Consider the following 72,089-nt stretch of genomic DNA (forward strand, 5'->3'; position numbering starts at 1 on the left):
CTGATTTAAGTTTTCCCCTGCTCCAGTATCCTCTACTCAGTTGTCAAATTATTCGTTTTAAATCACAATCTGCCCATATTAGCCCCCCTCCTCACACACAAACACACACACACACACACACACACACACACACAGATTCCATACTTTTCAATCAACTGCAGGAACTCCCAATTGCCACCAAGATAAATATAATATTCTATTTGGCTATTAAAATATTCCATAAATCTCTCTCATAGGCAGTTAAGTGGTCCCGTAAGTGCAATAAGTCGTCAAGACAACCTGAGTTCAAATCTGATCTCAGACACAATCTAGTGACTCTAGTCAAGTCATGTAACCTATTTGCCTCAGCTTCCGCAGCTGGAAAACAGGGATAGTAAAAGTGCCTATGTGCTTGTGGGATCAGATTAGTTATTATTTGTAAAGTACTTAGCATAGTGGCTAGAATAAAGCAAATGCTTGCATAAAAAATACTTCTTCCCTTCCCTTTAGTAACTTTGTCCCTTCCTACTTTTCCAGTCTTCATACCCTTTACACTGCCCCATATTCACTGTGATCTAGTGCTTGGTCTCCTTCCTCTTCCTCATACTAGACTCTCCATCTTCTGACTCCAGTAATTTTTCCAATGAGAAGAACTTCCTTTTTCCTCATCTTTACCTCCTGGCTTCCTTATCTTCTTTCAAACCTTGGCTGAAGTCTCACCTTCTGCAAGAAGTCTTTCTTGATATCCCTTATTGATAGTGCCTTCCTTTGTTAATTATCTCTAATTTATACTGTACATGTATGTTATGTAAGAAACTGCATGTGTGTGACAGAAAGAGAGAGAGAGAGAGAGAGAGGTCTTTGATCTTTTTGTATTTGATAAACTACAAGCATTTAATAAGTGCTTATTGGCTGACTTATTAACCTCTGAATATTTGAGGCAAAAATATAGAATTTGGAAATAAATATGCCATATAGACTATCTCTTAGATCAATTTATCCTAATAAAAAGCAAAAATAAATTAGGGATGTTCTATAGATTAGAATATATCAGGAAATAAACAAGAGTAAATACCCTCACTCAGCTAAAAGAAAAGCCCTATTCTCACCAGAGGAGAAATTTCTGGTGTTTCTAGGGACACAATAAAACACCTGCTTTCTCTAAGTGGCTACCTTCCAAATCTATATCTCTCTTTTTCATGTATCTCTACTTTATTCCCAAGAGAGTCTGAAGCCAAAATATGTAATATCTCTCTTCTCTAGAAGAGTACCAGGTACTGTCTGAAGCATCCTTCAGCAAGGCATTTAGGATTGAGTTTATAACCTCTCCATGGATATGGAATCACATTCTGAAGGCAGAGTCCTTTATCCATCCCTGACCTGCTTCATTGAAAGTGGGTTTCCACATTTTGAAGTTACACTTTCAACTGCCATGTCTCTTCTGTTGAAATAATTGTCTGTGTTTTTATGTTTTAAGTTTCCATAGTTGTAATTTTCAGAAATTTAATAAATGAGAATAATCTGATGGACAATTCTTATAAGTTGATAGTGTTTGTAACATTAATTACTCATTATCATTTGGAAGAAACATTTGAATATCTTTACTAAAAACCAAGTTAAGTCAGATTATTAGAAGAGGGGAAGAATATATATTGATTAAACAAGTTGGAGCAAGACCAATTTAATTGTCTCAATATGAAACAGATCTGGTGAGAACTTACATAGAAATTTTACCTGGATTCTGAAAGTGAAAGCTAATGTTTATTTCCATTTGTCTACTCAAAGAAAGGGGGATTGGGTATTTCATTTGTCATGAATTTGCAACTGGAATGATCTGAAGATATGGAAGGCAACAAGTCATCTTTGAACTCTACCTTTCAACCCCTCCACCCCTTTTCATTGCTTAGTTTTTCTTCAGTCAGTCTTGCCTTTAAACCTGTATAAAGTGAATTCTTAGAGGAGATAAAACAGATTTATGAACTCAGTTAAGTGTTATTAAAAATAACATCTTAGAAGTGTCCTGTCAAGTCTTCAATCACCATTAATTTTTAGATAGAGTTAACTAAGCTTTACTATTTTAAGAATGAGATACTGTAAGAAAACAGTGCAAAATGCAGAGTGGCTTATGGGTTATAAGATTATAAATCAATTAAATCACAATATATCATTTTTGAAAGTTAAATTTAAGGAGTTGTTTAATACAACCATTTAAAGAAGTATCTATTTTATCTGTTTTTAATCAGCCTGCATTGGAACTCTGGGCATATGACAGAATGTCATTAGACTGAGAGACTAATGAAAATTGATCTCGATTAATATGTCTCTCATTCTTTTAAAAAATGAGGTACATGATCTATTTTGTATCAAAGTAGCCTGATGGGATAATCTAAAAGTGCTAAATAATTCAAGGAGTTTACAAGGTTTCTCACTCATATGTTTGATAGATTTAGAACTTGATATTTTAAACACAATTTGCTTATGAACAGCAAGGGTTTCTAATTTATAGATATGATTACTCTCTAAAATTTTTAATAATGTTTTATCACAGTTTTCTGTCATATTTATTTGATTGCTTACATTTCAGAATATTAGTATCAGTCCTTCTGCAAAGCCCTTTTTTTTCCAGACAAATATTGGATTTGCCCTTTCTTATAACTTTACAAGTTGGGAAGGTTAAAACAATAAAGATACTGATTGTAAGGTCCAAAATTTTCCTAGATGGGGAACCCTGTACCTTCCTCATAATTGTGGGGTGTTGCTTTTATTCTAAAGGAAGAGGCCATATTGATTATAGGTAGGAGTTTAATCAATCATTATGAATATTGATAAACAGGGGCAACTTTTGGTCTGGAATCACAGCCAGAGAGTTCTAAAGATCCCCACTAAAGAACCTCCAAAATCCCTATGGTAATAATAGAAAATAAAGGGATTAGCCCTAGATAGGTGGATGTTTTTGTACTAATGAGCTTGGGAGTTAAACCAGTGTTATGCCCAAGCATAAATTTGTGTATTCATCATGTCCTGTTCATATACAGGTCATGGTATTCTTGTTTTGTATTTCACACATCATAGTATCTTAAGTTATGACAGTATCTAAGGTAAGATTATAAACATGTCGTCATTTTTGTGCTTCTACTTTTTGAGGAGTTTAAGTATTTTATGGTTTTTCACTTATTACTATATTTTATGACTTTTTCCCAATATGAACCCTATACTGTTAATTCTGATAGTGAAGATGGTATAAGTCCTCCAAAAAGATTCTCTGATTCAAGAAAAAAAAAAACATTTTTATAAGTTATTCCCCCTCTATAGAACCTTACTCAAGTGGATCCCTCCAGCAGTCCTTTCCTTACCCTACAAACCTTCCCATCACACATTATTTAGCACCTCCCAAATAATCTGCAATCCTCTCTTTCTGAAATTGTTTTAATTTTTACATTGATTAGATAATATTAATATCTTTAAATGAAGCAATCTGCTCCAAACTGGAGGTATAGGAGGGTCCTACTCTTCTCCCTCCACATTTCTCCCTCTATTCTGCATACTATCATGTTCCTTTTCTTATACCCAGACTTTCCCATTTATCTTTAGCTATTTCTTTTAGCATACTTTTAGAATTTAGAATTCTTAGGTTATATTTTAGGTGGCTAGATGGCACAGTAGAGGAGAAAATGACAAATTAATCTAGTATCTTTGCCTAAAAGCATGAGGTCATGAAGACATGACTGAAATAACTGAACAACAGCAAAGGCAGTTCTGTGACTAGAGAGCTAGGCATAGAGTTATGAAGACTTACATTAAAATCTGTCCTTAGACATTTACTGGCAGTGTGCCCCTAGACAAGTTATGTAACTCTGTTTGACTTAGTTTCTTCATCTGTAAAATGAGTTGGAGAAGAAAATGGCAAACCACTCCAGTAATTTTTCCAAAAATTTTCAAATGGGTTGCAAAGAGTGGGACATTACTGAACAACAACAAAATTATACTTTATAGTTACCATATAAATCTTTGTCATTAGACATAGCCATTCCCCTCAATTTATTAATTACTTTTAGTTTTCAAAATTTACTTCTATAAGTTTCAAATTTTTCCCCTTCTTCCCTCTCCTTCCCCAAGACGGCATACAATGTGATATGGACTCTACACATATATTCCTATTAAACACATTTTCACATTAGTCACATTGCATAGAAGAATTATAATGAATGGGAGAAACTGTGAGAAAGAAGACATAATTACTCTTTGACAGTTATTTACAAGGGTTTTAAAGAGATCATAATTTATAATTCTATTATTTTTAAATTATATGTTTAGGACAACCATGACTTTGCTACCTGTGTCTGAAGCAGGTGATGTACTATCTCTTCTTGGCACAACTCAAAATTTATTATCCACAACTCACTGAGAAAATTTGAAAAACCACCTTTCACTTCACACAAAAGCTTTTCTTACTCTGTTAAGAACTGAAATACCCAGGCTTATGACATTGATTCCCAAAACAAATGTTCCTCAATTCTACCCCCTCAGGTAATTTCAAAATTTTATTTTCTAAATATAATCTGAACTTTAAATGGATTGCTTCCATTTTTGCTTCTTTGATCTTTCCATTTGAAGAAGGCAACTGCACTGCTGGAATGAATGTCATTTCTATCCTCCTTAGAATAGTCTTAATATTATTTTCATAAGCTTGAGCTCAGAGTCCTCTGTTTTGAAATAACATTAAAGCCTTCACAAGATTAAAGGAAAAAAACACTATTCAATAAAACACAAGTCCTCCTAGTAATCAATTTCCTTTTGTTTTATTTACCAAAGATGAGTCTATGCTACATGTTAAAACAAATTTCTCATGCACATGCACCAAAAGTGTTTTATAGACCTTTTGAGCTTAACTCCACAATTGATAAGTGTCTAGAGTATCCTTCCCTTCCCCTTTGCCTAGTCAAACATATTTCATCCCTCAAAAACCACTTCGTCTAGGGATTTTCACTCAAATTTTATTCTGATTTTCTCTATTACTTTTTGTCTGTATTATTCATTTTGGTCAATAAAACTCACTTGTCTTTAATTGTTTACTTGAGCTGAGGTCAGAAGAAGTCTGGGTTTAAAATTGTCAACAAGCAGTCACAACTTCAGGAAACTTATGTGAAAACTAGGTTTATTACAAGAGAAATGTGCATGCATATAGAACCTAAAGCAAAAGCAAAGAGTTTACTACCCAAATAGAAGCTTGAATATGTATGACAGTTCACCAAAGGAAGGAGAAATCAGAACTCTGCTCCTCAAGGGCAGTGGCATGAGAAAGGAGAAAGGTGTAGCAAGGGTGGAAAAAGGAAAAAAACCCTTTCTCAAAAAGAGGAGCAAGATAATAGAAAAAGGAACTTTCTTTCCCTTGGGAGTTGCTAGACCACAAAGATATGATGTTCTGTTTATCTACAATGGTCCCAGCTGCACAAAGAGTTTCTCAATCTAGTGTAGACTGACTGGCTCCTGTTCTGATACTCTAGGATACAAAGGGATTTGTAAAGCCAATCACAGCAGCACACCTGAGGACTGTTGTTGTGAATAATTTCAAGAGTCTAATCACATAGTGTAATGAAGTCTCTATTAAGCAATAAATGAAATATTGTTCAATAAAGTAAATCATAATATTCATAGCAACATCCTTAATCAATGCCAAGTGTCCATGTAAAGCCCTCTTTCATCTTAACTTGAGGTTGACTTTCAAGACCCATGGCTCATCCTCTGTGGGATGATTATTCCCAACTCTAGTCTGGATTCATATATAGGGAGCTCTCCACTCCTGTTCCATGTCTCAGCTCACGGGGACTTCTGTATTCTACCACTTCTGCTTCTGGGAAAACAAAGCTCAACAGGACAAAAACAATACTGACACACACCACCAGCACTCATTTTCATTAATCTACATAGTTCAGAGGTTCTGTGACAACAGCTCAGTTCACTTTAACAGCTCTCAAAAGGGGTTAAACCCCTTTCTCATGGGTGAGTTACTGACCTGCGGCTCTATTCACTTTCAAATTCTAAGGCTCCTTTAGCAAGCCTCTGCATTCAGAGGTCTCCTCTCTCAGCTCTCAGAGATGTCCTCCCAGCTCTCAGAACTCTCCTCCCAGCTCTCAGAACTCTCCTCCCAGCTCTCAGATGTCTTCTCTCAAGTTCTCTTCTTCTCAATGCTGGCTCACCCGTTCAATGCTGGATCTCTTCACATCTGTTTTCTCAACAACAGATCTCTTGATATACAGGTCTACATATCATCTGATTGGCTAGAGCCTACATGTACATATCTTGATTGTTTAGAGCCTAGTTTCATATGTCTGATTGACTACAACTCAAACCAGAAAAACAGCAAAAATTCCTACTTTACTTGTTGTTACAGGAGTACAACTTAAGGTACAAATAACAAGTTATGTCTGCTGGAGGGGGAAAAGGCTTGCTCTTAACACATTCAACATCTCCTGCATACTCCAGGTTCAATGTTTCTGGAAAAGAAATTACAACTCAGAAAGACACTTTCAAGGGACCCCTTTCTATTTCTTAACAAACCCTGTAACAATTTCTTTTTTTAAATTTATTTATTGTAAGGTTTCAACATTCATTTCCACAAAATTTTGAGTTCCAAATCTTCTCCCCATCTCTCCCCTCTCCCCACCCCAAAATGTCAAACATTCTAATTACTCCTATCACCAATCTGCCCTCCCTTTTAACATCTCTCTCTTCCCTTATTCCCATCTTCTCTTCTGTCATGTAGAGCAAGATAAATTTCTATACCCCATTCCCTGTATTTCTTATTTCCTAGTTGTATGCAGGAACAATACTCAGCAGTTCTTCCTAAAGCTTTGAGTTCCAACATCTCTTCCTTCCTCCCTCCTCACCCATCCCCATTGGGAAGGCAAGCAATTCAATACAGGCTATATTTTGTGTAATTTTGCAAATGACTTCCATAATAGTCACCTTGTGTAAGACTAACTATATTTCCCTCCATCCTATCCTGCCCCCCATTTTTTCTATTCTCTCTTTTGCCCTTGTCCCTCCCCAAGAGTATTGACTTCTGATTGCTCCCTCCTCCCATTACCCAACCTTCAATCGTCCTCCCAACTCTGCTTATCCCCTTTAACCTCACTTTCCTGTATTGTAAGATGGTTTTCATACCAAAATGAGTATGCATTTTATTCCTTCCTTGAGTCAAATGTGATGAGAGTAAGCTTCACTTTTTCCCTCTCACCTCCCCTCTTTTCCCTCCATTGAAAAGTCTTTTTCTTGCCTCTTTTATGAAAGATAATTTGCCCCATTTCATTTCTCCCTTTCTTCTCCCAATATATTCCTGTATCACCCCTTAATTTCATTTTTTTAGATATGATTCCTTCCTATTCAACTCACCCTGTTCTCTCTGTCTATCTCTGTGTGTGTGTGTGTGTGTGTGTGTGTGTATAATCCCACCAACTACCCAAATACTAAAAAAAGTTTTAAGAGTTACAAATATTGTCTTTCCGTATAGGAATGTAAACAGTTCAACTTTAGTAAGTCCCTTATGATTTCTCTATCCTGTTCCTAATTCTTGTGTTTGAAAGTCAAATTTTCTTTTCAGCTCTGGTCTTTTCATCAAGAATGCCTGAAAGTCCTCTATTTCACTGAAAGACAATTTTTTCCCCTGAAGTACGTATACTCAGTTTTGCAAGGAAGGTGATTCTTGGTTTTTGTCCTAGTTCCTTTGACTTCTGGAATGTAGTATTTCTCACCCTTCTATCCTGGCAGGCCTAGAGGCCTGTGTGGGCTACCCGAGTCTTTCTTACCTCACCTCCCGAGGTCTTCGGCTGGCCAAAACCGGATGCACATATGAGAGAAAGGACATTCCAGAGTCGAACAAGGGTTGAGCTTTATTTCAGGGTCTAGTTACAAGTGCAGGGGGGTCTTCCTTAGGAGGAAGAGGGGGAGATTTCCTAAGGAGGCTAAGATCTTAAGGGACTGGAAGTAGAAGTACAAGCGGGGAGAGAGGGGGAGGGGAGAGAGGAAAGAAAAGAAGCGGAGCCTACTGTCCTCTTGGCTCCTTACGTGCTAAGAGAGAGCTTTCAGGCTTCCTCAATCCTACTTAACCTTCAGCCACACAGTTTGCATCTCAATACCGTGCTGTTAGGTAACTAGGTGTGCTCCAATCCGGGACAATCTCGAGGGCAGGGAGACTCCACCCATCACGTATCTCCCGGGGAGAGGCGGAAATACCTGAGCTAGCTGAGCTAGCTCAGTCTGACCTTCTCGAACCCCCGCTGTTCATGGAGGGCCTCGTAAGACTCTAAGATTTAGAAGTCCCACTTTTACCCGCCCAAGACCGTCCACAGGGAATTGAGCTTCCAATCCCAACACTATCCCTTAATGTAGAAGCTGCTAGATCTTGTGTTATCCTGATTGTATTTCCACAATACTCAAATTGTTTCTTTCTAGCTGCTTGCAATATTTTCTCCCTGACCTGGTAACTCTGAAATTTGGCTACAATATTCCTAGGACTTTCTCTTTTTGGATCTCTTTCAGGAGGTGATCAGTGGATTCCTTTAATTTTTATTTTGCCCTCTGATTCAAGAATATCAAGGCAGTTTTCCTTGATAATTTCATGAAAAATGATGTCTAAGCTCTCTTTTTGGTCATGGCTTTTAGGTAGTCCCATAATTTTTAAACTGTCTCTCCTGGATCTATTTTCCAGGTCAGTTGTTTTTCCAATGAGATATTTCACATTTTCTTCCATTTTTTCATTCTTTTGGTTTTGTTTTGTGGTTTCTTGGTTTCTCATAAAGTCATTAGCCTCCATCTGTTCCATTCTAATTTTGAAAGAACTATTTTCTTCAGTGAGCTTTTGAACCTCCTTTTCCATTTGCCTAATTCTGTTTTTTAAAGCATTCTTCTCCTCATTGACTTTTTGAATCTCTTTTTTCAATTGAGTTAGCCTATTTTTAAAGGTGTTATTTTCTTCAGCATTTTTGGGGTGTCCTTTAGCTAGTTGTTGACCCATTTTTCATGATTTTCTTGCATCTCTCTCATTTCTCTTCCCAAATTTTCCTCCATCTGTCTTACTTGATTTTTAAAATCCTTTTTAAGCTCTTCCATGGCCTGAGACCACTGAATATTTATTTTGGATATTTGGGATGCAGAAGCCTTGACTTTTATGTCTTTCCCTGATGGTAAGCATTTTTCTTCTTCATCCAAAAGGATGGGAGAAGATATTAGTTCACCAAGAAAGTAATCTTCTATAGCCTTATTTTTTCCCTTCCTTGGGCATTTTCCTAACCAGTTACTTGACTTTTGGATCCTTCGTCAAGAGTTGGGCATACTCTGGGGGTCTGTAAGTTCTCAGTTCCTCCAAGGTGGCACAGTCAAGCCTGTACACTTGTCTGGGAGCAACCAAAAACTTTTGTACCCAGAATCTTTCAGTAGTAGTTTCCTCTCCACAACCACCTGGCCTCCAGTTCCACCAAACCAGCATTGGGGGCTGAGATTCAGGTAAGCTGCTCAATCCCCCCCAGGACTTTTAGCAGGGGCAGGGCCTCCGCACAGGGCTGAGGTAAGGATAAGCTGTTCAGTGCCCTCAGGGATTTTACCATCTAACAATGGATGCTGCTGCTGTGGGAGCTACTGCCCCTGATGCAGCCTCCGCCACTGACATCTGAGGCCAAAGCTATGGAAAGACCCTGATCCCTTCTTGGCCACCTGAAGAAACCCTCTCACTGACCTTTGGTGCTTGTAGGTTGAGGGAATCTGCAAAGTACCACTACTGTTGCTGGGGATTCCACCCCCATGGCCTGCTCTGGTCCTCCTCAAAGCCCTGTATCTAGAGGTCAAGGTTGTGCTGGAGTCTGCTCCAAGTCCGCTGAGACAGACCTTTCCCAGCAGTCTTTCAGGTCACTCTGGGCAGGAAATCTCCTCCACTCCTTTGTTCTGCGGCTTCTGCTGCTCTAGAATTTATTGAGAGTTTTTCTTTATGGGCTGTGGTGGAAGAGCTAGTGTATGTGTGTCCTTCTATTCTGTAATCTTCGTTCTGCCACCACCCTTATTATAAATTCTTGCTAGAAACATGAGCTTAGGAAAGTCATTTGATTTCTCTGAGTTTCCTCTTTTTCCTCATCTAATATTTGAATGATGACATAAGACCTATCTTCTAGGGTTATTTTAAAGAAAATTTTCTACAAACTTTAATAAGCTACGCAAATGAATTATTATTATTATTATTATTATTAATATTATTATTATTACTCAATAGTTATGCCTTGTTTCTCCAATTAATGTATTCTCTTTCTGAGGGTAGATTGCTGCAATGGATAATGCACTGAACCTCAAATCAGAAAAGTCTGTGTTGAAATTCTACTTCAAGTGCTGATCAATTATGTGATTTTTTGAAAATTACTTAACTGAACAAAGTCTCTAATCTTTTTTTGTAAAATTAAGGTATTTGGCTCAAAGGCCTCTAAGATACATCTCAAATCTAAATCTATGATCCCTATTATTTTGCACTATCTCATAACTTCCATAACAGTACTAGATCCCTAGAAGAAAATATACATACATATATATACATATATATACATTTTATACATATACATAATATACATAATACATATAAATATATTCTAATGTATATATATACATATACTATAATCCAGATAATAGAACATGTTCCATATATTATGATATCTGTGTGTATGTATATGATACATATACATACACACACACATATATGTATATACATAAGTGTGTATAGCTGATTGTTATGGTTCACTCTTGAAGAGGACCAAAATGACATTACTATGTGTAGAGTCAATGCCATCTTCACAGTGCCTGTGGTGGCCATAAATATCCCAGAAAAGTTCTGAATCATGAAATATACAGATTCTCCATGTGGAAAATAAAACCAAAACATTTATTTAGACACCACAAAGCCAAATCCATCACAGTAACAAAAATCTATGCACAATAACAATGCAGAGAACAACACGATTTTCAAGTCTTCCCTGCTAGGCTTCCCACAAATGCTCTTCATTAAATAAATCACAAGTAGGCTCTCTTACACAAAATAACTAACAAGTTCTTTCACTCATGCTAGCCAGCAGCTGCATCTTTCCTAGATCTGACTAGACTCTGACTTATTTCCTCTCATCTGTACTCTAACTCTGCCTATTCCTGTTCTACCCATTGAACGAGCTCCTCCCATCACAGACTCATGTAACTCAGTCTTCTATGACAAGTATTCAGATCCTATGGGCATATTAATGAATTGGAAAGATCTCCCCATTTAAAGTACCATTGCACTATGCTAAAGGAAAGTTTCTATTTGTCTGACTATGACTGATCAGAGCAATATGAGCACAGAATATTCTACCACAGGTTGGGCACAAATAGTCAGTGTGAATATTTGGAGTGAATACACTAAATTTGTGCATTCTGCATTTCCTTTGAGCTGTTTCAATTCTGCTTTGTCCATAGAGCACAGCACCTTCTCTGATGTGGGCATGCCATGCTGAGTGGTCCTATGCTACTGTCTTACAAGTCACATACTCAATTTCAAAGTTCTTGAGAGATCTTGAGAGTGTCCTTATATCTCTACTTCAGACCACCATGTGAGGCTTGACCTGAGTGAATTCTCCATAAAGTAGTCTTTTTTGCAAGTGTACATTTTTACATTCAAACAATATGGCCACTCCATCAGAGCTGTACTCTCTGAAGCAGAGTTTAAATGTTTGGCAGTTTAATTCAAGTAAGAATCTCAGTACCTGGCACCGTATTTGCCAGGTGATTTGCAGAATCTTTCTAAGGCAATTCAAATGGAAGTTATTCAGTTTTCATAGTCATACAGCAATGAGGTCAGCCAACAGCTCTGTAGACCTTCAGATTGGTAATCAGTCTAATAACTCTTTCTCTAGCATACTTTACTTTGGAGCCTCCCAAACACTGAACTAGCTCTGGCAATGCATGCTTCAACTTCATTATCAATGTGTACATCCCTGGAAAGTACACTAGCAAAGTAAGTGAACTTCTATGCAGCATTCAAAACCTCTCCATTTGAAACCAATGATTCCATATATATGCATTGAGTGCACAATCATCACCAAACAACAAATCATGCATAGATAGATACAGATATAAATATAGATATAGATATGAAAATTCACACCTATATACACATACATAAATAAACACACACACATATATACATATATATGGAATTTAGTATTTAAAGTAATTAATTATATGCATGTCTTTGGGCAAATAACTGTTAGTACAGGTATCTCAGATAATATTTGAAAATAGATTTTTAATTCTATACTATATATTTTTGCCATTTTAATATATTAAAATAAAAGTTATGTCTCTTAGCATTTTTATAAATATATATTTAAGTCAATTTGCCAAACTAGAGAATTAGGTAAAAAAAAAATACACATATACATATATGTATATCTATATATATATGCACACATACATATACATATATATATGTATACAGAGATAGAGAGAATTTTGGAGATAATCTGCAAAACATTGAGAAGTTACTGGAGGATATGTGTGATCTCTTTTATGGATTAGACTTCTTGCTTTTATAGCTTAATGTGTTATAAAACTTTGAATTATCATTAATATCAATTTATTTGTTTGCTTTTTGTTTATTTATTCAGTCCCAAATATATTCTACATCAGACTGAATCATTAGGAAAATGGATGGATCTCAGAATTTCAGTTGTATTCCTCAACTTCCTTTCAACTTAAATATATTGCTATGGATAGACTGTCTCTTGATAAGGAAATGAACTAGGGCTAAATCAGTAATATATCAGATTTGTATAACAATTCTATGATGATGATTGACATTATAATAGCACGCTTTTCTAAAGAATCTATATGATGAAATTGGCATTTATAATTTTTCCAATTCAGACTAAAAAAAACTGAATTACTTCTAAAACCCTAATAAAGAGCAACACAAAATGATTGATTGATTGAATAAATGAATATTTATCGAACACTCACAATGTGCTAAGCATTATGCTTAATTTTCGATGACATTCTTTTCTGTCTCAGAGTTTATGTTTTAATGTAATAAAATGAGCAATCACAAGCCCTTCTTGGTAGTGTTTTGACAGAACTTTTCATTATTATTTTTAGTTTTACTGGGAGTGGATTGTAAGTTACATATGGTTAGCTGCCATACTCCAAAACTTGGTTGACTCCACTTATGAAAGATAATCTTTCTAGAGCAAGAAGATTTTGAAATGAGTTTCACATAATATCAGGCAGTTGGAAAAAAAAAAAACTTCTTCAGATAGAAGGAATATTAAATATTGAATATCCTCCGATATTTAAGAAGGCAGAGGAAGGGGACTTGGGGAAAAAAATAAAAAAGGATATACACACATACATATACAACATAATCTAATAATAGGAAGTTAAAGATATGTTTCCCTATAGAATGTAAGCTACTTGAGAACATGAATCAGTATGTTTGGGCTTTTAATTCCAGTTTTTGTCATGTCATTAATAAATATTTGTTGAGTACTGAGTATTAAGTATTAAATATGAGGTTATGTCTCTACAACAGATTCCAAGGACAACCACTTTCAGGATAATACCCTTGTGGAAATTCTAACTCAAATCAAGGAAATAATCTTTGTGATGCAGTGAGTCTCTTGTTACTTGAATTTCTTATAGAAGTTGACTGACCATTTTTATAAGTCTACTGTAAATTTTATGCATGTACTATTCTTTCTAACTCTAATGTTCTTTTAAGATTCTGTGATGAGTTCTTCTGATACACAGTTCATTACGTTATGAGGAGGTCTATTTCATTGTACACATCCTTATTCATTTTTTTAAAAAAAAGTTAACTACATATTGAGATAAAATATATCTTATAGCTCTTACTCCCATGCCTTCAGCTTCATCTTCCGTTTAATGCAACATTATCTTCATCATCTCATCCTCCTCATGCTGGCCTTTCAATGTACACCATTACCATGATTCTATTGAATTTTCCCTTCTCTAGGCTAAACATCTATCTCTCTCTTTTTCATATGTGCTGTTGCAAGATCCTTCACCACCTTGTTGGTCATCCTCTGGATAAAGTCAAATTTGTCATTATTAATAAGTAGAGTCCTGAAGCATGTATGAAATACCAATGTATTCATTTACATTTTAGATTTAACCAGACTTGTCATTTCAAATACCTTTGGGAGATAATTTATTTTTATTAGATAAATTTATTTCCGCCTTATTTTATATATACAAATGACTTTTCCAATAAATTCAAATTCTAGATATTTCCTTATATACCCTAAAAAATGATTAAAAATAAGACATCAAGAAAAACAAACCCAGTTTTTGTCCCACATTCTTCTTTGTATTTTCCAGATAACATATGTGACTTTCAACAGTGGCTTTCAAGTCTTTATTCCCCTTAGATTGCAAGCTCCTTGAGGGTAAGCACTGTCTTTTAACTCTTTATGTATATATTATTTATTATAATTACTGAAAAACAATAAGCATTTAATAAATGCTTACTGTATGACACCATATTTAATCCCAGAGAATCACCTGGGTGGCATGGAAATTTCAATTTAGACAGAGGGAGACAGTACAAGGAAGGGAAGCTGGGCCCTTGAGCCCCTTTAAATTCTATAGAGTAAGAGAAAGAATATTTTGCACCATCAACGTAAGCATCAATCTAAGTTACTTTTGAAAAAGGCTTCTCACCAGACTCATATTTTTTTTTTTAAATAATGGTATACATAGACAAGCATTCCATGACATGAAATATGTTTGATTGATCAATATGATTGACACATCTAAATGGAAATATTCCAATTGTCAGATTTCTTTAAATTGTACCTTAACTTCTTATTTTATAATATGCCTAATGATCCAAGGTAATAAAAAAAAGGGACAGGTACCATTCATAATATCACAGATTTCTTATTAAATAGTAATTAGAAGTTTTTCTTGGCATAGGGTCTATTCCTTAATATTCATTTTCAGATTCCCCAAGGAATCTTTTTTTTCTTTAATTAGAGTATTTATTATTTGTAACTCCTAAAAATTGTTTCATATACTATTAAAGCCTCTCCTTTGTATAAAAACATAGACAAATTGTAATTGGTTCCCATGAAACAGAATTAATTCTAGAAATCACCAATCTATCTACACATGTTAGAAATGCATTAAACAAATTCTATTTAGCAGCTTTGGGTTTTACACAGATATTTTAAATGGGTTTTAAGAATCAAAAGATCTGTGTCTAATTAAATATTACTTAGGTCAATAGAGTGAAAAGTCATGTATTTACAAACAGACCTTTTGATAAATATTATTTATTTGAATAAAAGACATTATAGAGCAGTAGAAAGAGTACTGGACTTGGAGTCAAAAAATCTAGTTTAAAATGCTAGTTTTAGCATTTTCCTGTGTAATGCCAGACAATTTATTTCACCTTTGTGAGACTCAATATCCTCAGTTCTAATATAAGGCTAATGATACCCATAATACTTTTCTCAGGGAAGTTAGGTGGCACAGTAAGTTCAAATCTGGCCTCAGTCTCTTACTAGCTCTGTGACCCTAAGCAAGACACTTAACCCTGTTTGCCTCAATTCCATCATCTATAAAGTGAGTGGGAGAAAAAAATGCAAACCGCAATGTCCTTGCCAAGAAAACCAGATACGGGATCATGAAGAACTGGACCCAACAGAAATGACTATACAATACTTATCTCACATTGCTGTTGAAAGCATCTAAAGAGATAATATATGCAAAGTGCTTTGCTAATCTCAAAAGATCCCCATAAATGTCCACTGTTATCATTATTATCTCACTTGGAGAACCATATATATATATATATATAAGCTATTAGAAAAAAACAAACAAACAAATCTTGGTGTTGATCAATTCCCATGAAGAGTCAAGAAACTAAGGTCTAATTTAGATGGAGAACATTTATAAACTAAAACCCAGGGCAGTTTCATACCTAAGATTCTTCTTATTTTTGATGATTTAGAACTGAGATGGTTGCAATGAATTTAGCAAAATGATATTTCCAGTGTTTCAGATTGAGTTGATGGTTGAATGACTGAAAAGATGATTTCCCTCAGATTTGATCACTTTTGAGATTTAATTTCCTGCTATTATGTCAGAGTGAAGAGAAGCAAGGACTGGCACTATTATATTATGGTTTGAATCCTGACCATACCACTAACTACCTGTGTGGCTTTAGGCAAGTCACTTAATTTCCCTAGGCCTCTTTCTTCACTGGGAAATGAAAGGACTGCACTAGATGATTTCAAAATCCTCTTTTCTAGTTCTATGACTAAAATCAATGAATAAATTTAATATTGAATAAGTCCTAAACCAAAACAACAAATATCTATCCCTTTGTTTTAGTGGACCTCAAGCTCAATGTGATTGTTCACATTTATCGGCTATAAATAAGCTGAAAAATCTAATGCAAATTTAAGCCACACTAAGAAAAGTGCAATGCTTTGAATGAAAGAGAAAATTGTGTTGGTTGTATTCCATCCTATTTCAGTCAATTATAAGTTATTTTATGCATGACTAGTTGCCACATTTTAGGAAGAACATTGACTAGATGAGATGTGCCCAGATAAGATGACCAACAGTAAAGGAGCTTTATGAGGAGGATAACTTCAAGGAACTGAATATTAAGTTTGGAGAAAAAAGAAAATTTAAGAGAATCAGTAAGTTACATAATTAACTTCATATATTTGAGGGGCTGGCACATGAGAGAGGGATTATACTTCTTCTGCTAGAACCCTGACAATAGAATGAAGAGGACTAGATAAGAAAACCAAAAGTATGACAAAATTCCATAGAGAGCCATGCAAAAATAGAATGTGCTTGCTCTGGAAAATAATGAATTTCACCATGTATGTGATAGCAAATGTTTAACAGTTATCTCTCTGGGAAAAAAATATATGCATATATGTATATAGATAGATAGATATAGGTATAGATATGTATATCTATACATATGTATGTATATCTATACATATGTATATATAAAACCATCATGCTTTTAAGTTTAATCTGCATTAACATTTTTCTATCACATTGTTATCTAGACAGCAAAAATAAATAAATCAGATATTACTTTATAGAACCTCTCTTGTTTCTTGTTCATCAGCTTTGTGATCAAATCCTGACTTTGTGGCTCTGATGCTTACTCTAGCAACCAGTATCTCACTTACATCAGTATTTTAAATCTTGGCACTTTGTAGAAATCCAAGTACAAACCCAAGTTGACTATTTGATTTATGCTGTTTGACATCCCAATTTGTATATGTGTCCATTAGAGGTAGGTGCAATGGAAAGAAAGGAATTGACCGCATTTCTGGGAGCTAAATGTTTGGGTAAATCTTACAACCAATCTAGCAAAATGTGTGTACATTGAGTCCTAGTTTTAGTCACAGTCAAACTTGTGGATTCTTTAATAAACTTTTAGCCCTCCCAATGGGAATCATAGTGGACGAAGTCTAGCTCAGTTAGTGGGGCATGATACATGACACATACCCAACATGCATCAGTTCACGCCTATAGGTAATGGAGTGGCAAGACTCCAAATTGATCCCTAGCCCTTAAAGAACCATGATTTATTCTGAGCCCTATATGCTTCTGACCCTCACAATTGCATTTTAAGGCATTCCAAATACTGTAGGTCCCATCTATAATGGGTGTTGGGGGCTTTGCAAGCATTACTTGTGTTGTTCTATCCTGCATTTAAAGAGAGCTCTCAGCCTAGTTGTTTCAAAGCAACTTCACTCCTTGTATAAAATTTTATCATCATTATGACCCTGCTCTGGATAACTTCACCACCACTACCATTTTCAGTTGTTTTTCACCATGTCTGACTCTTTGTGACCCTTTCGGGAGATTTTATTATATAAAGACATTAGAATGGTGACCCTTTCAGGAGATTTTATTATATTAAGATATTAGAATGGTTTGCCATTTCCTTCTCTGGCTCATTTTACCAGTGAGGTAACTGAACTAAATAGGATTAAATGACTTGCCCAGGGTCATAGAGCTAGTAAGTATCTGAAGGCAAATCTGAACTCAGGCTTTATAGATTCAAAGTTCTGAACTCTATCTACTGTGCCCCCTTGCTGGCAAATGGAAAATCTTAAATACCTGACAAATATCTCAGAGATCCTGCATTTCCTCAATGTCAGTCAAATAATAAAATGAACATATCCTTTGGTCTAGAACAATGACTCAGAAAGGCAAGCACTTATCACTATAGATGGTGACAAATCACAAGCAACTGAGTTAAAATAGAATACACTCCTCCTTCTTCCTAGTAATGCTATGAATTGATTAGTTTTTAGAGGACAATACACCCACCACAATAACTTAGAAAGCTCAACTTTTAGAAGCCTGGAAGGGATGGCCTGGGCCAGGCCCAGTCAGAGCAGGGTCCTGACCCCCACCCTCAGCCAGCTGCTGACCCTCACCCTTGTGAGGCCCTTGAGTTCCTGACTTGCATTCACCAGGCCCTGGAGGCAGTAAAGGAGACTTCTGGAGACCGGAGAGGAGAATGAGTTTTTGATACACAATGTACTGAAGGAATTAGAGATGCAGGCCATGACCTTGGTCACAGAGTAGGCAGGCAATGGGATGATGCAGTAACTATTATCCTCCAGGCCCTAGAGCCCAATGCTAAGGTTGCTGGCTGCTCTCTTACCTAACCTGCACTCCATGGCTTGTCACCAGAAGTGGGGCCAACGTGTTGGAGAGTGTGATGCTGCAATTGCCCTGATTTCAAGAGGTTCTTGCTAAGAAAGTGGATAGAAATGTAAAGGATGGAGACCCTGAAACTCTGGAGGAGATGGTGATAAAGCCTGTATCAGGGGTTCACAATGCCTTAGTCCTCTACATTGGAAACACTCATGTCAGCTTCATCGTCAGGACTCCGATACAGGTGTTAGGAAGGACAATCTTGGAGTCTGAGATAGGCAAACCCCAAGGACCTTATCACTTGGTGGCCAGGGGGCCCCAGTTTAGGATGGAAGCCAGTCAGTTTTGAGGTTCCTGATATCTTCTTGAGCTTCTTATAAGACTTGAGCTCCTGTTTTCTGAAGGATAAATCTGTGTTCATCACTGACAAGGTCTCTAGTTTCTCACTCCAAGTAGCCTGCAGGCACCACTTTGGAAACTTCCCAAGGTTTGTGGCCATCTTTGTAATTCTGTGATGAAATACCTGAGTACTCAGATCTTTGTAGCCTATGGAAGCCCTCTGTTGCTATTCCTACAGAACCAGATAAGCTCTAAACTACCAGAACAGATATTCCTGGTGTCAGAAACTTTACAGCTACAGGGCCTCTTTGAGAATTACTTCCAGGGACAACTGCAGATGCTAGCAGCCCATCCAATTGCTAATTTCCCCTTGCAGGGTTTATTTGATGCTATTACCACTCTCCCCCACCTGTTGCTGTCCCAAGTGTTTGAGGAATTGTGTCTTGCTTTGGTGGGTGCTTGGCATAGAGCTGGGATTCACCAGGCCCAGATTCTGTAGTTTCTGCTGGAGGCATTCAGCTATCAGGTGGCAAGTGTGCCCCTTTTTGTTCCCTCACAGTCTATGAGGTGTACTATGGACTAGAGGAGAGTATACCTTCTGAATACAAGCTAGACATAGCTGTAGCCAGCCCCTGAGGGACTTGACTGTTACTGGGATACGGTGGCTTCAGCACCTACTGTACTTCTCAACCATGGGACCTGTGCTTCAAAATCTGATCACAGCTTTTAGACCTGACCCAAAGTCCTTCTGGTTCCCATGTCCTGGATGCTGTACTGAGAATCTACTATGACCAGAAAAATGGTGTCACAAAATCTTATGGCTTCTCTACGAACACTTTGTGGCTCTGGTCTGTAGCTATCAGCATGGCAGTCGAGTGCTGGATGCCATATGGAATGAAACAACTTTGGGGACCCATAAGGAGATTGTTACTGAGTTTGGGAAACAGAAGCAGGACATTATGAGAGATCACTTTGGCCATCATGTGACCTGAAATGTAGCCCTAGGCATTTTCTTGAAGAAGAAGGAAACTGGGAACAGCAACAAGGGGAAATAGCCTAGTAGAGAAAAGCCCTGAGCACCATAGTTGGAGACTAGGGAACAAAGACCTAGGGATGGAGCAGTGTTGGGAGGGAGAATTGGCTTAATTTGACTGAAAAATTCTTATAGAAAATATTTTTTCTATTTTTATTGGGAAAAAAAAAGAATGGCCAATCATCAGCTCCTAGAATTATTAATGCCAAGGACACCCTCTCACACTTGCTGACTTCCCTTTGTTTCTGGATCAGAGTTCCTATCAAATTGCAGGCACTGAATAAATGTTTATTTCCTTCCTCCCCACAGGAAGAGTCAAATAGTCAAAGAAAGAGCTGAAGAAGCTGGAAAAACTATCCATTTATTACTACTAACCCTTCATGACAGATTTAATCAATTCTATTAAGCAAATGCTTGTGCAAAAGGATTTCCTAAAATTTGAACATAAGCATTTTGGGGCTCCAACTACACTTTCAAGACACATAAAAATTGGTCTGAGAGAGGAGAAACTGCATAAGGGTATGATTTTCCACTGAGATAAAGGGGAGATGTTGAAATTTAGGAACAAATATGATAGTTTCATCGATGATGGATTTAGGTTGAAAAGGACCATTGAGGTAATGTAGACCAGCCAACCTACTTACCAGATAAGCAAACAGACATAGATATGTGACATGATTTGCCCAAGATCACACAAGAAAAAAGTGGCAAAATTTAGAAAACTTTCCCCTGCACCCCATAATTCAGTTTATTTGTTAGATTTTTTTCTATTTAATGATTTGGTTGGTTGATTGGTTGTTATCTTTCATTCTTGAAGAGGACCAAAATGACATCACCATGATAAAATGAAATTTCAGTGTGTCTGACCGTTGCTGATCAGACCAATATGAGCTCAGAATGCTCTACCACTGGGTGGGCACAGATAGTCCACGTGAATATTTGGGGTGGATATTTCAAATTTACTTTGGGCTACGTTTACTTCGGGCTGTCTCAATTCTGCTTTTCTCATAGAGCACAGCACCCTTTCTGATGTGGACACAGAATACTGAGAGGTCCTGTGCCATTGTCTCCCATGTTGCACAGTCAAATCTAAAATTCTTAAGAGAGACTTTGAGAGTGTTCTTGTATTGCTTCTTCTGGCCACCATGTGATCGCTTGCCCCATATGAGTTCTCCATAAAATAGTCTTTTTGGCAAGCGTACATTTTGCATTCCAACAACGTGGCCATCACATCAAAGTTGCACTCTCTGAAGCATAGTTTGAAAACCTGGCAGTTCAGCTCGAGCAAGGACTCCAGTGTCTGGTACCTTATTCTACTAGGTGATCCTCAGAATCTTCCTAAGACAGTTCAAATGGAAGCGATTCAGTTTCCCGGCATGGAGCTGGTAGACTGTCCATGTTTCACAGGCATACAACAAGGCCTGCACAACAGCTCTGCAGACCTTCAGTTTGGTAATCAGTCTAATACCTCTTCTCTCCAAAGCTTTTCTTCAGAACCTCCCAAACACGAAGCTAGCTTTGGCAATGCAGGCATCAACTTCATTGTCATTGTGTAGAACCCTGGAATGTATACTACCAAGGTAAGTGAACTTATCCACAATGTTCAAAACTTCTCCATTTGTACAGGATAACTTGTAATAGCTTCATTTCCCCTCCTCTTTACAGAATTGTTTTTTACATTTTTGTGGAACATCAGGGTCCTGAAGAACAGAGTTTAAGAAATATTGACCTATACCTATCATCACAGCCTCCCTTAGAAAGTTGTTCATTTAAGTCTATGCAGCTTATAAAGCATCTTGAGGCATCTAATCTGCCCAACACTATCCTAAAACTTTTATTGCTCAGGAGAAATATCTTTGGCATGAGGATGCAGGGAGATTCTAGACAAATGCAAGAGAAATAACTAAAAAAGTATAAAATTTATATACAGGAGGGAGTATAAACAAGTAAAAAATGGTCTTATGTCCTGCAATGTGTCCCTATGGGTTTTTGCAAATGAAGTGGCTCCCATCTTTTCACTTAAAGGGCTTTCATGGTCTAGTCCAAGCTTGTGATTTCATCAAACTTTCATAAACTTTTAAGAACTCTGTTCTACTTTAGAATACAGATATTGCTTTCACACATTTTCAGATAGGCTATATATGTCCTAAGATGTTAAGAGAATAGGGAAATTCAGACAGGGTCACCTAAGGAACCAAAGAACCATTGAAAATTCTATAGTATGTGCCCCCACAATTCTGTGTTTTACAAAAGTTTCTTTAATGCTTTGGTAGAACATTAAACTCAGTTCACTTTTAAGTGATAAAAGAGTGGGGGAAAAACCTTCACAAGATTTTACTTTAAAGAAAGGACAGCACTGGCCAGTACCTAAATAAAATATGTGTCTTATGAGCAGTACTGTATATGATAATCACTTTGCTGAAAGTGTCCATTCAAAGGAACGGCTGCAGTGGGAAAAATTATGGGTGAGATGTGGAGTTATAGGCTGGAAAAGGTTATTTCAAAGTCATACACTTGGCTGTTAACCAAGCAAAGAAAAAGCAGGGAAATCTAACCAGGAGGCAGAAGTCTGTCACTTGTTCAATTGTTTTTCAAATAACTTGGGATAAATAGCTAGACTTAAAATACTCCCACCGGAGGACTAGGTCCAGTGCTGATGCACTTCACTTTTTATTTGGAACAACAAAAAATGCAAAAAATAATTTGTCATTTTAAATATATCACCATGATTTTTCAAACAGGACTTTTAAATAAAATTAAGCACAAGACTTTCTCCATCCCCACACCACTGGCCATGATGTCTTTCAGTAGACATAGTATCTGTTCTTCTATCAGATCAAAGACTGTAAACTCAAATACGTCTAAGACAAGAGCAGAGATATACTCTCTTCCTCTCTCTCTCTCTCACTCTCTCTCTCTCTCTCTCTCTCTCTCTCTCTCTCTCTCTCTCCCTCACACACACACACACATACACACAAACACACAAATGGAGTGGCATTACTTAGAGAAAATTGTTTCAAAGAGCACAATCCTCCAATAGAAGTGAAGACTGTGGATTGTAGATGCAAGAGAGAATTAGTCCTGACATATCAGAGTTGTACTACTGAGAGGAATCCATGAGCAAATACATTAAGACCTGTGGTACTGGAAGCAATAGTTGCTTTTGTCACATTCTTCATCACCATGGAACATCCAAGTTTGTGTATATTATTCCCAGTGATATTGAGTTTATTTGTAGGAGACTACACCACAAGATTCTTGGGAAAGGATGTTTTGTAGTTACTGTGTTGCTATGCCATGTTAGTAGACAGAGGGCTAGACCCTGAATCAGGAAGACTTTATTTCAAATTCTCATCTTGTTATACAGAATTTACTAGCCATGTGTCCATAAGCAAGTCACTTGGCCCTGATGGTTCTATGTTTCCTCATCATAAAATGTGAATATATTTACCTCATGGTATTGCTATGAGACTCAAATGAAATAATGTTTTTAAAACATTTCACAAACAAAATGTTAGTGAAATGTCAGATAATATTAATATCTTTCAAGAATGTATTTTATGATCTGTCTCACCTTCGCTGAACTTGTATGTCATGGACATACAAATACAATAGGTACTTTTAATAGAATAGAAAATGTCAAGGGAAAAATAGCCCATCATTATGTGTTTACTCAGGACATTTCTTGCTAACCATCCAGTAGACCTCAAGATAGTGCACTCTTAGTGCTTCCAAGTGATAGCACATGTTGAATGGGAATACTCAGGTACCAAATGAAGTTCAAATTCACTGCTCCCACCATTGTATTATGAGTATCTTTTGAAGTGAGGAAATAGAGGTAGGATTGCATGTTTTCATTCTTCTCTTAGGAACCACGGGTGATAATAAGGGACTCTTGTTTTCTTACTATCTCCATAGGAGGAGCTTTTAAATAATGGATTCAGAGAATCGTAGATCTAGAGGCAAAAATATGCTCAGAAACCATCTAGACCAGAGGTGGCGAACCTGTGGCCTCAAGTCCATATGTGACCCTCTAGGTCCTCAAGTGCAACCCTTTGATTGAATCCAAACTTCACAGAAAAAAAATCCTCTTAATAAAAGGCTTTGTATTATAAAAATTGGACCCAGTCAAAAGACCACATCCAGGACCTAGAAGGCCACTGCAGATTCCCTGCTCCAATCATTCCTCTCAAGATCTAGACCAATTTCTTCAATTTACAAATGAGAAAACTGAGGCTAAGAGATTAAGTAAAACAGGGAGAATCAGAGACAAGATGTGAACCTTGATACTTTGACATAAGACCCAGCATTGGTTCCATTATTCTCCCTGGGAAGTTCTGAATAGCAAAAATCTTCTGTGAAGAGCTTCAGATCAAGAAGAAGAAGCTCAAGTAGCAATATTCTGAATTTTATGGTAGTATATAAAATATTCTCAACAATGTTAACCTTTTGGAACTAACATTTTCTATGATTACAAAGACTTAATTCTACCACACCTAGCATGGGAACTTTTAAATCCAGAAGGTTCAAACACATTTCAGGATTTACCACAATGTAGAAAATACTTTTTTTCATATTCCAGTAAAGAGTCCTGAATTCCAAACTTACTTGATCTCTAAAATTGAGAAAGTCACCAAATCTCTTCTTGTCTATATTTTTTTGGTGGAGCAAAGTACTAGATTTAGAGTCTCTATGTCTGTCAGTGTCTCTCTGTGTTACTTTCTCTTTCTCTGTGTGTCTATTTGTCTCCATCTGTCTCTATCTTTCTTTGTCTCACTCCTTTCTCTCACCTTCTCTCTCTCCCTTCATATTCCATTCTTTCTTTTTCTATTCTATCTAAATTTGGGAGGAACACTTATTGCGATATAAAATTCCATCCTAGTAGATTCAGCTTTTATTTTTAAAGCTGATCAAGATCTTTTATTGGATCATAACTTTTCTATACAATATCTTAACTCTCTCTCTATGGTTTGTATCATTTTCTAGCCCTCTATCTATTAATATGGCATAGCAGCATAGTAACTACAAAACATCCTTTCCCAAGAATTTTGTGGTGCAGTCTCCTACAAATAAACTCATTATCACTGGGATAACAGTCACAAACTTGGATGAAGTTCCATGATGATGAACTGGATGGTTAGGAAGAAATATCCTGAGTAAATACATAATGATGGACTATTCTTCCCTTGACTTTTTTTTCTATCCTATTAAAAGTACCTATTGTATTTGAATGTCCATGACGGACAAGTTCAATGAAAAGAGACAGATCATAAAAAATCCAAAGTTATATATACAACATATATATATATATAAAATTCTCTTTTGTAAAGTTCTTTTTTATTATGAAATTCCTTATGATTTCCTGATCATAATCATGTAGTATACAAAGAAGGAGATACAGAGAGTGAGAGAGAGAGAAACACAGAAAGTCAGAGGCACAGAAAAAGAGGTAGAGACAGAAACATTCATAAACAGAGACAGAGATGCAGAGATAGACAGACAGGCATACCAAGAGAGATACACAGAGTCAGAGACAGAGACAAAGAGATAGAAGCTGATAGACACCAGATAGACACAGAGATAAACATGAAAATAAACAGATATGAACATAGAGGGAAAGATATAGAAGAAAGTGAAAGAAAGAGAAAGAGAAAAGCAGGAGAAAGAGGAGAGACACAGACAAAGGTAGAGGGAGAAGTAGAGATGAATATGATATATGCACATTTATAAATATTCTACATTAAGAGAAAGATGATTCTAGGAAATATGTCATAAAAAACAAAAACCATTTCTTGTCACTGTTATTACAATAACTACTACCGACAACTGTGCAACTTCTTCCATTGCAAAGGATGATTATGATAATGATGATCATGGTGTTGGTGATTGAACTATATCACTTTTAATTTCAGAAAATGACATGTATTTTTTTTTCAATTGTGGATCACAACAATCCTATATTCAATTTTGAAGTAGTGAAATGATAGATGGCTTCAAATTTATGAGTTTGCTGTATGGACTTATTCTGCTAAGCTTCACATGATTGATATAAGAAAACGATTGGGTAAAAATTGCAGACATTAAATTGATGTAAATAAAAAAATGAGAGGCAGCATGACTAAGTGAGAGAAAGCCATCCAGGAAGCCAGAAAGATGGAGGTTCAAATTGGACCTTTGACACATAATGACCATGTAATCCTGGGCAGGTCATTTAACATTCATGGCTCTAGGAAATTCCCTAAAATTATAAGTCAGCATGAACTGGTAGACAGTTTCCTCACACAACAGTTCACTATACCAATGAAGTCGCTCTTCTTTATAAGTGAAAACTTGTTAAAAATTCAAGCTATACCAATATAGAATGGCAACTTGGAAACTAATGGGCTCTCCTTCACTGTCAGTCCTAAATTAAAGGATAGAAGATTGCTTTTCAAAAACGTTGTAGAAGGGAATTCTATTGACATGTGATTTGGATTGAATAACCTCTGACGTTCCTTCAAACTCCAAAGTTTAGCAGTTCTATAATTTGCCTCAAAAGAACAAAATGAAGCCTTGAAGTTCCTCTTTAGACAAATAGCTTCTCATATATACTGTGGAAACATTTACAAGACTGTGGAGATAATTTTGTTTAGTAATTCACGGAGTATTGATACCAGAACAAGTGTCAAATAGAAAGATTTATGATCACCAACAACATTCAACCAGCCTCATGGAAGATGTCCATGTAAAAATTTCAAACAAAAGAAAAGATTGATTCTTGATTTTTCTCATTTCAAAAGCATTTCTTATTCACTGTGCTAGGCTCTGTGCAATGAAAAAAATGAAACAGTCTATGATTGCATTCTATTGGGTTAAATCAAATTAAAAAACATAACAAAATGTTTAAAAAAGAAATACAGCACAGCTTTGCATGGGAAGAAGTGAATTATCAACTGGATGAATGAAAGAGAATAAGGAGTGGCATTTGAGTTGAACCTTGGAGAAAGATCAGGATTCTCCAAGGCAATAGTGATGGACTGCCTTCAGGAATGGATAACCTATATAAATGTAGAGGCAGGAGATGGAGAGTGTAGCTTAGGGACAACTGAGTAGTCTACTTTGCCTGAAATAGGAAATATATGAATTAGAGTAGTCTGTAATAAACCTGAGAAGGTAGATCATGGTTAGATTAAGATTGTCTTTAAAGCCAGTAGAAGAGTTTGAAAGTAATCATAGAGAAAGGAGAGAGATAATGGTGATCTTTGAAGAATTACATTGTCCAACGTGTGCTTTAGCAATATCGATTTGACCACTTTGTGAAGAATGGATTGGATAAAATAAAGACTGGAGGCAAGAAAAACAATTAGGATGCTATCCTAATAGTTGACACTAGAAGCGATAAGTTTCTGAAATGAGAGGTGTTGGGCCTGTGGGTTGAGAGTGGATGGATGTGAGTGCTTCTAGAGATGCAATCAGCAAAGACTTGCTACTTGAATTGATGTGAAAGGTGAATGATTCTAAAAGAATGACTGGAAGGATCAAAGCGTCCTACAGAGAAAAAGGCAAGGAAATTAAAAGATAGGAAGTTTAAGGGGGAAGTTAATAAGTTATCTTCAGGATATTGAGATTAGAGGCCTATGGGACCTCTAGTTGGAAATGACCAATTTGTTCAGTACAAGTGATCAAGAAAGAAACCAGGGTCAGACATATAGATCTAAGAGTCATTTGCAGCAAGTTGATAACAAAATCTGTTTGAAGTTGGTGGAATTACCAAAATTCAGAGAGTGAAAAAAAGAATGAAAGAAGGCCCTGGACAGAGCTGTTTGCTATGTTCAAAGTTATGGGGCAGATTTTGAATGGTACTCAAGTAAAAATGACTAAAAAATTCATCTTGGTACCCTAATATTCTCTACTGACCAAAGATTTTACCTTTACCCCCTATATAAGAATTTATTTCTCACTCATAAAATTGTGATTATGGTAATAAATGCTCCCTGTAACACTATGCTATTTAACACCTGTCTTCACGGAAGCCATTTAGTTGTGTGATATTTGTATATACCTGGTCTTGTAGATCAAATTCATAAAACTAGGACATAACCTTAGAATATGTGGGCAAAATATATTAATAATCTACATATTTGAATATGAGGCTGTCAAATGGAAACTTCTTAGAATTTTTTTTAATTAGATAGTCCCTGATATAGTATGTGCCTAAGATTCAGAGACAGATTCAGGGACAAATATACATAGATTAATTTGTATGAAATTAAAAAGCATTTTAGATATATATTTGTATACGTGTTTGTGAGTGTATTTGTGGATATATGGATGTGGGCACATATATCCATCCATATGGATACACACACACACACACACACACACACACTCACATAGTGTGTGTCTGTCTTTGTTCATTAAATCCCCAAATACATCTATTTAGCATCTGAGTATTCCAAACAAATTTACCTCTGGAGCATCATGTTCTGAAATCTGGGAAAGTTAGAAGTACCACTGAAAACAGTATTGATTATCTCCCATTTAGGGCAGTATCTTAAGGCAAAGAGTAATTCTAAAAGCTGCTTCTATTTCCACTCAAATTAAGAAACTGCTTGAGAGAACAGAAGTACCTTACATTACTTCCTACAGGTGATGATGATGTTGAGACATAAATGGCTCTCAGTGGGTCTGTTTTCATGTTTAACATATTTTAATACATTTAAACATGCTACCTTTCAGAGAAGCAATTAGAACCTATAATGAAATGCCTTGATTTGCTTGATGTTATATACAGTATGAAAATAAATGAAAGTGATTTGTCGAAATGAGCATTTGGGGCTGAAATCTGCCCAAGGGGAGCTGTAAACACAACTGGGAGGGCAGTAGTTGCCTCTTAGTGTGAATCAGCATGCAAGAGAACAACAGCCGGTTTGGAATGAATAGCTCTGCCCCCATAATATTCTTTGAGTTCAACTCCCAAGGTCCCAGAAGCTTTCTATGACCAATTTAATTAGAAAACAGAACACAATAAGAAAGAGCAAGTGATTTACAAGGGCAGATCCCTTTTTGCAATCAGGAATGTTAACTAAATTTTGTAAGATGCTTTGTTATAAAATCCTGATGTATGCCCCTCTGGGTTCTAGTTCTCTCTTTTTATTATAGAAAATCTAGCAATTACACACAGATATATTCATAATACTGTTAAATTAATCACAGAATGAGCTAGGGAAGCATGAGAAATATTTTTCCAAGAAACTTAAAATTCTATGTGGGTTTTTGGTAATATATTATATAAACACAGTTCAATTCTCCCCCTTTGAGCCAGTGATGTAGTTTCCTGGCATAGATGGAAGAATAACACCACTACCAGCACCCCACATTCCCCTGCCCATGCCTTCATGCTACAGACTTTTAGCTGTTTTACACTTGGCAGAATATAATTTCCTTCCAGAAATAAAAGTGATAGTTGTACTACTGCAAAGGTAGTTGTTCTACCTTTCAGCAAAGAATGTACTTTTGAACATAATATTTAAGTAGCCTTGCCCAAATCTATTTGATCTATAACCGCCTGCTTCCTGACTCCTCCTATATCCTGTTTCTAGGAAAGACAGCTAATTCTATATGACTTTAAAATAGCTCCTGATTGGGTGGTGAGGAAGTAGAGGGAAGTGGAAAGTCCAGTCAATATTAAACTGTAGAAATCTTCCTCCTACATATAATTCAATATCCAAGGCCTCTTAAATGATGTGAAAACATGCTTGGGGCTCATATTTCCTCTGAGCTTAAAGTTTCCCTGAAAATAGATGTATGATCATTTACAATATGAACCTATATACCTAGGTATAGATATATACAAAATTATAGCTATGTCATAATTTATTTTATTTTTATTTTTGCATTTTACTTTTCCCAAAATACATTTTTTTCCAATATCATACTTATTTGCAGTCTAGAATGAACATACTCTGGTTCAACATCCCTTGTGCATCTGCATTTAGAGAGCTCATATAGAACAAGTAAGAAGATTGAACTATGAATCAAACAAATGCATGATTTGCAAAAAAATCCAAACAATTCTACCTTGCCACTTTACATTTAGTAAGTTGTTTGACTTCTCTTTATTAAACTTTCAACCACAAATAAATTGATTGACCTCTCTGTAACTAGTCTTTCATTCCCTAAGGTGTCAAAAATACTGTTTATCATTTCTCTGCATAATCAGTGGTGACATGTAAGAACTATAAAGCAAAGTATTTAAAATAATAAAGAAAAAATGCTTGTTTCTAAAAATACTGCTATCTTTCCCATTGCAATCTAATTAACAATACTGCTGCACCCCAGAAAAGACCTAAATACTTGAAATCATATGCTATTCAAAATATAGTTATTATCTGTGTGACATCAGGCTAGTGACCCCTGGAAATTAGATTAGATGACCTTTAGTAGATAGATCTAAATATATGATCATTTCTAAAGCTACTGTCTCTTTGGTTTTTTAACCAAGTTGTTCCCATATAAATAAGGCATTGTTTTATATTATGTCTTTACAAAATAGTTTCTTTTTAATTGATGGAATAAAATAATCATTTCAGTAACAAAGTACAAAAAAAAACTGATCATACTACATGAACTGCAAATCTCCTATGTACAACCTGCTATTCCTTTCAAATATACTACAAAATTCTCATGTCAATATTTTCTTCCCTCTCTATCTCAAAGATGGCCATCATTAGGAACACATAGTTATATATGTATACATTTATTTTATACCTATTTCTATTTAACAGTTATTTTTCTACATGCCGATGGTGTCTTTCTTCATGTATACTTTATATTTGATTGAGTATTAGCAATGGACAAAATACATTATTCATTCAGTCATTCTCAAAACAATATTGTTGTTATTATATACAATATTCTCTTATATCCAAAAGATATAGATATTTTAATAACTCTTTGGACATAATTCCAGATTGCTTCCCAAAATGGTTAGGTCACTTTACAATTCCAAAAGCAATGAATTAGTATTCCACATTTTTCATATCCTGTCCAAATTTGTCATATTCTTTTCTATCGTTTTAGTCAATCTGGTAGGTATAAAATGATATCTCAAAGTTGTTTGTCTGCCTTTCTCTAGTTAATAATGATTTAGAGGAATTATTTTATATGACAATATATCATTTAGACTTCATCATCATTGGAAAACTACCTACCCATATTCTTTGACCATTTAAAAATTGGGGAATGACTCATATTCTTATGATCAAATAGAGTTCTATTTACTATTTGTGAATTTCTCTTCATTTTATTTTACTATTTTTTTTGTCTCAGCCTCTCTTATTACCCTATCCAGGTTACCTTATCTTTTCCCCTTTCTCTTATTCCTTATTTTAATCATCTCTCTAAAATTTCCTTCCTTGGCATTCCAGCAGGGCCAAGCAGGAATCCCTGGCTGGTCTGAGACAGTGACTTCACTGTGAAATCTCAGACATATCAGCCCAGTATGGGAGTCCAGAGAAGAAGTGACAACAGCAGAGCCCCAGATATCTGCAGCAGCTGCTCCTCACACTATCAACCTGCAGATTAAATGTCTGTAAGTCATCTTAATAAATTCTCTCCCTTTCCCATTGTTGACTTTAAAAGACCCATAAAATATTTCCCCAGAAAAATCCTGGAACAGTGGGATTAGCTGAAAGGGTAAAGGGTCTATTAGCTCATGAGGCTAGGAAAATTGCTAAGCAGAGTCCCTCTTGCTATGACTGAAGGGGACCAGTGCAGGACCAGAGCTGTCCCAGACAGCCCCACCTCTGAAAATCAGGAGGAGATCCAGAGCCCCAGAAGGGTGGAACTTGCAACTGCCAATACCAGGAAACCAGGTGTGCCTCAGCACTCCACGGGAATCGGGAAGACATTAGGGCAGCAGAGATAATCAACCACTGAGCTTGCTTATGCTCTAGATTAGCAGAGGAGACCAGCTGTAGCCAGACAACCCATCCCCACACTTCACTCAGCTAGCTCCTGAGTAACTCCAGGGAAAGCAAGAAACATTTCACATAGCTTCTGCTTTCTCACACCAGTCAACTCAGCACCAACTAAGCTGCAGCATTCTACCTTCTAGCTGAAAGAACCAGGGGGCACAACACACAAAGCTTCAAGTTCAAGGTACAAGTACTGCAGGACAGAGCCGCTTGTGCCCTAGATGTAGAGATCTATTTTAAAATCCAGGAAAAGAGTGATGATGATCATCATCATGAGTAAGAAGCAAAGCAGAAAACAAAAGACCATAAAATCTTTCCATAGGGACAAGGGCCAAAGCACAAATAGCAAAGTGGTCAGCACTGAGACTGTACTCCCATCTGAAACTTCAGAAGGGAATATGAATTAGTCACAAACCCAAACAGCATTTTTGAAAGAGCTGAAGAAGGATTTTAAAAGTCAAAGTAGAGAGAAAGAAGAGAAAAACTAGTCAATGAATTAAAAAATATGAAAAAAATCACAGAAGAATTTAGTTTCTCATATTTAATAACATTTTATTTTTTTTTTATTAAACTTTTAACATTTATTTTCACACATTTTTGGGTTACAAATTTTCTCCCCTTTTTTCCCCTCCCCCCCCAGACCCAAGCTTTCTAATTGCCCCTGTGACCTATCTTCTCTCTCCTCTATCCTCCTTCCCTGCCCTTGTCTCCATCTTCTCTTTTGTCCTGTAGGGCCGGATAGCTTTCTTGACCCCTTAAACTGTATTTCTTGTTATCCAGTGGTAATAACATTACATTTGGTCCTAACACTTTGAGTTCCAACTTCTTTGGCTCCCTCCCTCTCTACCCCTTCCCCTTGGAAGACAGGCAGTTCAATATAGGCCATATCTGTTTAGTTTTGCAAATGATTTCCATACTAGTTGTGTTGTATAGGACTAACTATATTTCCCTCCATCCTGTCCTGTCCCCCATTACTTCTATTTTCTTATGGTCCTTTCCCTCCCCATGAGTGTCGACCTCGTATTGCATTCTCCTCCCCTGCCATCCCCTCTATCCTCCCCCCCATCCTGCTTGTGCCTCTGTCCCCCACTCTCCTGTATTATGAGATAGGTTTTCCTATCAAAATGAGTGTGCATTATATTCTTTCCTTTAGTGGAATGTGATGAGAGTAGACCTCATGTTTTTCTCTTGCCTCCCCTCTTTATCCCACCACTAATAAGTCTTTTGCTTGCCTCTTTTATGAGAGATAATTTGCCCCATATAACTTCTCCCTTTCTCCTCCCAATATTTCTCTCTCACTGCTTGATTTCATTTTTTTTTTTTAAGATATGATCCCATCCTCTTCAATTCACTCTGTGCACTCTGTCTCTATGTATGTGTGCGTGTGTGCATGTGTGTGTGTGTGTGTACTCCCACCCAGTGCCCAGATACTGAAATGTTTCAAGAGTTATAAATATTGTCTTTCCATGTAGGAATGTAAACAGTTCAACTTTAGTAAGTCCCTTATGATTTCTCTTTGCTGTTCGCCTTTTCATGGTTCTCTTCATTCTTGTGTTAGAAAGTCCAATTTTCTTTCCAGTTCTGGTCTTTTCATCAGGAAAATTTGAAAGTCTTCTATTTCATTGAAAGACCATTTTTTTTTTCCTGAAGTATTATACTCAGTTTTGCTGGGTAGGTGATTCTTGGCTTCAGTCCTAGTTCCTTTGACTTCTGGAATATCCTATTCCATTCCCTTCTGTCCCTCAACGTAGAAGGTGCCAGATCTTGTACTATCCTGATTGTATTTCCACAATACTTGAATTGTTTCTTTCTAGCTGCTTGCAATATTTTCTCTTTCACCTGGGAATTCTGGAATTTGGCCACAATGCTCCTAGGAGTTTCTCTTTTTGGATCTCTTTCATGCAGTGTTCTGCGGATTCCTTGAATATTTATTTTGCCTCTGGTTCTAGAATCTCAGGGCAGTTTTCCTTGATAATTTCATGGAAGATGATGTCTAGGCTCTTCTTTTGATCATGGTTTTCAGGTAGTCCCAGAATTTTTACATTGTCTCTCCTGATTCTATTTTCCAGGTCAGTTGTTTTTCCAATAAGATATTTCACCTTATCTTCCATTTTTCGAATCTGCGCGGTATGTTCTGAGATATCTGTCTTTCTCGAAAAGTCCTTAGCGTCCATCTGTACCATTCTAGATTTGAAAGATCTATTTTCTTCAGTGAGCTTTTGAATCTCCTTTTCCATTTGGTTAATTCTGCTTTTGAAAGCATTCTTCTCCTCATTGACCCCTTGCACCTCCCTTGCCAGCTGAGTTAGGCTAGTTCTCAAGGTGCCAATTTCTTCAAGATTTTTTTGGTTCTCCTTTAGCAGGGAGCTGATCTGCTTTTCATGCTTCTCCCTCATCCCTCTCATTTCCCTTTCCAGTCTTTCCTCCACCTCTCTAACTTGATTTTCACAATTCATCTTGAGCTCTTCCATGGCCCGAGCTCATTGTATGGGCTGGGACACATAATCCTCGATTTCTGTGTCTTTGCCTGATGGCAAGCATTGTTCCTCCCCATCAGAAAGGAGGGGAGGAAGTGTTTTTTTCTCTCCGATAAAGTACCCTTCAATAGTTTTATTTCTTTTCCCTTTTCTTGGCATATTCTCCACCTAGTGGCCTGAACTCTGAATGTTCTCCTCACACCCACCTCGTCTCCTGGTCCTCCCAGCCAGCGTTTGGGGACTGAGATTCAAATGCTGCTTCCTGCCTTAGAATTTTTGGCGGGGGCAGGGCTGTTATTCAGTGTTAAATTAAGTTCAGGTGGTCAAGGGCAGGGCCGCCTCTCTGGCTCAATTCCCTCAGGCGGTTTATGCACAGACCTTCCACAATGGATCCAGGCTCCCGCCCGCTTGGGGATCCACCATCCGCAGCCGCCTCTCAGTCCCCACCTCCTGGGGGGGCCCGAGCCATGGGGGCACCTCACTCCCCTCTCAACCCGCCAAAGAGACTCTCTCACCTACCCCTGTCAGTCACCTGTTGGTGGGGGGGCCCGTGCTGCTGCTGAAGATCCCGCCTCCGTAGCCCTCTTAGAACTGTGCCTCTCAGAGCCGCGGCCGCCGCCGCCGCAGGTCTGGGCTGGGCTCCGCGTCTGCAGCGCGACGGACCTTTTGCGAGAGGTTTGCAGGTCCCTCTGTGGGTGTGGGGACCCGCGTGGCCGCTGGAGATCCCGTCTCACAGCCCTCTCGGATCTTCTTCCCACGTTGTCGCTGCTGGGGTAGGGCTGCTCTCTGCTTCTCGCCCCGGCGCCCAGTCCACGGCACGAAGGATCCCCCGCGAGAGGTTTGCAGGTCTCAGAAATCTCCCTCGCTCCAATATTCCGTGGTCTCTGGGTGCAGAATTCGCCCTGGGTTAGTCCCCTCTGCCGTTCTGTGTTTTGTGGGTTCGGAGCTATGTGTATGTGCATCTTTCTACTTCGCCATCTTAGCTCCGCCCCCCTCACAGAAGAATTTAAAAGGAAAACTGGACAAATGGAAAAGGAATTAAAAAATCTAACTGGGAAAATTGGACAAATGGAAAAAGGAAATACAAAAACTAACTGGAGAAAATAACTCCTTACAAGGAACAATTGGACAGATGGAAATGGAAATGAAAAAGTTAACTGAAGAAAACAATTTGATAAAAGCTAGAATTGGACAAGTAGAAGCTAATTATTCTATGAGACATCAAGAATCAGGCAAATAGAATCTAAAGAATGAAAAGATAGAGGAAAATGTGAAAAATTTAATTGGAAAAACAACCGACCTGGAAAATAAATCCAGGAATGAAAATATAAGAATTATTAGTCTACCAAAAAGCCATTATGAAAAACAGAGCCTGGACAATATATTCCAAAAAATCATCAAGGAAAAGGGTAAAATAGTAATTGTAAGAACCCACCATTCATGCCTGAAATGGATCTCAAACTAAAAACACCAAGAAATATCATTGACAAATTCCAAAACTTTCAAGTTAATACAACAGGCAGCCAGAAAGAAATCATTCAAATACTGAGGAGCTACAGTCAGGATCACACAGGACCTTGCAGCTTCTACATTAAAAGATCAAGTGAATTGGAATATGATATTCCATAACGCAAAGGAGTTGGGACTACAACCAAGACTCAAGTACCCAGAAAAGTTGAGCATAATATTTCAGACAAGAAGATGGGCATTCAATGAAATAAGGTATTTCCAGACTTTCCTGATGAAAAGGCAAGAGTTCAATAGAAAATTCTATCTTCAAACACAAGTCTGAAGAGAGGTATAGAAAGATAAACAGGGGAAAAAATGTTATTCAATATGATACATACATCTCTATAAGGGAAGGTGGTACTTCTTAATATTGAAAACTGTACATTTATATATTTAAGGGATATACATAGATAGAGGGAGTGGGTATAAAGTAAATGATGTGATGATAAAAATGTGATTTAAGGGTGAAAAGGGATGGTAAAAGGAGATGTGAAAAGGAAGAGGAAGAAAATTATATTACAGTAGAGGAAAAGAGGGGAAGGAGATGTGCATCATTTGATATTTGCTCTCATTGGAATTGATTCAAGGAGGGAACAATAAACTCAGTTAAGTACGCAAATTTAACCAAGTCTCTAGGCAGTAAAAAGGGAAGGGGGAAAGAAAAAGGAGGGGAGGCTAAAAGGGAGGGAAGAAGTAATAAAGGTAAAGGAGAGTGAAAGCGTGGGTGGGCTGAAAGAAAGAAGGGAAAAATGCAGGAAGGAGTCATAAAAAATCAAAACTCTGTCGTGGAGGCAAAGGGAGAAGGGAGAACTAAAAGCACAGAAGGTAGGAAAGAGGATGGAGGGAAAGACACAGATAGTAATCACAATTGTGAATGTGAATGGGATTAATTCTCCCATAAAAAGAAGATGGATAGTAGAATGGATTAAAAATCATTATCCAACAATATGTTGTCTCCAAGAAACACATTTGGAATGTGGGGATAAACACAAGCCAAAGGGAAAAGGTTGGAGTACAATATATTGTGCTTCATCTGACATAAAAAAAAAAAAAAATGACCAGGGGTAGCAATCCTAATCTCACACAAATCAAAAGCAGAAATACATCAAATTAAAAGAGATAAGGAAGGAAACTATATCCTACTAAAAAGCACCATAGACAATAAAGCAGTATTATTACTAAACATATATGCTCCAAGTAGTGTAGTATCCAGATTCTTAGAGAAGAAGTTAAGGGAGTTATAGGAAGGAATACACAGCAAAACTATACTAGTGGGGGCCTCAACCTCCCCTCTCTGAACTTGATAAATGTAACCTCAAAATAAACAAGAAAGAAATTAAGAAGGTGAATAAAACTCTGGATTAGGTAGATATGATAGATCTCTGGAGAAAATTGAATGAGAATAGAAAGGAATGTACCTTTTTCTCACAGTCAATGGCATGTATTCAAAAATTGAACATGTACTGGGGCATAAAAACTTCACAATTCAGTGCAGAAGAGGGAGAAGGAATGCATCCTTCTCAGGTCATAATGCAATAAAAATTATATGTAATAAAATACCATGGAAAGATAGACAAAAAATTAATTGGCAACTAAATAATCTAATTCTAAATAATGAGTGGGTTAAGCAAAAAAAAAAAAAAAACACAGAAACAGTCCACAACTTTTTTTAAAAGAATGAAAAATAATGAGATAACCTAATAAATCTTATGAGATACGGCAAAAGCAGTTCCTAGGGGAAGTTTTATATCTTTGAATGCCTACATGAATGAAATAGAGAAAGAGGAGATCAATGAATTCCATGTTCAACTGAAAAAGCTCAAAAAGAACAAATTCAAAATCCCCAAGTAAATACTAAATTAGAAACATTGAAAACCAAAGGAGAGATGAATAAAATTGAAATTAAGAAAACTATTGAACTAATAAATAAAACAAAGTTTTGTTTTTTTATAAAAAAAGCCAATAAAATTGATAAACCTTTGGTCAATTTAATTTAAAAAAAAAGAAAGAAGAAAATCTAATTACCAATATAAAAAATGAAAAGGGTGAACTCACCTCCAATAAGGAGGAAATTAAAACAATAATTAGAAATTACTTCGTCCCACTGTATGCCCGTAAATTCGACTATCTAAATAAAATAGATGTATATTTTTAAAAATATAAATTTCCCAGATTCACAGAAGAGGAAATTGAATATTTAAATAACATCATTCCAGAAAAGGAAATTGAACAAGCCATCAAGGACCTCCCTAGGAAAAAATCTCCAGCGTCAGAGGGATTCACAAGTGAATTCTAGCAAACATTTAAAGAACAATTAATTTAAATACTACATTAATTTCAGTACATGTTCAATTTTTCAATATGTGCCATTGACTGAGAGAAAAAGGTACATTCCTTCCTATTCTCATTCAATTTTCTCCAGAGATCTATCATATCTAGCTAATCCAGATTTTATTCACCTCCTTAATTTCTTTCTTGTTTATTTTGAGGTTACATTTATCAAGTTTAGATAGGGGAGGCTGAGGCTCCCAACTAGTATAGTTTTGCTGTGTATTTTTTCCTATAACTCCCTTAACTTCTCCTCTAACAATCTGGATACTACGCTACTTGGAGCATATATGTTTAGTAATAATAATGCTTTGTTGTCTATGGTGCTTTTTAGTAGGATATAGTTTCCTTCCTTATCTCTTTTGATTTGATGTATTTCTGCTTTTAATTTGTGTGAGATTAGGATTGCTACCCCTGTTTTTTGTTTGTTTGTTTGTTTTTACATCTGATGAAGCACAATATATTGTACTCCAACATTTTCCCTTTAGCTTTTCCCAATTTGGGAAAATTGGGAAAGAAAGAGTTCTCCCAAATTCTTTCTATGATACAAATATGACTCTGGTACATAAATTAGGAAGAGCCAAAACAGAAAAAGAAAATTGTAGACCAATTTCTCTAAAGAATACAGATGCAAAATTTTAAAGAAGATTTTAGCAAAAAGAATACAGATACTTATCATGAGAACAATAAATTATGATCAGGTGGGATTCATACCAGAAATACAGGACTGGGACAATATTAGGACAACTAGTAATGTTATTAATCATGTCAACAATAAAACTAACAGAAACCAAATCATTATCTCAATAGATGCAAAAAAAGCTTTTTGACAAAACACAACACCCATTTTTAATGAAAACACTGTAGAACATAGGAACAAATGGAACTTTCCATAGAATAATAAGTAGTACCTACCTGAAACCTTCAGCAAGCATTAAATGCAATGGTGATAAGCTAGATGCATTTCCAATAAGATCAGGGGTGCAACAAGAATGTCCACTATCACCACTATTATTCAGTAGAAATGTTAGTGGTAGCAATAAGAGAAGAAACAGAAATTGAAGTAATTAGAATAGGCAAAGAAGAAACTAAATAATCATTATTTGCAGATGATATGATGATATACTTAGAGAATCCCAGATATTCAAGCAAAAAACTACTTGATATAATAAGCAACTTTGGCAAAGTTGCAGGTTAGAAAATAAACCCACATAAATAATCAACATTTCTATATATGACTAAAAAAAAAACCATCAGCAAGAGAGAAAGAGAAATCTATTTAAAGTTAAGGTAGACGTTATAAAATATTGGGGAGTTTACCAGCCAAAACAAACACAGGGACTATATGAACATAATTAAAAAACACTTTTCACACAAATTAAGTCAGATCTAAGTGAGTAGAAAAACATCAGCTGCTCATGGTGGGGCAAGCCAATATAATGAAAATGACAATTTTATCTAAATTGTTTTACTTATTCAGTGCTATACCAATCAAACTATCTGATAATTATTTTCTAGGCCTAGAAAAAATAATATCTCAACTCATCTGGAAGAACAAAAAGGCCAGAATATCAAGAGAACTAATGAAAAAAATGCTAGAGTAGGTGGCCTAGCCATACCAGATCTCAAAATTCTATTACAAAGCAGCAATTATCAAAACAACTTGGCAATAGCTAATAAACAGAGGGGTAGACCAGTGGAATAGTTTAGGTACTCAAGACTCAGTAGACAATGAATATAGCAATTTACTGTTTGATAAACCCAAGGACCACATCTTCTGGGATAAGAACTCACTGTTAGTCAAAAATTGCTGGAAAAACTGGACAACAGTTTCATGGAAGCTGGGCATAGACCAATGCCTGACACTGTGCACAAGAATAAAGTACAAATAGATACATGATCTAGGTGTAAATGTTGATACTATAAACAAATTAGGGGATCCAGGAATAGTGTATTTATCAGATTTATGGAGAGTGGAGACATTATGACCCATCAAGAGATGGAAACATGAAGTGCAAAATGGATAATGCTGATTACTTTAAATTGAAAAGTTTTTGCACAAATGAACCCAATGCAACCAAGATTAGGAGGGAAACAGAAAACTAGGAAAGAATTTTTGCAACTACTGTCTCTGATAAAGGCCTCTTTTCTAAAATATGTAAAGAACTGTGTCAAATGTATATGAATATGTCATTCCCCAATTGATAACTGGTGAAAGGATATGAACAGGCAGTTTTCAGAGGAAGAAATTAAAGCTATCTATAGTCACATGAAAAAATTCTCCAAATCATTATTGATTAGAGAGATGTAAATCAAAACAACTCTGAGGTTCCACATCACATCTATCACATTGACTATCATGACAAAACAGGAAGATGATAAATGTTGGAGAAGATGTGGGAGAGTTGAAGCACTAATTGTTGGTGTAGCTGTGAGCTGATCCAACCATTCTGAAGAGCAATTTGGAACTATGCCTAAAAGGCTACAAAAATATGCCTGTCCTTTGACACTGCAGTATCACTTCTAGGCTTATACCCCTAAGAGATCATAAAACTGGCAAAGGGTCCCACATGTACAAATACTTATAGCAGCTCTCTTTGTGGTGGCCAAAAACTGGAAATCAAGGGGATGATCCATCAATTGAGGGAATGGCTGAATAAATTGTGGTATAGGAATGTAATGGAATACTATTGTGCTATAAGAAATGATGAACAGAAGTACTTCAGAGAGTCCTGAAAAGACTTAAACTAACTGATACTGAGTGAAAGCAGCAGAACCAGGAGAACTTTGTATGCAGCAACAATCACAGTGTGTGAGGAACTTTTCTAATAGACTTAGTACTTCATTTCAATGCAATGACTTAAATATTTCCCAATAGACTCTTGAGGCAAAATGCCTTCCACATTCTGAGAAAGAATTATGGAATTTGATTGCAGAATGAAGCAGACCTTTTTCTTTTGTTTTATGTTTTAATTTGTTTTATGATTTCTTCCATTCATTTTAATTCTTCTATGCAACATGACTAAGGTGAAAATATATTTAATAGGAATGTATGTGTAGAACCTATATAAAATTGTATGCCATCTCAGGGAGGAAGTGGGGATGAAGAGGAAGAGAGGGAATAAAATCTAGGCTATATAGAAATTATTGTAGAAAATTGAAAACATATAAAACATATAAAATAATATTAAATAAATAAAATAAGATTCCCTTCCTTATTATCTCCCTCCCCATCTTCCTAATGTCATTGTATACAACCTTGTAAAAGTCCCTCCCCCAAAACATCACCCAGGTTTATCACTTCTCCAGAACTTCATATGACTTCTAAACCTCTTCAGATGTACATTTTCTTTCCTCTTCAACCAAGATGAGTGTAAGGTTCAAACATTACCAGTCCTCGAGCCCAAATTATTTCATGTGGATTAGTTCATCCTTTCATGGCCGATTTTTGTGAGAAAATTACTCCTTTTTACCTTTTCCTACTCAATTTTATATTTTAAAATCACAATATTATACGTAACTCATCCATACCTTTCTTTCAAACTACCTTAGTAATGATAATAGTTTTAGGAATAGTAACATTTTAATGTATCATTAGAGAACAGTTTTTTAGTCCTTTACAATTTGTCTTTAATAATTTCTTCATGTTCTGGATATTTTCTCTCAAATTTTTAATTGAGTTCTGGTCTTTTTGTTTCAAATACTTGACAGTTTTTTGGTTCAGCAAATGTTCTTTTTTGGTTGTTTTTCAGGATTTAAACTCAACTTTGCTGGATAAGGTATTCTTAGATGAAACCTTAGCACTTTGCTCTTTGAAATATAATGTTCCAAGACCATCAGTCTTTTAATGAAGAAGCTGCTAGTTGTGAAATCCTGATTGTTTTTCCATAGTATGGAATTTCTTCCTTTATTTCCCTTGTTGCTTCAATAACTTCCCTTTAACTTGAGAATTTTGAATCTTGTCTGTAATACTGTAAAATTTTCTTCCTAGGATCTCTTTCAGATGGTGAATGATAGATTCTTTCCATTTCTATTTTTCTTTATTTTTCTAGTATTTCAAGACAATTTAATTTGTGTTAATAATTTCTTGTAATACTGCATTGAGATTGGTTTTTTTTTGATCATAGCTTTCAGATAGTTTGACAATTCTTATTGTTTTATTGGATCCATTCTACAGATAAGTTGTTTTTTTTTCTAATCAAATATTTCAAATTCTCTTCTATTTTTCTCATTTATTGTATTTTAAAGTATTATAATGTCTTTCTATTGCACTTGTCCAATTCTAATTTTCAAAGAGTTATTTTCTTCCTTAAGATTTTGTGTCTCTTTTTTATTGGTTACTTTTTTCATCATAATTTTCATGTATTGCTTTTTTTCCTGATTTTTCCTTGTTCTCTCATTTTATTTTTGAATTCCTTTTTATTTTCTTCCTTACAATTTTGTATCTCATTTTTCCAATTTGTTAACTTTCTTTTCATAATTTTCTTGAGTTGCTTTTATTTCTTTTCTAAATTTTCCCATTTCTCTCTTATTTGATTTTTGAATTGATTTTTAAGTACACCCAACATTTTTTAGGTGATTTTTGAATACTTGACCTTACTCTTCAGGGTAGGAGGGACTTTTTTTTACCTCAGTATCTTCCTTTGAATATGAACCCAGATCTTCTTTTACACTATGACTTTTTATAGCCAACTATAAGTCAGATTAAGAATGCTGATTCTGAGTCATGTCAGAATTTCAAAATGAGTTCTGCTCACACCATTATCATTATCAAATTATTACCATTAGCAAGGCATTTGATTTTTCCCAGCCTTAGTTTTCTCATCTGTAAAATGAGGAGGTTGAGTTAATGCATGATTTCCAATGTCTCTTTATGTCCTTAGGGTGCTCATTCTTTTGAAGTATGAATATTTAAACAAGAAGTTTAAACTACGATATTAAAAAATAGGTACAGGAATATTTTAACATAAATAGTATAAATCTTCCTCATTTACCAAATCTATTACAACTTCTATCCATTTCTTTCACTTTTTCTCAGTAAAACTGTAGAAACAAATATTTCTTTAAAAATTACAGCAACATCTTTTTTGCTCTTCTTATTCAGTTACAAATCTCTGTTTCATCAGGACATGTTTCATCAGGACATATTTCTAAAGAACCATGTGGTTTAATTATTGCAAGCTAAATTAATGGTTATCTTAAAGCAGTTAGGCCCTCAAAGAAATATTTATTTTTTATTACAGTGAGAAAATTGTCCAAGGATGCTATTGCACTGACAAAATATAATGAAGAATTAAGGCATTTTTCAGGGTAATTTAGGGGAAACTTTTTCCTCTCCTTTTTCCCACTCCTGTTATTGAAGTTATAGTAAAACACCTTATTTTGCTCAAATGACAGAGGTTGGCTCTCTACACTGATCAGTTCTAATTGTTTGCTTCCTTTCATTCATTCATTTTTGCAGTAACACAAGCAAAGGGCACTGTTCTGCAAAACAAATAAACTCGAAAAGGCAGTTCATTTCTGAATCAGCATTCACTTTAATACAACACATTGTACTGCTTCAGGATGTATAGCAGGAATATCTGTAAAAAATCCTTTCTAAAGAATATTGTCTCAAGTTCAGTGTTTGGAAGTTCATGTATGTTGTCACACTGTATTGCCATTGAAATTAAAAGGTTTTTCCCATTAAAATTCTGGAGAAAACAAACGCTAAAAAAAAAGCCAGGTCTGACACTGCAAACCGTCTTTTCCCTATGCCTTGTCTCTCCACCTTGCATCTACCACTTTAAATTCATTTAGAGAATAAACAGATTTGCGTGGCCCAGAACAAATCTGGATAGAGGTGAGTCCTTATATGATTTTAATAACTTGGTATGAATCTTCTGTTTCTATACCATTCTATTTCACTTTCATATGTTTGCCTCTTTGAATTAAAAGTATAGTTTTGTTTCAGGTGTGTAGGGTGTGTTCTAGGAGGACCAATACCTTTGGTGTGAAGACTGCTGAGCCTTTCTCAGGGCTCTTTCCACCTTTGGTGTCCACCTGTTGCACCTACTTCTCATCTGTGACTTTAAGAAGCTGCAACATGCACAGCAGCCACACCCCAGTAAACCATTTTGGCAGATGGGCCAAACCAGGTTGACGTAAGCAAGGGTTCTCAAACCCATTGTTGAGTTAGGGGGATGTCTACCCCAAGCATGTGAAGATTTCCTCTGGCGGAATGGACAGATAAGAACAATTTGTTCCAACAGCCATGAAGGCAGATGAAGCAGGCAAAGTGGAGCACTTAGAACTTGGTTAGACACCAAAGATGCCAAGGTCATCCACTGCATCCTGAGCCATGGCCAGTCATCTTCACTCTGTCCTGCCATAGGACTATGATGACTCTGAAGGAGAGAGTGATTCTGACGACTCCTTGCAACTCTGCTTCACTTAATCCAGTTTACACACAAATCAAAAGACATCACCCACACTATTTTACTATTATGCATCAAAGTCCTGTGGCAACAGGCAAATGATGAAGCAGCAGGTGTGGATACACTGGAGCTGTAGGGCCGTAGGGCCAAAGGGGTGGTTCTAACTGGAAGCAGCAGTGGGACTCAGCAGTCCCCTGGGTGTCTGAGCAGCCTTTTACAGATCACACTGCTCACTTGCTGGTGTGAGGAAGGGGGCTAGAAGAAGTGCCCTAAACATTATCTGTTTACCCAACCCTGGCCTGATTACCATGGCAGGCAGGGAATCCCACTATGGGATTGAAACACAGAGAAGTGTACAAAATTTATGAAAACATCTGCAAAGAAGATTCCATTCACCATCAGCACATGGAACATGCATACAATAATTGACAACACAAAATACAGTACACCTGAAAGAACTACTCTTGTAGCAAGAGAATTCAACAGGTCCAAAACAGCATCAAAATAGCAGCCCTAAGTGAAACAAGTTGGCAAATGAAGACCAGTTCCCGAAATTGGAGCTAGATATACCTTTTACTGGAGTAGACACAGTGAAGGAGAGCACCATGAAGCTGGCATAGGTTTTGCAGTCAAAACTATTTTAATCAGCAAGCTGATATGCCTGCCAAAGGGAGTAAATGACAGGCTTATGACAATGCGCATGTTACTCGCAGGAAAACGCCATGCCATCATCATCAGTGCTATGCTCCCACCATGAGAAAACCTGATGAAGTCAAAGAAAATTTTATGAAGACCTAGAGACCCTTATCATCAATGTGCCAAAAGAGGACAAGTTTATAATTCTGGGTGATGTTAATGCTAGAATAAGCTCAGACTACCAGACTTTGCAGGGAAGTTGGAAAAAGCAACAGCAATGGTCATTTACTGCTGAAGACTTGTGCACTGCATGACCTTCTCATCACCAACACCGTTTTCCACTTACCTGAGCACAATAGAACTTCATGGATGCACTCTCTCAGCAAACTTTGGCATCTAGTAGACTATGTGATTGTATGGAGAAGAGATAGAGAAGGTGTGAGAGGGACAAAGGCAATGTGTGGTGCAGAGTGCTGGACTGATCATAGACTTATCCTTTCCAAGCTATATATTCACATTCATCAAAAGGCACACCCCCAAGGCAAATTGACTACCAGAAGAATTAATGTCAACAAATTAGAACTCTTCTCTGAGCATGAACAGTTTGTTGCTGACTTGGAGGGAAAGTTGAGTGAACACAGTCAGAAACAGTGTAACAGAAAAAAAGTGGGCAGCTTTCAGAGATTTGATGTACAGCACTGCATTTGCTCATCTGAGTCAGAACACTCACAAACACCACACTGGTTTGATGAAAATGATGGAGAAATTCAGAAGCTGTTAGATGAAAAACGAGAACTCCACAGGATTTGCCAGTAGGATAGTTCATCCACCTCTAAGAAGGAAGCATTAAATTTCATCAAAAGCAAGGTTCAAGGAAAGCTTAGAGAGATGCAGCATTCCTGGCTCAGTAATAAGGCAGATAAAATGCAGTTTTATACTGCTAGTAACAATCCAAAGTGCTTTTTTGATTCCCTGAAAGCTATTTATGGATCAAAAACCTATGGTGCATCACAACTACTCAGTGCATCACTAATCAATGTGATAAGGACATGATCCTAGAGAGAAGGACTGAATGCTTCCATAGTGTTCTCAACAGATCATCATCAGTCAACGTTGAGATAACTGACCATTTACCTCAGGTTGAAGTTCATCCCTCCTTAGCTGAACTTACAACTGAAGAAGAGGTTTTGAGGGTCATTAGTCTCCTTGCTTGTAGCAAAGCACCTGGTGCTGATTCTTTTGCAGCTGAGATTTACAAGGTAGGGAGATTATTGCTCATACAAAAGCTGACTGAAATTTTCCGTGTTATATGACAATAAGAGGTTATACACCAGGAGATCACCGATGCCTACATTGTGTTCTCTATAGGGGTAAAAGGAATTGAGTGTCCTGCAACAATCACAGGGGGATCACTCTCTCAGTCATTACCGACAAAGTTCTTGCTAGAGTTCTCCTCAATAGACTGGTCCTTCACTTGGAAGATGGGCATATACCTGAGAGCTAATGTGGCTTCAGAAAAGATTGAGGAACGGTAAATATGGCTTTTGCTGCCGATAACTCCAGGAGAAATGTCAGGAGCAGAACAGAGGTCTGTACACAATGTTTTTAGATCTGACCAAGGCTTTTGACACTGTTAGTCATGAGGGCTTATGGAAAATTATATCAAAATTTGGTTGCCTGGAGAAGTTCATCAATATTGTACGTCAATTTCATGATGGTACGTTTAACCCTGTTCTGGATAATGGACAATGCTCTTGTGCCTTCCCAGTCACCAACAGAGTGGAACAAGGCTGTATGCTTGCTCCCATGTTTTTAGCATGATGTTTTCATCCACGTTGACAAATGCTTTCAATGAGGATGAACAGGGCATCAAGGTCAACTACCATACTGATGGCAAGTTCTCCAACTTGAAAAGGCTCCAAGACAAGACCAAAGTCGAGGGAGTGTTGGTACAAGATTTTCTGTTTGTGGATGATTGTGCACTCCATGCAGCCTCTGAAGCTGAGATGTAATAAAGTATGGATCAATTCTCTGCTGCCTGTGCTAATTTTGACCTAATAATTAACACCAAGAAATACAGGTGCTCCATCAACCACCACAACAGCATTCATACTTGGAACCATCTGTTACAGCAAATGGTAAAGTTTTGAATGCTGTGGATAAGTTCATTTACTTTGGTAGTGTACTTCCCAGGGATGTACACATTGACAATGAGGTTGATGCACACGTTGCCTGAGCTAGCTCAGGGTCTGCGTGTTTCTGAAGAAAAGCTTGGGAGAGAAGAAGCATTAGACTGACTGCCAAACTCAAGGTCTGTAGAGCTGTTGTGCTGACCTCATTCTTATATGCTTGTGAAATGTAGGCAGTCTACCAGCACCATGCCAAGAAACTGAATTGCTTCCATTTGAACTGTCTTTGGAAGATTCTGAGGATCACTTCCAGGATAAGGTACTAGATGCTGGAGTCCTTGATTGAGCTCAACTGGAAAGTATTCGAACTATGCCTCACACAGAGCAGTTTTGATGACCTGGCCATGTTGTTCGAAGGCAAAATGTATACTTGCCACAAAGCCTATTTTATGGAGAACTTGCATGGGTCAGGTGATCACATGGTGGCCAGAAGAAGCAATACAAGGACACTGTCAATGTCTCTCTCAAAAACTTTGGATTTGACTGTTCAGCATGGGAGACATTGTCACAGGACTGTTCAGCATGGCATGCCCACATCAGAAAAGGTTCTGTGCTCTTCGAGCACAGCAGAATTGAGACAGCACAAAGTAAATGCAGAATATGGAAATTTGAGATATCCACCCCAAATATTCACACATACAATCTGTGCCCACCCTGTGGTCGAGCATTCGGAGCTCATATTGGTGTGATCAGCCAGAGTTGCACACACTGAAATTTCACTTTATCATGGTGATGTCATTTTGGTCCTCTTTGAAGATGGAGAACAACAATCAACCATCTATTGCTTCCTTATGGTCTATAAACTTGCCCAAGTTTCTCCCATTTTCCCTAGACTGGGACATTTCTCACGTTGTGACTAAACTACTTAAGAAAGACACAATTTGTAATTCAGTTTCTTTTTCTCTCACTCTCTTCTGAATTCCCTGTAGATTGGCCTCTGATTATATTATTCTACTGAAAATGTTCTCTCCAAAGTTACCAATGAATGATCTTCTAATTGAAAAATCTCATGATTTTTCTTCAATCTTCATACTTCTAAACATCTTTGCATTATTCATCACTTTCCTCTCCTTGATACCTTCGTCTATCTCGTTTTCTTTGACACTGTTTTCTCCTGCTTCTCCTTCCATTGGCTTGACCATTTCTTAGACTCTTTTACTAGATCTTCTTCCAGACTGTTCCTGATAACTGTAATATTAGGGGTTCTGTTCTGTGCACTTTTGTCTTCTTTGTCTACTTTTATGCTTGTTGATCTCATCAATTCAAATAATTCAATTATCATCTCTATAAAGATGATTGTCTGACCTATTTCTCTACCCAAAACCTCTCTGCTAACCTCCACTTCCATGTCTATAATTGCCTATTGGATATCTTAAACTGAATATCCTGCAGATATCTTAAACACAGCATGTCCAAAACAGAGTTCATTTTCTTTCTTCCTGTGTACTCCCTTTTTCTTAACTTCCCTATTAATTTTGAGAACCCAATCTTCCTCCCAGTAACTTAGGCTTTTTAGTTATCATCCTCAATTCCTCATTCTCTTACACTCTATATTCACATCATATGAATTTTGCCTTTGTAACATCTCTTACACAAATCCCATTCTAACTTATGACTCTCCTGGCAACTTATTCCAGGCCTTTGTCACTTGAAGCCTGAACTATTGCAAGAGTATTCTGATGTCTGCCTATTTCAGTCCATCCTGTATTCAACTGTAAAATTGAACTTCCTAAAGTGTAGGTCTGATCATGTCACAATTCCATTCAGTAAAGTTCAGTGCTTAACCATCATCAAAAAACAAAACAAAACAAACAAACAAACAAAAATCCTCTGTTTTGCTTCCTAACAGGAATCCTTCCCACCTTTTCAATCTTTATATACCTTACCCTCTTCCACATACTCCGTGTTCCATAAACTATGACCCCCTTGCCTTCATAACTGGATAATCCATCTTCTGATTCCAGCCAGTTTTCACTGGCTGTAACCTATTTGTGGAACTCCCTTCCTCTTTTGACTTCATTTCCCTTTAGCTTTTGGCTTTTATGTTTCTCTGCTGAAATCCAGCTTCCGCAAGAAGTATTTCCTTATTATATCACCACACCACTGATATTTTCTCCAATTTAATATGTAAACATCTTTTGTAAACAGTTATTTATATGTTATCTCTTCCACTAGAATGAAATTGTTTAATTGTCTTTGTTTTGTTATCCCCAGCCCTAACTTTGCACAAAGTAGGTGATTAATAAATGCTTGCTGACAGGAATTCATGCAGAAGAGAAGAGATATTCTGAAATGGGGATAAAGACTAAGAGTTTGAGTCCCAGGTTGTGTATGTCCCTTGTGTCTCTGCTATTATATAAACACAAAGTTGTCAAGAAGATGACTCTAACACAAAAATAGCAACCGTAGTTTTTGTAATCAAATAGGAATATTTTATAATTTTTCGTGAGCTAACATGAGAAGTATTTTTTGTATTACTGTTCCTCATTAGTTCCTTAATAACCCTTTCAGTGTCCTCTTAGATATCAATCTTCTTATGGCCTAATGATATATGCATATCCTGTTAAGTATACTTTACTGGCCCACTTCATATTGTATAGCTCCACAGAAGTTTTGCAAACCAAAAAAAGCCATAGTACAGCAATGAGAACCACAACAAGCAAGCAAATAAGAAAATCCCTTTTAGCTTCACCTTCCCACTTCTCATTATGTAGGTAGGTACAATAATGTTGCTATCTAATTATTATGCTTTCCTTATTTTATAATTTTCAATGATCTCTAATTTTTAGACAAAACAAATTTATCTTGAAACATGATGAGATAGGATAATTTGTCTTGATATTCATATTCTTCATTATTTTTATTCAACTGAAACTGATGTCTCTAAAATTCCCAATGATCTTTTAATTAGCAAATTTGATTTTGTTGTTTTTTCTAAGTCATTATCCTTCTTAATCTAGCTGGTATATATGATAATGGTAGCCATACACATCTCCTAAATATATTTTATTTTTCCTCCCTTGGTATCCATTATATTACTTTCACCCAGTTCTCTTCTCACCATTCTTCATCTTCTCTGCTGGATTTTATTGCATATTTTACTGTCTAAGAGAGGGTCGTTCTCCCTGTTTTCTTCTTTTTTGCTTTCTATTTTTTTCCTCCCTTTACTCTCCCTTCTCTGACTCTTGATTTCTCTGTCTCTATCTCTCTTTCTCTCTGTGTGTAGCTCTCTCGGTCTCTGTCTGTCCCTCTCTCTGTCTCTTTCTCTGTCTCTCTGTCTCTCTCTCTCTGTCTCTCTCTCTGTCTCTCTCTCTGTCTCTCTCTCTGTCTCTCTCTCTCTCTGTCTCTCTCTCTCTCTCTCTCTCTCTCTCTCTCTCTCTCTCTCTCTCTCTCTCTCTCTCTCTCTCACACACACACACACACACACACACACACACACACACATCCTTCATCAGCTTCCATGGATTTAACTCTCATTTCCATACCACTATTTCTAAGATCTATATATTCAACCACAGTCAGAAAGACACTTACTAGCTCTGTGACCTGGAGCAAGTCACTTAACCTCTGCTTGCCCAGGGTGCAGCTAGATAGATCATTGGATATAGTGGTAGACCTGGAATCAGGAAGACCTGATTTCAAATTTGGCCTCAGACACTTACTAACTGTGTGATCCTGGGCAAGTCATTTCCCCTTTGTTTGCCTCAATCCACTGGAGAAGGAAATAGAAAAAAAAAACCATTCCAATATCTTTGCCAATAAAACCTCATGGACAGTATTAGAGTGATTGCTCCACAGGGTCACAATGAGTCAGCACAACTGAACAAAAATGTGCCACGTAAGTGCTGGAGATACAACTTAAAAACAAAAAGAAAGAAAAATAGACTTTGCTCTCAAGTAGCCTACTATCTAATGAAGGAAGAAGAAAAAAAAACACAAAAGGAACTTGAAAAGGAGGGGTTGGGGTTTAGGGAGAAGGTACACTTCAGCATGGTGGAAGAAATCAGTCAGAGGAGTCACGAAGTAGTGCAGGCTAGTGAGATATAAGATGTAGGAGCTGAGCATTCTTCTTAAATGGAGATCAAAAGTTTATAGCTCTATCCTCTAATCAGAGAAGTAGAGGATAGTAATGGCCAACACAACCTAGCTCTAGCCTATCTTTGCATCATTGTATATTACTCTGTGTTTTATACATCCATTGACCTTTTCTTTGTTACTTTCACACAGAGTACTCCATTTTCTATCTCCATGTCTTTGTGCTTGTTATCCAACATGCCTTGAATTCACCCTCTCCTTATATCTACATGATAATTTTTCTCTCTTTCTTCATCATGCAGCTCAAAAAATGTCATCAGCATGACGGCTTTCCTGATCTGTCAAACTGCTAGTGACTTCTTTCTCAGACTGAAATGCAACTAATGACGTGTGTGTGTGTGTGTATACGCAAAAATGTATTTATAAATATATACAGAATTTATACAAAGTGAATAGAAATATAAAATATATATACAATATATATCACATATATATATAATCATTTTTTCTGCCCCATTGGAATAAAAACTTCTTGCAAATTTCGATTGTTCCCTTCTTTATACTTGTCTATACCTAGTGTCTGGTACAAAGTAGGCATTAATTATTCACTATAACTGTATATAGATTAATTCAAATGTAAGCTTATTTTTTATCCCTTAAAGGTAGGTAACATTTTGACTATTAAATCTACTTAATTTTCCATACTTCTTTAAAAAGATTGGTGGTAGGACAGATTTAGGATACCACAAAAGAATGGCCCACTTATTAAAATGTTACTTACATTTATTGGCAATTAACTTCTTTTTTCAGAGATTACTGTCCCAATAGCCTTTCAATGAGGGAGAGCATAAAAGTTGAAGCAGTACCTTTGGATTCCGTTGATTTTATCCATTGGCAGTAAAACTATATACTGGTTGCTTCAATCTTACAACCAGATATGTCTTTGTCATTTTGCTCTGATGTACAACTAAACAGAAATACTACTGAATAAATGGAAATTCAGTTTGAATCTATATATACAGACAGGTTGAAAAAAAGAACTTGCATTTAAGAAAGTAGTCATTAAAATCATAAAGGTTGGAAATTGTATAATGTTTGCATAATGTTTTAGGTTTATCAATTAATTTCATCATAACAGACTAAATCTCTCTCCCAAGGACTAACCTAGCTAAGAGGGTCATACTACTAGGCTGCCCTTTTTGTAATGATAAAATTTTAGAATAAACATTACAACTCATGCTTTCATGTCATGAACATTTTCTTCTAAAAAATAATTGTTAGGTGGTAGATTTAGCAAGTACCTTTCCCCTCCTACAACTAGAGCTAGGAACCTCACTGGGGAAAGAAAATATTTTGAATGGCAGTTGGGTATCTTGAGAATTTCATTTCTTCTGTACACTAACATCCTTTAACCCTAGAGATGATGGAGGAAATAGTGTATAGAATTTGAGACTGAGGGAAGACTTACGACAGCCTGAAAAACCTGTTTTAAGATGACCTGAAGGAGAAAATGCAGCTTGGCCAGGAGAGAAGCAGGTACTGTGGCAGGACAAAAGAGGAAACAAGGGAAAGAATTTTCACTGAGTAGTAGAGCAATCAGGCTGCCCCTGCCCCTTACTTCTCCAGGCAGCCAGTGTCACAATCCACAGCAGGTAGAAGAGATTGGAGTGAATGGATTGGGCAAAGATGCTTATTGTAGTAAATGGAATTTAATAGGGATAGATGAATGTAAAGTATCACACTTGAGTTCAAGAAATTGACTTCATACGTATAAGCATGGTTAGACATAAACTTGACTAAAAATGATAGAGGTTTTATTGGACTACAAGATTAATATATGTATGCAGAGTAGATATGTCAGCCAAAAAAAAAAAAAAAAAAAACTATTGTGAGTTTGAACATCATTAAGAGAGACATTACTACCAGGATCAAAAAGAGGATTGATAGTTCCTTGTATTCTCTTCTAGTCAGACCACATTTGGTGGGTACTGCAATTTAGACAGGACATTGATAAAATGGAGATTATGGAGGGAACATCCCAGAATTTGAAGAACCTTAAGCAAATCATATGAGTATCTGTTGCAGGAATTGTAGATGCTTAGTTTGGAGAAGAGAAAACTCAGAGATGTGAATTGAATTCAAGTATTTAAAGCACTGTTAAGTAAGGGAGGAATTAGATTTGTTTTGTTTAATCTTTAAGGAGAGAAATAGAGAAAATTGTTGGAAGTTATGAAAAGGAATACATATGACTGATTTATGATTGATGTCAAGAAAAAAACCTTCCTGATAATTAAAGGTATCTAAAAGTAGTGTGAGGAAATAAAATATATCTTTGAAAAGCAATAAATTTTTCTAAATTCACATAGAAAAAAGGGGGTAAGGGGAAAGGGTGGGGATCATAAAGGAAGGATCTCTGATTGAGGGTAGGTTAAGTATTAGGAGGGCAAGGCAGCTAGTAGAAGTAAAGCAGAGGAGTCAGGAGGGATAGAAAATAGATGCAAACATAAAATAAAGATCAGGAGTAGAGTTTATTAGGGAAAAAAGCAGTGGTACTAATCATGATCTCAGACAAAGTTAAAACTAAGACAGATTTAATTAAAAGAGAAAAATATGGAAACTATACTATGTTTAGTATTTCCATCATATTAATCATCATTGCTTTAGACTATTTAAAATAACTATACAATATAAGGCATGAATATTGCTGTGGTATAGGAAATGGTGACCTTAGAAAATGTGGAAAGATTCATACTTATTAAGGAAGATGTTATCCACTCTCAGGAAAAACAGGACAAACAAGTATTGTATGATATTACATAGAAGAACATAAATGCATATATCTATATAGGAATATGATTATAGATATCTAAGCACATGTATGTGAATATAAGTACGTGTATGTGTATATGTACATATATGTGTGTTTATATGTGTATATAAATGTGTATATATGTGTGTATATACATAGTATATTTGTGTGTGCGTCTGTGAGGGACTGATCTCTAATCTTTCACACAATCAACTCTACCTCAAGGCTCAGGCTGAGTGAATATTCTTTCCATCTCTTGCTAAGAAATTGTTAATTAAATGAACATTAGGACTGCTATTGGGAAGGACATGATAATCTACTACCTTATTGCTCCATTACCACCTGTGATTCTTATTCATAGGCTATCTACTCAAATTTCCTTTTTTTAACTTTGACCCCTACCTACTGCCAAGTTTTACAGGTCTACTATAGAAGTTTGAAAGAATCTAGGAAAGCGAGTAGGCAGAATTGATGAGGGAGAACATTTCAAGCATATGTAACAACCAGAGAAAATACCTGGAGTGAAGGATTCAGTGTCACTGGATCAAATGATGAGTTAAGGTCGAAGAAGACTGAAAATGGGGAGAGAGATTATAAAAAGGGTTTGAATGCCAAACTGAGGATTTTGTATTTCATCCTGAAGATAATAGAGATACACTGGAATTTTTTAAGTGTGGGATTGATACGATTGAGCTGGTACTTTAGGCAAATAATTTAGGTGGCTGAATGGACAATATCTTGGAGTATGGAGAGACTTGAGGCAGGGAAAAAAACAACAAACTCTTAGAATAATTTAAGTGTGAATTGATGATGGCTTGAACCAGGGTTATATTAGTATCAGAGGAGAGAATGGGGCATATTCCAGAGATGTTGCAAAGGTGAAATACAGGCCTTGGTCACAGATTGGATATGGAAGAAACATAGTACCTAATATTTATACAGGCCTTATTATGTGCCAATTATAATACCCTTTCCTGATCCATCTTAATTCCAATCTCTTTCTTTGGTTAATGTAGAAGTAATTTAAATAGAAAGATCTTTCTCATTCATTAATAGGTCCATATTATCTGCTTAAATTACCTAGAAGCCGAAATCACATGTAGTGGGATGAGCTTGCTGAACAGGCAGAATAGGAAGAGTGGAGTAGAACTGGGAGGAAGTGAGTGAGCTTGGCTCGGGGAGAGGAGAGAGATTGCAGTCAGGCAGGCAGGCATGGCAAGGTTCATGTTCATGAGTGTTTGCTTGTGAAAAGACCCTGACTGGGTTGGGGAGGCTTGGGAATGGCTTTGCCTGCTGAAGTGGTCATGTTTATTAACTTCTTGGTCACTATGGCAAATTTAACTTTCTGGTTCTGGGATTTAGCTATCTGGTGTCTAAATAAATGTTTTTCTTCTGCCTTCTACATGGAGAGTATGTTATACTTTGCAATTGAAAACTATACTGGCATATTCGTAGTCACTATTAGCACTGTAAATATTGCCATGGTGACACAATTAACTATTTTCTATTTATACTGTAACATATTTATATGTAATTATTGGCTTGTTTTCTCCACCATTAGATTATGACATCCTTGAAAGCAGGACAATCTTTTATCTTTCTTTGTATCTCCCACCCTTAACATAGTGCCTCAGTGCCTGGTATAGTAGATACTTAAAAAATAGTTATAATCTGAGGACTGTGCCAAGTGTTTTAGAAACATTATCTATTTTGGAGAGGATTCTGGGAGGATGATGGAGTAGGTCATAAAATTTCAAGCTCTCAAGGTTTCATTCCATAAAAGAGATAAAATAGCATTGGTGGGCAACACAGAGTCCTGAAAACAAACAAAAATATTGGGACAGAACAGAGCTCCTCTTGGGATAATCAGAAGAGATCCGAAGAAACATCTCAGGACTAGATTTCCTCCCTGTGAAGAGTAAACACTTCCAGGCCAGGGTCCTAACAACTAGCAACAAATTGCTTAAACAACAAGCAGTAAGCCCTGGGTTACCTGGGTTAAATGGTTGCTTCTGTGGTTAAAGGAACTCTTACCCAGGGACAGTGAGGGGAGTCAGGCATCTGACATGGGGAAGATCTAGGGAACCTCTGCGCATAAGGAATGTCAGATCTAGCTGTGCTGTGGAAAGCAACAGGGGCAAGAAAGAAGCAGAAGTTGCCTAGTGAGTGCAGCAGTGGGGCAGGATGTCACTGGCCATGGGCATTTACAGGAGACTGGATGTCTTGGTTTGAGTTCAAGGTCAGATAAGAGAATTGGAGAGGATCAAAGATCAGAGGCACCATCCCCCAGGACTAGAAGTGATTATAAAAGCTAAATTATTACCAAAAAATTGTACAGGTAAATGAGAAAGACTCCAAGCATAGAGAGCTAGTATGGAATAGAGAAGAACAGGGTTCCTCTTCAGAGAAGGATACTGAAGTAAAGAAGTCCTCTTCTACTTCAAAGATTAATGTCAAATGGCCACCTACTCAAAAAGAATTCATTGAAGAATTTAACAAAGACTTTAAAAATCAAATGAGAGGGACCGAAGAACAATTAAAAAGAAAAAATAAGAATAAAACAAGAAAAATGAGAAGATAATGATAAGAAAACCAGCCAATTAGAAAAGGAGGTCCAGAATCTTAGAGAAGTAAATGTCTCCTTGAAAATCAGAATTGGGCAGGAGGTAGTCAGCTAAGTTATAAGAGATGAAGAAATATATATATATATATATATATATATATTTTTATATAATCTCATACATCTCATAAGAATATAAATGAATCTAGAGAACAGATCAAGAAGAAAAAAACATAAAAATAATTGGACTGCCTGAAAGTTCTGATCAAAAAAAGAATCTTGATACAATAATACAAGAAATAATTAAAGAAAATTGCCCTGAAGTTATAGAACAAGAGGGAAAGTAGAAATAGAAGTTCGCCAATCATCATTCGATCCTATGAGGAAAACTCACAGGAATGTTATAGTTAAATTCTGACACCCCCAGATCAAGGAAAAAAATATTATGAACAAGGAAAAAGAACTATTTACATATGATGTTGCTAGAATTAGAATCACAGATGCCCTCATTTTGGCATCACTAAAAGATCCCAGGTCTTGGAATACTATATATTGAAGAGAAAAAGAACTGGGCCTCTGGCCAAAAATATTATACCCAGCAAAACTAAGCATAATTCTGAATGGAAAACAAATGGATATTTGATCAACTGTCAGACTTTCAGGACTCTGTTAAGGAAAAAATAAAACAACTCTGAAGTCAGTAGAAGATTTGACAAATAAGAGTAAAGAGAAATATAAGGTACCTACTAAAGACCAATGATAAGGGACTCAGTAAGGATAGAATGTTTGCCTTTTATGTATGGGAAATGTAAAACCTATGTTTAAGATTGTTAGTACGAATTGGGCAGCTTATATAAAAGATTGGAGTAGACTTGAATATGATAAAACTTTAAAAAGTAAAGCTGCTCAAGAACAACTAAAAGAGTAATAATCTTATACAAATGAGGTGTAAGAGGATGAACCAATACAGAGGAATTAGAGGGAGGAAGGGGGCTCTTAGTTCTAGAAACCTATTTTTATCAGAAATGGGTTTAATAGTACATCTAGGTGAATATAAAAGTCTTCTAAATTTAAAAATAAATAAAACTGTAAAGGCATAGGGATTGGGAAGAGGATAAAGGAGGGATCTTTAGAGGGGAAGATGAGGTAATAGGCTAAAAGAGGGATATAGACGGGTGTTTCGATTTAGGGGAATGGGAGGATAAGAAAAGCGGCTTTAGAGGGGAGGGGAATGGAATTGGTCCAAGAGGTGCATCAAAAGGTGTTTAGATTTAAGAGAGTGAGAGTATAAGGGAGGGATTGCTGGAGTAGGGGTAGTTTAAGTAATAGGAGGGCAAGGTAGCAGATAGAAGTAAAGTAGAGAGATTAGGAGAGATGGGAAAAAAAAGATATGCACCAAAATAAAAGCAAGATTAGGAGAAGTACCTCTTCTGGAAAGTACACATTTATATACATATGTATATATATATATATATATAAAATGTATGTATGTATGTGTATATATACATATATGTATATATGTACATGTGTATGTATATATCAATACCTATATATAAATATTTTCAGGCTCAATTGTAACCTTAGGGTGGCCGACAGGGGAGAGGTAGAAGAAAAAAAGAAAAAAATGTACAGCAGAGAACAAAAGAAACAAGGAAGCAAAGAAAAGATGGAGAGCTATCAATATAATGTGCAGTATTAAGTACATAAAGTTTCCTGAAAGGATAAGCTACTGCTGTATATTCTGAATCATCTCCTAAGTTGTGCTGTGCACAAGATGTTTTTTTCTCATTTTATATTTGTTTATACTGCTTCTTTTCTTACGTATTTAACTTTTAATGTTTGTTCCAAAATTTTTTAAAAATTGAAAAAAAGAAATATTATCTAATTTGATCCTCACAATAACCCTGGGAGGTAGGTGGCATTAGTATACCTATTTTGCAGTTAAGGGAACTAAAGCAAATAGAGATTAAATAACTGCCTAATGTCACATATCTAAAAATATGACACCTATACACACCCCTAGAAATTTCTTTGTGTAAATTTTATGTTTAATTTTCTACTTCTAAGTTCCTACTATGCATTCTCCCCCAAAAGGAAAATCCTTGTGGACAAGGGCAGTTTCATTTTAATTTCCCTAGAACCTAGTATAGCGTCTAAAATAGAATAGGCACTTAATAAATGCTTATTGAATTGAATTGAATTTGTTGGGATTATGTAGAAGGTTCTGCGTTCCCCCTCATTTGAGGCCTTCAAGGAGGTTCTAGACAACCATTATTAAGTGTATTGCAGTGAGGATTCTTTTTCATGTAGTGATTGAATTAGATGACTGCTTAGATCTCTTTCAAATCCAAAATTCTGTCACAGGGTAATCTAGCCCAGTTGCTACATCTTTCAAGAAACTGTCTTGGATCCTTCTGTAAGCAGTTTTCAAATTGTCATCTGTGAAATTGTTGTTGTTGTTACTTTCAGTACATTAGGTGTTCCAAAAGACTTAGTGCAGTTTTAAGCTTGCTTAAAACTTCACTAAAACTTTTGGAACTTGTGTTCTCCAGGCAGGTGGTAAGAAAAGATATTATACAAAACAGTACATGATCGTAATAAGTTTATCAAATGGCTGCCATACAGGGATAATAAAGTTGTGTAATATCAGTGGACATACAATTGAAAATGGAATACATTATTTATAAATTTTTCTTTGGAATTCTGCAAAAGATTTATTAGCTTTTATGTTTGACATGGACAGTTTTGAAAAGAATATGAAACAAATATTATTGCATTTATATTTCTTTTATATTTAGTGTTGATGAATAACAATAGGGTGTCATGAATCAATGATGACTAAAGAGCTAAGTGGATGAATTAAATATACTTTTCAGTAACAACAGGGAAATAGCTGTTGAGTACTTTGTAAGTCACTGTCATTAATGAAACCTCTAGGCTGTTTCTAGGTTCTAGACTACAATCAATTATTTTCACTATGAAATATCACAAAACATTTCAAAAGTTCCTGTATTTCTATTGTATAAAAAATTAAGTTTATAATCATTAGCTGAACATAATAGCCACTAAAGTGATTTTCTTAAAGAGAAAATCTGGCCATATCCTCCCTCTACTCAACAACCTCTAGCTATACCCTATTGCTTCCATCCCTTTATAACTTTCCCATTTTTCTTATATCATATGCCTCCACATACTCTGCCATTTAGCAACAATGACATCCTGTTTGTTGCGTGAAGAAGATACTCTGTCTCTTGGCTTTGGATATTTTCTTTGGCTGCCCTCCTTGCCTTATATTCTTTCTTTCCTTAGCTCTGACCATTGAGTTATCTGGTTTCCTTTAGGTTCTTACCAAAATACTATCTTCTACAGGAAACCTTTCTGAACTTCTAAATTTAGTTTCTTCCACCTGTTAATCATTACCTGCTTATGCTATATGTAGTAATTTTAAATATATTTCTTTGTATATTGTCTCTACATTGGAATGTTAACTCCTTGAGGGAAGAATCTTTCTCTTCACTCATTTTTGTACCCACAACTCTGAGCAGAGTGCCTGGTACAAATAGGCATTAATAAATATTGATTGATTGATTGATTAACAGTAAACATTTATGTAAGCCATTTTAAAAATATTATTATTTTCATTAATTATTCTTCATAATTATTCATTTGGGCAAGATGACAGAGTTGAGTTAAGTCAGGGACTCACTTGGTCTTTTCCAAATTCCCCTCAAAAAAATTTTAAATAATTCCTACAATGAATCTTGTAGCAGCAAGACCAACAAAAGGATAGGACAAAACAATTTTTCCGATCGTAGAAAATTTAGAAGGTTGACAAGAGATCTGTCTTACTGAGATGAGGGTAAAGCACAGTCCAACATAATGAAGCACAGGCCATTCCTGGCCAGCCATCAATAGCTCCCCAGCGAAGCCAGTAGTAGTCACTGGGGAGAATTGAATCCACAGCAGTAACTTCTAAAGCTTTCCACCCACATACAGTAAGGGGGTTAGACAATGGTCAGAAGGAGAAAACAGATGACTATTTATTAGCCCTCAGTGTAGGACTCTGTTGTATTGTACATATGAAGAACTGAGATAGAAGTCTGGGTTGTAGTCCCAGGATAAGAAGTAGTACTATCACCCTGTAAGTCATAGCCACAGAAGAATAGGAACCTTGTTCATAGTTCCAAGAAGAAAAAGAGTGCTTGAGATTATTTAGAGACCAGAGCACAGGTGAGGAGAGCAGTGACCATACCGCTTCTTAGATCAAACCACCTTGGAAGAACTGAAGAAGTGCAGCCTTCCAGAATTACCTCTAAGAACAACATCAGAAAAAGTCTGAAGCTGGGGAAAGTATGTATTATACCCCAGTAACAGAGCCTAATTTTAATGTAAAGTTTCAGGTCAAGAAATAGGCTGGAAGGATGAGCAAGCAACAAGAAAAGTACTATGGTGACAGGGAAGATCAATACACATTCAGAAAAGGACAATAATAACAAAAAATTTTCATGCAAAATCTCAAACAAAAATGTGAATTGGAAATTGGTCTCAAACTCGAAGATTTACTATAAGAGTTCAAAAATATTTCAAAAATCAAATAAGAATGGTAAAAGAAAATTTGGAAGAAGAAATGAGAGTGAAGTAAGAGAACCACAAAAAAAATTAACAGCTTGGTGAAAGAAGCACACAAAATAGGGTGAGAGGGAATGCACAAAAATTTGTTTTAACTCCTTAAAAAGTAATACTGGAAGGAGGCAGAGCCAGGATGGCAGAGAAACTGTAGAAACATACCTGAGCTCTCTCCAAACCGTATCCCCCCCAACCTCAGATACCTTTAAATAATATCATAAAACAAATTTTGAGGCAGCAGAACACACAAAAGAATGAAAATAATTTTCCAGCCAAAGATAACTTAGAAGGTCAGCATGTAAGGTCTATAAAACCCAGGTAAGAGTGGAACACAATCCAGTACAGGTCATGCCAGCAGAAACAGGGCCCTAGCAAACCAGAAACAGGCAGTGGGAGCTCCTGAATAAGCAGTAGCAGAAGATGGTCCCAGAGCTCTCAGCCTACAAACCACAAAGGGTCTAACAACTGGTCAGAAGAAGATTACAGGGGGTTCTTTGCCAGCACTGGCGGCAGGACTCTGTTGCTTTGCCCATGCTTAGATCTGGGTCACAGTTCTGTGTGGAGTCTTTATGAAAAGTCTTTATAAATAGACTTATAAAGATAAAGAGTCTTTATAAAAAAAGACAAATCTCTTTTTTCCCCTCTGTACTTCCAATTCTGGTCACACTGGAGGTTGAAGAGATAAAAGATAGATAATAAAAAAAATTGGGACCAAACTTGTGATTGGAGATAATAAAACTAAGATTTGACTATTATGAATTTAGGCTTTTTTCTTTTGGTTTCCATAAGGGAAAAGAAAAAATTTGAAATAGTAAATGAAGAAATAAAATTAGTAAGAAACTAAATTTATAAAAAAGCAAAATAGTTCAATGTCACACTCTTTATTCTGTGTTTGTCTGTTTACTTTCTTTGACTATTACCAGACTTTTCAGATTTTTAGATTTTAGAATAGCATTCCTGAGTAAATCCTTTTGGAAAAGGGATCTGATTGTCTGTATAAAGAGATAGGTATAGAGAAGTTATCTTGAGTCTGTATGGGTCCACCACTGTTTAGGATGGGTTAAGCCTTTGAGCAACCCAAGAAACAAGCTGTTAGGGCATATACTTACAAGGTACTACAAGCTGCTTGGCTGTACCTCTGGTCACACCAACTGGTTAGGTCAGTTAGTACTTTTTTCATTGCAGCAGGTAGAATTTAGAGTAGAGATTTAGTTTGGACTTTTCTTGTTATGTATAGATGAGAGGTATAGCAAGATCAGATATGTCAGCCAGACCCTAAGCTATTGTAATTGGGGTCTTAAAAGTAGTTGAAATTCTACATAGAGAAGGAAAAAGCACTGTAGAAGAGCTTGGTGGCACTGCAGTTAGTGTAGGTAAGGACTCATTCAGTTTAGGCAGACAATAACTTAGATGGGGCATTATTTAATAGGGTTTTTTAGACAGGGATTTAATCTTGTTAATTGCTTTTGTGTCAAGTTCAGGCAGCCAGAAGCTCAGGACAAGTCAGAGCTAAGCTTTCAGAATGTTATATAAATAACTAAGAAAATCTCTCACAGGGTTTAAGAGGTCCATGTTTAATTGCTTCCACTGTGTGTCTATCTATCTGTCTGTCTGTCTTTCTATCTGTCTATCTACCCATTAAGGATTGTACTGTATGGTTCTCCTATAATCTCTGATGCAGATATTGTCTGGTCAGCCTTTCTTCCAACACAACTCAGTGCTCAAGCAGTTGAACTTAGAGCTCTCATCCAAGCCTGCCACCTATCTGCAGGTAAAGCAGTAAACCTCTATACTGATCCTAGGTATGCTTTTGGTGGGTGCCATGTCATTGGTATGCTCTGGCTGCAACATGGATTTCTCACATCCTCTGGAAAGACAATAGCAAACTCTGACCTTATTTGTGAGATCTTCAGTGCTATTAAACTCCCCAGTTCCCTTTCTGTTATGCACTGCTCAGTTCACACTAGGGACATATACCCAATGTCTCTTGGCTATGAGAAAGTTGATGCACCAGCTAAAGAAACTGCCCTCAGTGAACCTGCTTTTGTCCTTTTTCTGACACCTTTTTCTTTTAATGAGAAGCTAATAATCTAACTCCCCTTCAAGAATGAAGATGATAGCAATGCAAGGACCTAAAACATTTTGAAGGACTCATGGTGCAATTATTTATTTGTGGCATCATAGCAATACAGAACTGTCCCTGAGAAATGATATGGTTCTGTAGAATTGGTTCCTTAATGTCACCTGCCTCCACTACTAGTTACCCTAGTACAATGGGGAAATATGTGATTCAAAATCTAAGTGCATAGAGGTAGAACCAAGATGGCAGACTAAAGGCAGAGATTCCCTGAACTCTCCCCCAAACCCTTCAAATACCTTTAAATTATAACTCTAACAAGTTATAAAAAGGTAGAACACACAAAAAGATGAAGAGAAATGCTTTTTCAGTTGAACATCATTTAAAACATCAGCGGGAAAAGTTTATTGTAAAAGGAACACAGTTCAAGGCAGGTTGTGCCTGTTCTAGATCAGGCCTCAGCAAACCAAGAGAAGGCCTTGGGCAACTGAATCAGTGGCAGCAATGGCAGTTTGCAGACCTCTAAGCCCACAGATGGTAAAGGGATCAGATAATGAGTAAGCAGGAGATATACAGGGGTCCCTTTGCTGGCACCAGTTGCAGGACTCTGTTGGATTGTCTATACTTGGATCAAGGTCACAGTTCTGGGTTTTGGTCCCAGTGCAAGGAGAAACACTAGCACAATAGTGTTGGAGGCCACAGGGGCAAGGGATACCAGGTCACAGTTCAAGAGTGCTTGTGGTCTCTCACAAATCAGTGTACTCTGTAGGACAGTAGTAAACACATCTCTCCCTAGGGCCTAGGTCATACCACCTTGGAAGAACTGAAAACGTACATGGTCCCAGAACTGCTTTTGAAAACAGCTGCACAAAAAACATGAAGCTTGGTACAGTGACTCCTCCACTTGGGAAGCAGAATTCCACTTAGCATAGAGTTGAAAGTCAAGAAATAGACTGAAAAATGAGCAAACTACAGAAACAATTGAACATATGGTGACAAGGAAGATCATAACACAAACTCAGAAGAAGACAATAAGGTCAAAATTACTGCATCCAAAGCCTCAAAGAAAAATACTAATTGGTCTTAGGCCATGGAGGAGTTCAAAAAGGATTCAAAAAATCAAGTAAGATAGGCTGAGAAAAAATTGGGAAGAGAAATGAGAGTCATGCAAGAAAATCATGAAAAAAGAGTCAACAGCTTGGGAAAGAAGGCACAAAACATGCTGAAGAAAATAACATTTAACCAGAATAGGGAAAGGTCAAATGGTAAAAAAGACACAAAAATCCAATGAAGAAAAGAATACCCTGAAAAGCAGAATTTAACAAACAGAAAAAAATAAATAATATAATATGATCCAATATAATACAATATAATAAAAATTACATATATATGTACATATTTACATATACATGCACACATACATTCATACACACACACACATACACACACACATAAACAATAACTGAAGAGAACTCCTTAAAAATTAGAAATAGTCAAATGGAAAATTAGCTAAAATTAGCCAAAGGAGGTACAAAAACTCACTGAAGAAATCAATTTTTTTGAAGATAAAATTGGGCAAATGGAAACTAATAACTTCAATAAACATCAAGAAACAATCAAACAAAATCAAAAGAATGAAAAAAATAAAAGAAAATGTGAACTATCTCATTGAAAAACTAAATGACCCAGAAAATAGATCCAGGAGAGATAACTTAATCATTGGTTTACCTAAAAGTTACAATCAAAAAAGGGTCTAGACATCATCTTTCAAGAAAATATCAAGGAAAATTACCCTGATAAAATAAAACCAGGTTAAAAAAGAAATGCAAACAATCCACTGATCATCATCTGAATGTTATAGTAAAATATGAGTGCCCAGGTCAATGAAAAAATACTTCAAGCACTAAAAAAGATACAAGTCAAGTATTGTGGCACCAAGGTCAGAATAACACAAGATTGATCAGCTTCTAAAGTGTCTGAGAGCTTGCAATATGATATCCTGTGGGGCAAAAGAGCTAGAATAGAACCTATAATCACCAACTAAGTAAAACTGAGCATACCCTTTCAAGGTAAAGTTGGATATTAATAAAATAGAAGATTTTCAAGCATTTCTGATGAAAAGACTCGAGGTGAATAGAAAATTTGACTTTCAAATAGAGGATGTGAAAGAAACAAAATAAGGTAAACTGGAAAAAGAAATGAGAGAATGAATACGATTAAATTTTTTATATTTACAACTTCTAAAACATTTTTCATGATTATGGTAGTTAGAAAGGGTATACATAGAAAGCATCAGAGTAAGTTTAATGATATAATTACCTAAAAAAAAATAAAATTAAGCGATGAGAAAGAAGAATGCACTAGGAGAAGGGGAAAGGCAGAGTTAGAATGGGATAAATTATCTGACATAAAAGAGTCCTAAAAGAGATATACAGTGGAGAGGAAAATGGGAAAAGTAAGGAGAACCCATGTACCTTAAACTCACTGAACTGACTCAAAGAGGGACTAATATCTGCACACAATTGTGTATAGAGATCTATCTTACCATATAGGTAAGTGGGAAGGGAAGGCAATAACAGAAGTGGAGAGCTTATAGTAGGAAGGTCAGTTTGGGGCAGGTAAAAGTCAGAAGAAAATCACTTTTTTTTGCAAAAGACTTTTGAGAATGGACAGGATAAATGGAAAAGAGAGAGAGAGAGAAGGGAGGGAGGGAGGGAGGGAGGAAGGGAAGGAGGGAGTGAGAGAGAGAGAGAGAGAGAGAGAGGGAGAGAGAGAGAGAATAAAAAAGGAGAAATAGGATGGAAGGAATACATAGTTGGTAATCATTACTGTCAAAAAATACAGTGAATTTAATTGATAAAGACTTCATTTCTCAAAAATATAGAAAACAGAGTCAAATTTATAGAAATAAGAGACATTCCTCAATTGACAAATGGTCAAAGGATATGAACAGGCCCTTTGCAGACTAAGTAATCCAAGTAATCCATTTTCCTCTCCACTGTACATCTCTTTCAGGACTTTTTTATGTCAGGTAATTTATCCCATTCATATGAATAATCATATGAAAGAAATGCTCTAAATCACTTCTGATGAGATAAACACAAATTGAAACAACTCTGAACTATTCTCACACCTGTCAGATTGGCTAATATGATAGAAAAGGAAAATGACAAATGTTGAAAAGGATTTGGGGAAATTAAAATACTAATGTATTATTGGTGAAGTTGTAAACTGATTCAACCATTCTGGAGAACTATTAGAAACTATCCGCACAGGGTTATAAAACCATGCATATCCTTTGACAAAGTAATGCTGCTTGCTATGTCTCTGTCACAAAGAAGTAAAAAACAGGAAAATGATGCTTATATTCAAAAGTATTTGCAGCACCTCTTGCAGTGGTGGCAAATAATTGGAAATTGAGGAGATGTAAATCAATTGTGGAATGGATGAATAAGTTGTTGTATATGATTGTGGTGGAATACTATTGTGATTTAAGAAATCATGATCAAGATACTCTCAGAACAACCTGAAATGACTTACATGAATTGATACAAAGTGTAATGAGCAGAAGACAGGAGAACGTTGTACATAGTAATAGTAATATTGTATGATGATGTACTATGAATAACTTAGCTATTCTCAATAGTACAATGATCTAAGACAATTCTGTAGGACTTATGATGAAAGGTACATCTCCAGAGAAAAAAACTGGTAGCACTTGAATGCAGATCACAAATAGTTTTCTTTACTTTATTTTTCTTGGGTACTTTTAATCTGTGTTCTCTGTCATAGTTTACATGAAAATGTATTTTGCATGATATACAATTGGACTCATATGTCCAATTGCTTGCCTTCTCAAGGAGGAGACAGGGGAGGGAGAGAGAGAATTTGGAACTCAATATTTGAAAAAATAGAATAGTAAAATTACTTTTACAGGTAATTGGAAAAAACAAAATATTAAATAAAATTAAAAAAAATCTTGGTGCTCATCAGCATAGGAGAGATAAGAGGGATGCTAATTGGGCTCTGAGTGCATCCCCATTTCCAAGGTTTCTAACTGCCATGATTCCATCAGTGGCAGTACACTTCCTTAAAAACTCTGTTAGAAACCATTCAGCTGGTCTTCAGAGTCTAGTTCAACGTGTCTCTCAAAGAAATACCATCATAAATAAGGCCACTAAAAATCTAAAAACCAAGATCATCTCTGTGACTAAAATAGCTCTCCAAATTTGACTAGTACTTGACATTCTGAGAGTAGCAAATGGCAGAGCATGGGCTGTGATTAATCAGCCATGTTGTTCCTACATTGACACTCAGGTGAAATCAGTAATGTGATAAATTTCTAGATGTCCTGGCCAATATTCACCACAGAGCAGAGTAATCAAATATTTTGACATCCCCCACAGGACCTTTTTTCTTAGACTGCCTCTGTATTTATTGTGCTTTAAGGGACAGACTTCTTTGCCCTATAGTTAGATTATTTCTAATCATTTTACTCATAATCCTTCTCAGATGCTTTAATTGTTGTGTTACTTCTTTCTCAAAACTGCCAAGTCTCTTTCTTGCTAGCTGAATCAAACCCAACTCTTATCCATCCCACATTATGATGATCCATGTTACAGATTAATCAGACTATGTTCATTTACCACCCTCTTTCTGCCTGCCAATCCCACATTTGTAAAACGTTGAATACCTTTTATGCTCTTTCTCAGACAAGAAACTTGATCTGCATGGAGTCCTTCCTCAGTCTTCTCTAGGAGGCAGACCTCCCAGCTAATGCCTCTTCACCAGATTCACCTTTGCCAATCCTTAAAGTAACACTATCAACATTACCTCCTCCTCAACTCACACATTCTTCTCCTCCAGCATTTCATACCCTTATATTTCTTAATTTACCAGAGCCAATTGAAGAGAAAGTCACCCATTCAACTTTTCCGTCATATGTAGTATGTAGTGTTACTCTACAAGGTTATACCTATGATATTCCTGCTTGTATAAATTGTACAGAACTTTTCAAAAGGAGCTATTATAAAGGATGGCATGCTCTATGTACCAAAATGGGTTTTTCTGATATAATTTCATTTAGTAAAATAGATTGCACTGCTTACTACCTTAAGAATGGTTTGAGGTTTGGTTGCACTCTAATCACACAGGTACAAACCTCCCTTCCCCTGATGATGTGAATAACAAGGAGGCCATGATGTTTAACTGAAAGATCATGAGAAAAAAAGATCATGAGAGAGATTATCAAATAAGTCAAATAGTCAAATCCCTCACCAAGTAATTCACTTTATATCCTCTCTCTTGATCTCTCTGTCTCTCTGTCTCTGTCTCTCTTTCTGTGTGTGTGCATGTGTGCACTCAAGTGTGTGTGTGTGTGTGTGCTTGTGTGTGTCTGTGTCTGTGCTTCAGCTCTTTTAATGATTGGTGAAGATGTATATTGATTCAACCATTCTGGAGAGCAATTTGTAACCATGCCCAAAAGGCTGTAAAGCCAGCCATATGTTTTGACCAAGCAATACTACTACCAGGTCTCTATCCAAAGAAATAAAAAAGGAAAAAGGAAAGGGCCTATGCATACAAAAAATAATTATAGCAACTCTTTCAGTGTGGCAAAGAATTGGAAATTTAGGGAATGTCCATCAATTGGGGAATGGTTGGCACAATTGGAATATATGATTGTGATGCAATATTACTGTGTTATAAAAAATATTGAGCAGGATATTATCAGAAAAACCTGGAAAAAAACTTATATAAACTGATGAAAAGTAAACTGAACAGAACCAGAACATTGCACATTGTAACAGCAATATGGTACAATAAACAATTGGAAATTACTTTGCTATTCTCACCAAAAGAGAGATTCAAGACAATTTTGAATAACTTATAAAAATGCCATCTTCCAGAGAAATAACAAATAGAATCTAGAGATAAAATATACTATTTTTACTCTGTTTTTTCTTCATTTTCTTCCATAGCATTATTACCATGGAAATATGCTTTGCATGACTGCATATGTGTGATGTATCAAATTGCATATCTTCTCAGTGAAGGTGGAGGAGAAGTAGGGAGAGAATTTGAAACAAAGAGTATTTTAAAATGAATGTTAAAATTGTTTTTACATGAAATTGGAAAAAATAAAAATAAAATATAATATTTAATTAAAATATCCATCTGGGCAGTTTCATATTGCCCCATTTTATGAATCTGAAATGGCATTTACATGATGGCCCCCAAATGCTTTCAAAATAGGAGTCATTGTCAGTGGGTAGGTGGGTAATTAAGAAACCCAAGTCACTCATTTTGAGGAGTGATTGAATTCATTTGCTCTGTTTGTTTGTTTGTTTGCCTCTGGCAAAAGCTCAGGGGCTCCCAATAAGATAGTCTCTGGCTGGAGCTGATTGACAGGTCTGGCAATGAAAAAACAAACACTAAACTAACCTCAAAGGGAAAGATCTTTGTAAAGGGAATGATGGCTATGTGGATGTATTGTTGTGCTTACAATAACCCCAGGCTGAATACTCTACTTAATTAACTTAAAATTTATTTGAGAAAACCAATGTAGATACTTTTCCCATTGAAGATTCTCTGTGGGAAGAAACTGAATTGCATAATTAGATGATGGTGGTAATAGATATTGTTAGTTAATAGTTTAATTTCTTTTAAAAGTATTGTTTTATTTTTTGAATTATCAATCACTCTTTTTCTTTTTATTCCCCCCTTGCATGAAAGGAAAGAAAGGAAGTGGAGGGAAACAGTGTGAGACACACAGAGAGAGGTAAAGAAAAATAGACAAATACAGAGACAGAATCAAAGAAAAAAGGTAGAAAGGAGGAAGGAAAGAAGCAAGGAAGGAAGGAAGGAAGAGAAAGGAAGAGGAGGAAGGGTCAGCATTCAAGTAAAGCATGAACAGCCATTTTCTTTATTAGTTCTCTGGAATCATGGTCAACTACCAGCATTCCCAAGACTTTCAAAATTGCTTGATTTCATAATAATATTATAATGGAAACTTCTGATTCAGGTCACTTGAAATCTTTTCATGTTAATTTTTTTTTTTTTGAAATTGTATTTTTCTCCATTTCTTATAGCATGGTATGATTATATCACTTTCATAAGCCATATTTTTTCTTCTTTCTGAGAAGTGAATGTTTTCTTTCTGAAATCTACTGTCTAAAAGTAACTAGCATCAATGGATATTATGTACACCTACATAGTACTGCTAAATAGTTTATAAGTCTAGTACTCAACTACATAGGCTACAGTCAAGTTGGCAGCTCTAATTACCCAAACAATTGGACTTAACAGGAGAATGTTTAACCATTAAATTAAATTATAGCTTATTGTATTTAGCCTTTAGCAAGCTGAATTGTATACATACTCATCTATCTACCTACCTATCATCTATCTATCTATCTATCTATCTATCTATCTATCTATCTATCTATTTTATCTACCTATCTATAGATATATGAATATAAATTAGTACGTATACTTGTAAATATGTAAATATATACCAATGTAGGGATTAAGAGGTAAAAGTCAGTCTTCTCAGAAATATCCAAAATCATATTCCTTTTTTATATCTACCATCTTGTTCTGTACTGGAAGAAGGAAAGAAATTAACCAAAAGTGTTCTGCCACCTTCCCTTCACTCCAATTTTCCACTGATTTAAGTCAATTTTTAACTTTTCTTTTTGTGAAAATGGATATGCTAACTACCTGGAATTGCTTGAGCCTTCCAATTATACAAGTAAGCAGGAAGAATTGTATAAGGACTGGTTGTATTACCTAAGTTACAAGGCTGCTTGACATATCAGCAATCCTTTGTAGTGACCAAGAATAAACCCATTAGGATACAAAGAAAATCAGTGAATGAAGCTCAATTAAGCTCATATCAGATTTGAAGTAGACCCTGAACCATTTTGTGGTTTATGGACCCTCAAGAGATGTTCTTATCTTCAGAGACTCCTTAACTTCTGGTTATAAGACTCTCAGATTCATCATGTTTTATGGTTTTAGGAGGCATCCCCTTATCTTATCACCAAGAATACCTTCTTATTTGTGAATCAAAAGGTCACAGCTCTGACACCTAAAATACCTCACTCTCTTTGTTTTCTGAAACTTCTCCTCTCCTTGGGAATGGGGCTCCCTGCCTCATCCCTTTGTAGGACCTGTCCAATTCCCACGTTTCTCCTTAATTCCCTGCCTCCCTTTGTTTGAAAAGTATAAATACCTCACTCTCTCCTGATGAGGCTGAGGGTGCTTGAGACCCCAAAACACTGACAGTCCGGGTCATGCTCAAATGAATTTGGCTCAAGCCTTCTTAAAGCTGAAGAAAACAAAGTTTATTAAAGATTCGCCAAATTAGCTTGGCTCTTAAGGAGCCTAAGCAT

General features: G+C 36.3%; 1 pseudogene; it reads left to right on the top strand.

Annotated features, from left to right (window-relative positions):
• The first annotated feature begins 3,062 nt into the window (after positions 1-3,062).
• LOC140502440 (nucleolar protein 9 pseudogene) lies at positions 3,063-20,140 on the top strand (annotated as a pseudogene).
• The last annotated feature ends 51,949 nt before the right edge of the window (positions 20,141-72,089 follow it).

Source organism: Notamacropus eugenii, chromosome 4 (genome assembly GCF_028372415.1).
Source record: "Notamacropus eugenii isolate mMacEug1 chromosome 4, mMacEug1.pri_v2, whole genome shotgun sequence".
Lineage (NCBI taxonomy): Eukaryota > Metazoa > Chordata > Mammalia > Diprotodontia > Macropodidae > Notamacropus > Notamacropus eugenii.